Source organism: Mya arenaria, chromosome 1 (genome assembly GCF_026914265.1).
Source record: "Mya arenaria isolate MELC-2E11 chromosome 1, ASM2691426v1".
Taxonomy (NCBI): Eukaryota; Metazoa; Mollusca; class Bivalvia; order Myida; family Myidae; genus Mya; species Mya arenaria.
In genome coordinates, this window is record NC_069122.1 from 59318115 (window position 1) to 59390203 (window position 72089).

The window sequence follows — 72089 nt, forward strand, 5'->3', positions numbered from 1 at the left end:
ACTTAGGACAATGACTTATAGGCCTAGTTAAGGAATGTTAGGCATGACAATCCCCTACTGTGCATCTCCTGCTAATTGCGCTGGTGTCACAGTAGGGGCCAATGTTGTATGAATACCGGCCCGGGCTGTATTTCATATAAATATTTGGCAACATAACAGTTTAAATTTAGTAAATTTCCATTATTTAGTTTATTTAAAAGTGACCTCGAGTCTACTTACTTTTAATTCCTATCAATTACCAAGTACACTAATTTGACACATCTTTTCGTCCATTTACTTTTTAATAATTTATTTCTTACTATAATATGTTCACTATTTATTTTCGTACTACTTATATTTTATTTTTCTTTCAAAATATACTTAGTTATTCATGCTTTTCATATAAAAACACATTTGTTTTTATTATTGTATTTGTTTTTCATATGTGATTTTACCAAATGAATATGTTTAAACTAATTGATATAACCTGACACATTTACGAATCTTCAATTATTTTTAAGGAGTTGTTTATTTATGAACCAAAAGATGACTTTTTAAAGTAGTAAAATAAGATAGTCAAACCACTCATAATAAAACAAATATTTCTAATTCATGAAGTCTGATCATATTCACAATTAAGCTTATAAGGATGTTAAGTATGATTGTTTTTTTAAATTAGTTAAAGTCATGAAGCCCAGTATAAAAGCTTGACCAACCAAGTCAAACCAACACAACGTAATGTTTATAGCTGAAAACACAATGGCTGTCACAGTTGGAATGACAAATTTATGTCCATACATGCATTGAAAGGAATACTTAATATACTGAATGTTTCATATAACCCGCATACTTTTCACCTTTTCCTAAATAATGTTATGCACACGCTAGTTTAGCATTGATTATATAAATAATATTGTCAGTGAACGAGTGGCAATATTATACCCTGCAGTTTGAGCTTTTTAAAGGATAACAGAGAACTGATTTTGCATTAATGAGTCTTATAAGTAACTGGAGGTGTTTACACTCATTTTACTTTATGCAACTACAGCATACCCTGCTCATATTGGTTTGCTGACTTACATTACTTTTCTAAGGTGTGACACGGTCATTGCCCTCTATGACTTTTAAGCATGTTCAAATCCTTATTTCGGATAATATTAAGCTGTTGAATGGTCACATCGTACTGTTTTTATCTATTTTAATAATAAAATTTGCGACGAGAATTTCAATCGTTGACATATTGATATTGATTCAATAAGAATAACAACAACAACAACAAAGTAATCATAGCAACTGTGACTTCTCTGACTATCATAAATTGTATTTTGTAGATACTTTCGTCATGCCAACTCAATTGAAATCTATTTGAGTTTATTCACGTTATGTAAGGATAATTACCATAATAAATACTGACATGCATTAAATAAAATAGTTACTTCATAGTTAATTACAACCTATCGAATAACGTCTATTTATAAATCATGTACAAACGTTTTATATAACACTTAACTGTTATAGTGGCAAACAAAATGAACGTAATTGATTACTTTATTGTTATTCAGCTCAAACTAAATACATGTACGACGAATACTGATGTTCATTCATTAACAAATCAAACTGCTTGATGAAATAACACCTTTTAATTCATGCTGTTCGATGAAATATTGAATTCTATCAGAAAAACTAATACAAGTGAAAATATCGATTTCCCTTAATCAAACCTTCACCTTTAAACCAACACATGTTCCAACAAGTATAATTTAAAAAGATTGCATACGTTTAACTAAATATATTTCTAGAAATAAACAATTAACTGTTTATAACAAAATGGGTTGTTTTTTCTTGAGTTTTGAAGCTGATTGTAGAACCAATTGCCTTCACACAAACCACAGACGAAACAACTGCTCGAACATAAATATGATGCTATATCATCGTTCAAATATATTGTGAACTGTTGATGGTTGCAATACGTAATACGAACTTACCGATAAAATTACGCAACAATTAGCAAAATAACTGCCAGAGTAGTATCATGTTTAAGTATATCTTTTACCCTGCCCATGCCTAAATATTTGTCAGCAACCTAGCGTTGTCTTCACTCTTTATGTGAAAAACGACCTTGAAGCATGTTTTTATCATTCGTTGTTTTTCTAAGACCTTTCAATTTCTAATCAAAATTTAGTCAAATAAATGGAGGCATAATAATTTGCTCATGTATTAAGCCCTGTTAAATATAAAAGTGCTTCCGTGCACTTACTGTTATTATTTGGAACATAAAAAGTTTATAAAAGTTTATAATTTTTGCACTTAAAATAAGTGAATTATGCATTATACAAATATATCGGACAACCTTTACTCCATGAACCTAAAATAGAAAAATGACAGCTATGTCATCGGCTATATCATCGCGTGATGGGGGTCCCACGGGTAACGGCGTGGCAACAGGTCTTTTCAAAATCGGGGCATTTAGAAAAAACATATTAAGATAATAGTACATTTCCGTAAATAGCAAATATGATATAGAAAAATAGTTGATTTTAGTGTAAGATCGTTTTTAATTTCACACCGTCACTCGTGAAAATATGCTTTCTATGACAGTCGTGAAACACTGGAATCAACGAATAACCTCTATATGCTCGAGATGTATGGGTTGTTTGATGTCCTCGTAAAACCATTATCTTATTGTTTCAGAATGCAATTGCACTCTTGGACTGTTATTCAGCTTCTGAAATATTAACCTGGATCTACACTAGATATTTCATAAGCTTATGTTAGCTTTTACAAGGTATATAAATGAACAATGCTCTGAGAAATTCAAGTACCTTCTTGTGAATTCATGCACTCATAAAAGCATAAGGCTCAGCTTTCAGCAAAAAGTGTCGCCCGTCCTTTGTCTTCAGACTTAATACATGGAATAAAGTCGAGGATTTTAAGATGTGGATAAACGTATATACCGTTCATTATTTTAAGATTGCACCAATTATGTAAGAATAATATGAAAGACAAAATAGTAATACAATTAATCATGGCAAAATATTTAATTAGCCTTGACAAAACTGTCTTAGACAATGTATCCATACGCAATACTTACAAAGCTAATTGTAACCAAAAAAAAGACAAATACATCGATTTTGTTAGTTTTCTTAATAAGTCAGATGCATTACATTTTGACTATAACAAATTTGTAACAAGATACAATTAGAACTTTGCAGGGCGCCCATGTCCATTTTTATACTACAGTTTCATATTCATTTTTCTGTGTGTCCCTTTCAAGGCTGGTTTCCGTAATTCTATTACAATGATCGCTAAGAGTTATCATTTCTAATAGTGGTTTAGAGTAATCATTCACACAAATGGTCAAGTGCAATTATTCACAAGGATAGCTCAGAGTAATCATTCAGAAGGGTGGCTCCGAGCAATCAGGCGCTAGGTTATCATTCATGGTGTCTAAGCGCAGTCAATTACAAGGGTGACTTATATAAATATTCCACGTGTGGCTCAGAGCAAATATTTATAATGGCGGCTCAAAGCAATCATTCACAAAGGTGGTTTAAAACATGCGACTGTTTTCTGTTTATTACTTCTTCTGATTTGTTTTGTTTTGCAATTGGTCAGCTCTATTTACTTCTGAAACCACGTGATTTCATCATGAAAATGGATGTACATGTTACCCTTTAATTGTTATGCTGAGATACACCAAAGCCTTTTAAGATATTATAAGACACGATTAAGTACCTCACTATTCTAATATAACTTTTCATACAATACATGTAAAAGCAAAGGGACGTAACCGTCATGTTCAAGCAGTATCTCACATCTTAATTCAGAGAACTGAACCCGTACAGTAGTCAACCAAATATTGACGTCGTACATTCAAATATCGCAAGATGTTATATATCTTACGGAAATTGAGTGTGCGTATTCTTTTCATAAAAGCGTTCTCTTCATATGAAAGTTTATTTCTTAAGGAACGAAAGTTATATTGTTACACACATCAGAGTTAAGAAATGCAGATATTATAATCAATAATATCAATAATTTGTTTTCAAATACTAACGTTCACTTAAGGTGCTTTGTACCGGAGTGTTCTTAAACACATATTTCGTATGCAAACTTTAATTCTAAAGATTCACAAGTTGGTTTACCAATTTAAAATTACAGAAACAAGGAAAAAGAAACATGAAAAAGGGGTTTTGTATTGAGCTATTCAACATCTTTGAAGCATATATTAAGAATTATAAATGTTTTTACGTCAAGAATAACGTTTTATAATTAACGAGTTGTTTTTTTTTGAAATTACGAAAAGGAATGTTTGAATTGATATAAGAATAATGAAAACAATGAAAAACATAATATGCTTATGTGTTCGATTTTAAGATAGACTTTCCAAATTGTGACATTTGTTTATTAAACAAACCAAAAACTGCCAGTTTGTGGAAATTTACAAGTTCGTGTGACCCGTCCATTTGCTAGTCGTTCATATACCTCAAATGTACAATAACTATTTAATGCCAGTCCTTGGCAATGTTTAATTAGTAATTAAACAGTGTGAATAGCATGCATGAAAATGTACCATGTGTAATTACACATGGTACATTTTCATGCATGTTATTCACATCGTAAATGGGATCACATGAGCACGTTGAGTAAACCCACCTGTACAGCGTGATAGCCCATATTTATATGAAACAGTACAGAAACAGGTCCAGTAGTCGAATGTTTGTATCACAATATTATTTCGACAATAAAGGAACAATAAGGCTGGCATAAAAATCTGTAATGATTACATTGCCGATAATAATTAGACATGTTTACTGAAAGAAGTGCTATAGTGTTCATCAGACTGAAAACAAACATATGACTTATATCGACACAAATATGAATAATTCAGAGAGGCTGTTATGTTTCTGAATTGCGAGGCGTAATTTAATTTGAACTGATGGCAACTTCTTTTTTAGAATAAATTTAGTGGAATTAACTTTATAGTTTTGTATTTTTTAATATATTTTAATATATTGGGAGCCTTCATTTTCCGTTTAAGTGATGTAAAGAATTTATTATCTTGAATTCAGATTTGTGATCTTTTGCATCTGTATACTTTTTATTGCAAAGATGATGCAAAGAATTTATTATCAGATTTGTGATCTGTTTGTATTCACACTATTAAAATGCTCAAATTAGTTTTTGTAACATATTCTTTTGCTACTGACATGATGTGCACTTATTATCAAGTGAAATATGTATTTAAGCTGCATTCTCACAGATAGAACGTTTTGGCAACCTTTTTATCTTTTGATTTGGAACGAGCAAATATTTGCGTAAATATCTGCAAACAAGTCACACAAGACTGCTGACAAAAGATCAGACCGCAGCTTTTCATATTTCCATCAAAAAATGATGTTTTATGCATTTATCTTCAACCGTTAGTAACGGTTAAAGTAAAAAAAACAAACATTAGATTTGGAATGGAAATATGAAAATCTGCGATCTGATGTTTTATCAGCAGTCTTTCATCACTGGTTAGCAGATATTTACGCAACAAAAATCTAATTCAAAGACAAAAAATAAAAAAAGTTGTCAAAACAGTAAATCTGTAAGAGTGCAGCTTTAAGATATGAATAGAAATACATTTTCGAACTTTCACATTTTCAATACCAAAACACGATAAAGAAATTAATAAAGCCTTTGTCCTTGTAATTTCATTCGTATCATAAATATATAAAGCACATGCAAATGAGCGAAATGATTTTTAATGTAAACTTCCGTTGTTTACAATGTTTGGCGGTGGCATTGCGAATGTTCCTCAAATTCATATTTCTACAATTGCCAGCACATACACATGCGTCTTTCTGGTATAACATTGACTTCACATATGCACTTAACGGTGTTTTTGGGGCCAAAATTGTCAACACGAAAGACGATTAAGATACTTGTAGTGTAATTGCCATTCTTGTAAACCTAGAAAATATCTAAATTGAACAATAATGCAATTGTTACAGATCGCTCTAGAGTACAATTATGATATGTTCATGCGTTCTTGCATGTATGCGTGCGTGCGAGCGGTGGTACTGTTGGTGTAAGATTAATAACATAATAATTTTCCATTATGTAGATTTGAGTGCAACACAATTGATGTTCATTTTGAAGCTCGTTTAAAACAATGTTGTGATAGAGGCTAGAGGTTGTGATAGAGGCAACAGTGTTGTGATAGAGGCTTGAAGTTTTGAAAGAGGCAACCATGTTGTTCTAGATGCTAGAGGTTGTGAAAGAGGCAACCATACAAAACTGTTGAACCTGATTACCACGGAAAATTGAAGAAATTCTTCCATGTGAATAGAACATTTGGTAAAAGTCTCTTGACAACATTTAGTGTTTAGGCCAACAAATTGAAACGCATTCGACGTTAATGTTGCCATTAAGCAAATACAGGATGATAATATTTTCATAACTCCGTAGAATTTGAGACTTCCCTAACATTACGCTACCCATTTGACCTGATCTATCCACACATAAAGAGTGGCATTAATCACTGAGGATAGTTTTCAATTTCTTTCCAGAGATATTAACGTCGTTATACGGGCACTCAATACCTTTGTTCGATACCTAACAATATAAAAAAATCTATGGAATTCCGAGGATTGCGTAGTTACGATCCTTGTAATGCAAATACTAATCAGTTGTTAGGGAAATGGCAACGATTATGCCTCCTTTATATTCCCGCAGTGACTTTAATATTCTGCACATATAGGATATTTGTTTTCGCTGAAGTTAGGTCCGTTTAATGAAGAAAGTATTCATTTTTGTGGGACTTTTTATTTGTCTTTGTTGTCTTGGAGATTTAATTTTGTTTTTATCAGGGTACAAGAGAGTGATTTGATTTTCTAGAACGGGTGTAACCCCAAAAGTTCCAACAACAACATGTTTAACAGCTAAAATGCTTAACGGATGCCACTTGAAACTGTGAACGTTTCAGTCAATGGAGGGGGGATGCTTATCAGTAAAACAACATTTTCATAATACTGTACCTTTCGAGTCAGATACACAGTTTTTATTATCTTTTTTTAATAATTTTTACATCGGCTACTTGTATTACATCATTTTTCAACATATATAGTTTTTTTCATCAAACGTAATCTACTTACTTATTGTTAAATAACGTACGTTGTTTTGATCCAAATATTATAGAGGATATTTGTTTATTTCAGTGTAAGATCGTATTTTATTTCACCAGTGTCATAGAAAAACATTTTTTCACGAGTGGCGAAGCCAAGAGTGAAAATATAGTTTTTATATGATCATGAGTGGAATAAAATGCGATCTTACACGGAAAAAAACAATTTTTCTGTTTCTTTTATGCTTATTTACCGAGTTTCATAAAATATTAATTTATTTTCTTAATTACCCCCTTTTTTGAAAAGGGTGTTATTAACGCCGTAACCGTGGGGCGCCCCGCATGCACAATTATAGCTGTCAATTTTCTATTTCCGGTTTGTTGAGAAGATTTCTCTGATAGTTTTTATAGTTTATTATTTGCTCGTTTTTTAGTGCAAATATTTTATGAACAGTTATCAATGAAGTTCTATAAGTGCACCCATCTTCCAAAAAATAACGAAAACACTTTTATTTTAAGCGTGGTATGAATACATAACCAATTTACTACGCCGCCATTTATTGAATGAAAATTTGAAAGGTCGAATGTGTTGGAAAAACAATATTTCGGATAATCATTGGATATAAAACAGTTTTCTTAGTTTAAGAGTGTGTTTCATGATACATGGATTTTCAGTCATCTTAAAAAATTACATCTGGTTACAGCTGAATGCCACGTTAATAAAAGTAAATAAACAACATTGAAATATAATAATAACATCAAAGCTAATAACAAGCTCTAGTTATTATATTAAAAACACCTGTTCAAAATGAGCAGTGAGAGAGTGTACCTTTCATTTGGCAACTTCTTGTAAACCTTGTAGGACTGACATGGTTTTAAAGGCATAAGAACTTTGTAGTTTCCTTTTCTTTGGCTTCACCAGCTTTTGAATCTACAATATTCAAAATTAAATATTTAAAAAAAAACATTTTGACAGGTATGTTAAGTTAATGTCCAGTGTGATAAAGCTTTACACTAGATGAGGCCAATTCTAAAATGGAGTTTTATACATTTTAACTGTGAATAATGTTTAGTACACGAAAACACTTTAAGCACAAATATGAATATATAGCATATTAATAAACAACGCAGGACGATATATTTTAACAATAGTACTGGTTTATATGCGAATCCTTACCAATGATACAGACATCAGCCTTGCTGAACCGGTTTCCAAAAAACTAAGACATCCTGGCAGGTCTTTTCCGGTGATATCACCGTCCAGTCTTTTTCATCGGTTGACGTATGCAAACTCTGTTATTTTGCTTCACCTGATGGTGATTCAATTACATCACTTCAAGTTGAGTTGTCAGTTCTTACAAAAAAATGTTTAAATGCAGATCATTTATTTTATGCATGATCTCAGCTTCAATGAGACCGCCATTTTGAAAACAATTTTTAAAACTGCACCCTCATGTTACAAAGGAACAGGCGTCAGGTTTTACATGGACATATGAACATATATCAATTTTCACATCCGCAGAAAAAAATCCGGATTATTTTTTTTGTTGTTGTTTTTGGCAAATTTTTATTTTTTTTATTTTTCGAAATAATGCGGCGGCGGATCTATTAACCAATTTATTAAAAAAAAGAGGCCTAATGAAGGTTCAGCATACAGTATAACTTTATTGCATAAAGTATAATTTTACTTAAGAACGAAACGAAGTCAACTTACATATCATAATCAGTGACAATGAAAATCGGCCAGAAAATCTAGATCCGCACATGAAGTAAAATGAGCAACATTCAACGATAATTATTTCCTTTTCTGTGGTGAATGACAAACTCACATTACCAACAGAAATGAATGATCTCTTTGCCGGTGCAATTCTTAACTACTAACATTTTATTCTCTAAAGTCAAACAAGTAGCATTTTTGGTAAACACTCGTGACTTGAACCATGACCTATGTAGTACATGATTTGCGGAATAATGTTTTTATCATTAGATAATGTTTGGTGGCTGATCCATGTTAATGCAGTTTTTGAATATATTATTTTTTGAATTGATATTGACGTATTTAATTGCTATTAACTGACTATAAGCGTATTGAAAAAAAGAACAGTTTTTAGAACTATTTTTGGGGCACATTCAAATATGTGTACCTAGATTGCCGATGTCAACAGGGAAAAAAACAATTGTCCCCCTTTTTAGAAGGGACTTGTTAATTTAAGGTAGTGTTTCGTGTTTTAATAAACAAAGAAAGAAGATAAAAACAATTCTAGGTTAGTGCCTTTGGCTCATCCGATAAATTGCTCCGCATTGCCCGTTAAACTTCCTCCGTCCACGGCACTAACCCAGTATTCTCTATACACGTTGTAAGTTATTTGAAGGATTTTTTGTCAGTTGATATAAGTACATTATTACATGTTTATGATACTGAAATATTCGAAAGACCATATTCAGTCAATGTTTTAAGTATCGTTATATTAGACAGTTAATTTGGTTCGTCTTGAATTTGATAAATACGTATTATTTTTGTACGCTATCAGTTCGGGAAACATATCGTATCCCATTGTATAAAACCGAGAAAGTGGATTTTCCTTGTTAAACAGCTCTTTAAGGATTAATAAAATTACCCATGCTTGATAAGCAACTACATGGTGATTTCATTCTCGATGGAGCATTGGTATCTTTTGCACATTTTACCTTTTCACCTTTGCAATGGTGCATAAATAGCCTCCGGCGTGTCCTATCAGGGGGCATCACTTACTTTGCGATGGTGCATTAGTATCTTTGCTTCCAATGGCGGAAAATAAAAACTCCTGAATATAGGCTAACGTTGATTCGATGGCATGGGAAAACTGGGTATCATGGCAACTAACAGAATCTAGCTGAAAATTACATTCCATTACCTAAATTCAGCCGTACTCCATCCTACATACTATTTAACATGGAATCAAGATGATAATGCAATAGAAGCCAGGTTTGTTCGCGAGACATACCTCATTTAAAAAAAATCAAATTAGTGTAAAATGTTATAAGTCTTTGGTGTGAAACTGAAGTGTATCATAATGTAAAATGTTGTAAGTCATCAGCGAAAAATGAAGTATGTCAAAGTGTAAAACGGAGTAACTCATTTCTGTAGAATGAGGTAAGTAATTGGTGTAAAAAGCAGTAGGCCATTAGTGAAAAAAGGTAGTAGACAATTTGTGAAAAATAGAGTAGACCATTATGTAAAATCTAGTTTGTCTGTGGTCTAAACTGTAGCAGGCCTTAAGTGATAAATACGGTAGGTCATTTGTGTAAAATGTAGTAGGTCATCGGTGTTAAATATAGTAGGTCATTAGCATAAAATGTAGAAGGTAATAGGTATGAAATGTAGAAGGTCTTATGTGTAAAATGTAGTAGGTTATTGATGTAAAATGTAGTAGGTCATTGATGTAAAATGTAGTAGGTCATTGTTGTAAAATGTAGTAGGTCATTGGTGTAAAATGTAGTAAGTCATTGGTGTAAAATGTAGTAGGTCATTGGTGTAAAATGTAGTAGGTCATTGATGTAAAATGTAGTAAGTCATTGATGTAAAATGTAGTAAGTCATTGATGTAAAATGTAGTAAGTCATTGATGTAAAATGTAGTAGGTCATTGATGTAAAATGTAGTAAGTCATTGGTGTAAAATGTAGTAGGTCATTGATGTAAAATGTAGTAGGTCATTGATGTAAAATGTAGTAAGTCATTGATGTAAAATGTAGTAAGTCATTGATGTAAAATGTAGTAAGTCATTGATGTAAAATGTAGAAGGTAATAGGTATGACATTTAGAATGTCTGAGGTGTAAAATGTAGTAGGTCATTAATGTAGAAGGTAAAAGGTATGAAATGTAGAAGGTCTTACGTGTAAAATGTAGTAGGTCATTGATGTAAAATGAAGTAGGTCATTGATGTAAAATGTAGTAGGTCATTGTTGTTAAATGTAGTAGGTCATTGGTATAAAATGTAGTAAGTCGTTGGTGTAAAATGTAGTAGGTCGTTGGTGTAAAATGTAGTAGTTCATTGGTGTAAAATGTAGAAGGTTATTGATGTAAAATGTAGTAAGTCATTGATGTAAAATGTAGTAAGTCATTGATGTAAAATGTAGTAAGTCATTGATGTAAAATGTAGTAAGTCATTGGTGTAAAATGTAGTAAGTCACTGATGTAAAATGTAGTAGGTTATTGTTAAATGTAGTAGGAGATTGGTGTAAAATGTAGTAGGTTATTGTTAAATGTAGTAAGTCATTGGTGTTAAATGTAGTAGGTCATTGGTGTAAAATGTAGTAGGTCATTGGTGTAAAATGTAGTAGTTTATTGGTGTAAAATGTAGTATGTCATTGGTGTAAAATGTAGTAAGTCATTGATGTAAAAGGTAGTAAGTCATTGATGTAAAATGTAGTAAGTTATTGATGTAAAATGTAGTAAGTCATTGGTGTAAAATGTAGTAGGTCATTGGTGTAAAATGTAGTAGGTCATTGGTGTTAAATGTAGTAGGTCATTGGTGTAAAATGTAGTAAGTCATTGATGTTAAATGTAGTAAGTCATTGGTGTAAAATGTAGTAGGTCATTGGTGTTAAATGTAGTAGGACATAGGTGTAAAATGTAGTAGATTAATGGTGTAAAATGTAGTAGGTCATTGGTGTAAAATGTAGTAAGTCATTGGTTTAAAATGTAGTAGGTCATTGGTGTAAAATGTAGTAGGTCATTGATGTAAAATGTAGTAAGTCATTGGTGTAAAATGTAGTAAGTCATTGATGTAAAATGTAGTAAGTCATTGGTGTAAAATGTAGTAGGTCATTGATGTAAAATGTAGTAAGTCATTGATGTAAAATGTAGTAAGTCATTGGTGTAAAATGTAGTAAGTCATTGATGTAAAATGTAGTAGGTTATTGTTAAATGTAGTAGGAGATTGGTATAAAATGTAGTAGGACATTGATGTAAAATGTAGTAGGTTATTGTTAAATGTAGTAAGTCATTGGTGTTAAATGTAGTAGGTCATTGGTGTAAAATGTAGTAGGTCATTGGTGTAAAATGTAGTAGGTCATTGATGTAAAATGTAGTAAGTCATTGGTGTAAAATGTAGTAAGTCATTGATGTAAAAGGTAGTAAGTCATTGATGTAAAATGTAGTAAGTCATTGGTGTAAAATGTAGTAGGTTATTGTTAAATGTAGTAGGAGATTGGTGTAAAATGTAGTAGGTTATTGTTAAATGTAGTAAGTCATTGGTGTTAAATGTAGTAGGTCATTGGTGTGAAATGTAGTAGGTTATTGTTAAATGTAGTAAGTCATTGGTGTTAAATGTAGTAGGTCATTGGTGTAAAATGTAGTAGGTCATTGGTGTAAAATGTAGTAGGTCATTGGTGTAAAATGTAGTAAGTCATTGGTGTAAAATGTAGTAAGTCATTGATGTAAAAGGTAGTAAGTCATTGATGTAAAATGTAGTAAGTTATTGATGTAAAATGTAGTAAGTCATTGGTGTAAAATGTAGTAGGTCATTGGTGTAAAATTTAGTAGGTCATTGGTGTTAAATGTAGTAGGTCATTGGTGTAAAATGTAGTAAGTCATTGATGTTAAATGTAGTAAGTCATTGGTGTAAAATGTAGTAGGTCATTGGTGTTAAATGTAGTAGGACATAGGTGTAAAATGTAGTAGATTAATGGTGTAAAATGTAGTAGGTCATTGGTCTAAAATGTAGTAAGTCATTGGTTTAAAGTGTAGTAGGTCATTGGTGTAAAATGTAGTAGGTCATTGATGTAAAATGTAGTAAGTCATTGGTGTAAAATGTAGTAAGTCATTGATGTAAAATGTAGTAAGTCATTGGTGTAAAATGTAGTAGGTCATTGATGTAAAATGTAGTAAGTCATTGATGTAAAATGTAGTAAGTCATTGGTGTAAAATGTAGTAAGTCATTGATGTAAAATGTAGTAGGTTATTGTTAAATGTAGTAGGAGATTGCTATAAAATGTAGTAGGACATTGATGTAAAATGTAGTAGGTTATTGTTAAATGTAGTAAGTCATTGGTGTTAAATGTAGTAGGTCATTGGTGTAAAATGTAGTAGGTCATTGGTGTAAAATGTAGTAGGTCATTGATGTAAAATGTAGTAAGTCATTGGTGTAAAATGTAGTAAGTCATTGATGTAAAAGGTAGTAAGTCATTGATGTAAAATGTAGTAAGTCATTGGTGTAAAATGTAGTAGGTCATTGGTGTTAAATGTAGTAGTTCATTGGTGTAAAATGTAGTAAGTCATTGATGTAAAATGTAGTAAGTCATTGGTGTATATGTAGTAGGTCATTGGTGTTAAATGTAGTAGGACATAGGTGTAAAATGTAGTAGATTAATGGTGTAAAATGTAGTAGGTCATTGATGTAAAATGTAGTTAGTCATTGGTGTAAAATGTAGTAGGTCATTGATGTAAAATGTAGTAAGTCATTGGTGTAAAATGTAGTAAGTTATTGATGAATAATGTAGTAAGTCATTGGTGTAAAATGTAGTAGGTCATTGATGTAAAATGTAGTAAGTCATTGATGTAAAATGAAGTAAGTCATTGGTGTAATATGTAGTAGGTCATTGGTGTTAAATGTAGTAGGACATTGGTGTAAAATGTAGTAGATTATTGGTGTAAAATGTAGTAGGACATTGGTGTAAAATGTAGTAGGTCATTGGTGTAAAATGTAGTAGGTCATTGGTGTAAAATGTAGTAGGTCATTGGTGTAAAATGTAGTAGGTCGTTGGTGTAAAATGTAGTAGTTCATTGGTGTAAAATGTAGAAGGTTATTGATGTAAAATGTAGTAAGTCATTGATGTAAAATGTAGTAAGTCATTGATGTAAAATGTAGTAAGTCATTGATGTAAAATGTAGTAAGTCATTGGTGTAAAATGTAGTAAGTCACTGATGTAAAATGTAGTTTGTTATTGTTAAATGTAGTAGGAGATTGGTGTAAAATGTAGTAGGCTATTGTTAAATGTAGTAAGTCATTGGTGTTAAATGTAGTAGGTCATTGGTGTGAAATGTCGTAGGTTATTGTTAAATGTAGTAAGTCATTGGTGTTAGATGTAGTAGGTCATTGGTGTAAAATGCAGTAGGTCATTGGTGTAAAATGTAGTAGGTCATTGGTGTAAAATGTAGTTAGTCATTGGTGTAAAATGTAGTAAGTCATTGATGTAAAAGGTAGTAAGTCATTGATGTAAAATGTAGTAAGTCATTGGTGTAAAATGTAGTAGGTCATTGGTGTTAAATGTAGTAGTTCATTGGTTAAAAATGTAGTAAGTCATTGATGTAAAATGTAGTAAGTCATTGGTGTAAAATGTAGTAGGTCATTGGTGTTAAATGTAGTTGGACATAGGTGTAAAATGTAGTAGATTAATGGTGTAAAATGTAGTAGGTCATTGGTGTAAAATGTAGTAAGTCATTGGTTTAAAATGTAGTAGGTCATTGGTGTAAAATGTAGTAGGTCATTGATGTAAAATGTAGTAAGTCATTGGTGTAAAATGTAGTAAGCTATTGATGTAAAATGTAGTAAGTCATTGGTGTAAAATGTAGTAGGTCATTGGTGTAAAATGTAGTAGGTCATTGGTGTTAAATGTAGTAGGTCATTGGTGTAAAATGTAGTAAGTCATTGATGTAAAATGTAGTAAGTCATTGGTGTAAAATGTAGTAAGTCACTGATGTAAAATGTAGTAGGTTATTGTTAAATGTAGTAGGAGATTGGTGTAAAATGTAGTAGGTTATTGTTAAATGTAGTAAGTCATTGGTGTTAAATGTAGTAGGTCATTGGTGTAAAATGTAGTAGGTCATTGGTGTAAAATGTAGTAGTTCATTGGTGTAAAATGTAGTAAGTCATTGGTGTAAAATGTAGTAAGTCATTGATGTAAAATGTAGTAAGTCATTGATGTAAAATGTAGTAAGTTATTGATGTAAAATGTAGTAGGTCATTGGTGTAAAATGTAGTAGTCATTGGTGTAAAATGTAGTAGGTCATTGGTGTTAAATGTAGTAGGTCATTGGTGTAAAATGTAGTAAGTCATTGATGTAAAATGTAGTAGGTTATTGTGAAATGTAGTCGGAGATTGGTATAAAATGTAGTAGGACATTGATGTAAAATGTAGTAGGTTATTGTTAAATGTAGTAAGTCATTGGTGTTAAATGTAGTAGGTCATTGGTTTAAAATGTAGTATTTCATTGGTGTAAAATGTAGTAGGTCATTGATGTAAAATGTAGTAAGTCATTGGTGTAAAATGTAGTAAGTCATTGATGTAAAATGTAGTAAGTCATTGGTGTAAAATGTAGTAGGTCATTGATGTAAAATGTAGTAAGTCATTGATGTAAAATGTAGTAAGTCATTGGTGTAAAATGTAGTAAGTCATTGATGTAAAATGTAGTAGGTTATTGTGAAATGTAGTCGGAGATTGGTATAAAATGTAGTAGGACATTGATGTAAAATGTAGTAGGTTATTGTTAAATGTAGTAAATCATTGGTGTTAAATGTAGTAGGTCATTGGTGTAAAATGTAGTAGGTCATTGGTGTAAAATGTAGTAGGTCATTGATGTAAAATGTAGTAAGTCATTGGTGTAAAATGTAGTAATTCATTGATGTAAAAGTTAGTAAGTCATTGATGTAAAATGTAGTAAGTCATTGGTGTAAAATGTAGTACGTTATTGTTAAATGTAGTAGGAGATTGGTGTAAAATGTAGTAGGTTATTGTTAAATGTAGTAAGTCATTGGTGTTAAATGTAGTAAGTCATTGGTGTAAAATGTAGTAAGTCATTGATGTAAAATGTAGTAAGTCATTGGTGTAAAATGTAGTAAGTCATTGGTGTAAAATGTAGTAGGTCATTGGTGTTAAATGTAGTAGGTCATTGGTGTAAAATGTAGTAAGTCATTGATGTTAAATGTAGTAAGTCATTGATGTAAAATGTAGTAGGTTATTGTGAAATGTAGTAGGAGATTGGTATAAAATGTAGTAGGACATTGATGTAAAATGTAGTAGGTTATTGTTAAATGTAGTAAGTCATTGGTGTTAAATGTAGTAGGTCATTGGTGTAAAATGTAGTAGGTCATTGGTGTAAAATGTAGTAGGTCATTGATGTAAAATGTAGTAAGTCATTGGTGTAAAATGTAGTAATAGATTGATGTAAAAGGTAGTAAGTCATTGATGTAAAATGTAGTAAGTTATTGATGTAAAATGTAGTAAGTCATTGGTGTAAAATGTAGTAGGTCATTGGTGTAAAATTTAGTAGGTCATTGGTGTTAAATGTAGTAGGTCATTGGTGTAAAATGTAGTAAGTCATTGATGTTAAATGTAGTAAGTCATTGGTGTAAAATGTAGTAAGTCATTGATGTAAAATGTAGTAAGTCATTGGTGTATATGTAGTAGGTCATTGGTGTTAAATGTAGTAGGCATAGGTGTAAAATGTAGTAGATTAATGGTGTAACATGTAGTAGGTCATTGATGTAAAATGTAGTTAGTCATTGGTTTAAAATGTAGTAGGTCATTGGTGTAAAATGTAGTAGGTCATTGATGTAAAATGTAGTAAGTCATTGGTGTAAAATGTAGTAAGTTATTGATGTAAAATGTAGTAAGTCATTGGTGTAAAATGTAGTAGGTCATTGATGTAAAATGTAGTAAGTCATTGGTGTAATATGTAGTAGGTCATTGGTGTTAAATGTAGTAGGACATTGGTGTAAAATGTAGTAGATTATTGGTGTAAAATGTAGTAGGACATTGGTGTAAAATGTAGTAGGTCATTGGTGTAAAATGTAGTAGGTCATTGGTGTAAAATGTAGTAGGTCATTGGTGTAAAATGTAGTAGGTCATTGGTGTAAAATGTAGTAGTTCATTGGTGTAAAATGTAGTAAGTCATTGGTGTTAAATGTAGTAGGTCATTGGTGTAAAATGTAGTAGGTCATTGGTGTAAAATGTAGTAGGTCATTGGTGTAAAATGTAGTTAGTCATTGGTGTAAAATGTAGTAAGTCATTGATGTAAAATGTAGTAAGTCATTGGTGTAAAATGTAGTAGGTCATTGGTGTTAAATGTAGTAGTTCATTGGTTAAAAATGTAGTAAGTCATTGATGTAAAATGTAGTAAGTCATTGGTGTAAAATGTAGTAGGTCATTGGTGTTAAATGTAGTTGGACATAGGTGTAAAATGTAGTAGATTAATGGTGTAAAATGTAGTAGGTCATTGGTGTAAAATGTAGTAAGTCATTGGTTTAAAATGTAGTAGGTCATTGGTGTAAAATGTAGTAGGTCATTGATGTAAAATGTAGTAAGTCATTGGTGTAAAATGTAGTAAGCTATTGATGTAAAATGTAGTAAGTCATTGGTGTAAAATGTAGTAGGTCATTGGTGTAAAATGTAGTAGGTCATTGGTGTTAAATGTAGTAGGTCATTGGTGTAAAATGTAGTAAGTCATTGATGTAAAATGTAGTAAGTCATTGGTGTAAAATGTAGTAGGTCATTGGTGTTAAATGTAGTAGGTCATTGATGTAAAATGTAGTAAGTCATTGGTGTAAAATGTAGTAAGTCATTGATGTAAAAGGTAGTAAGTCATTGATGTAAAATGTAGTAGGTCATTGGTGTAAAGTGTAGTAGGTCATTGGTGTTAAATGTAGTAGTTCATTGGTGTAAAATGTAGTAAGTCATTGATGTAAAATGTAGTAAGTCATTGGTGTAAAATGTAGTAGGCCATTGGTGTAAAATGTAGTAGGTCATTGATGTAAAATGTAGTAAGTCATTGTTGTAAAATGTAGTAAGTTATTGATGTAAAATGTAGTAAGTCATTGGTGTAAAATGTAGTAGGTAATTGATGTAAAATGTAGTAAGTCATTGATGTAAAATGAAGTAAGTCATTAGTGTAATATGTAGTAGGTCATTGGTGTTAAATGTAGTTGGACATAGGTGTAAAATGTAGTAGATTAATGGTGTAAAATGTAGTAGGTCATTGATGTAAAATGTAGTTAGTCATTGGTTTAAAATGTAGTAGGTCATTGGTGTAAAATGTAGTAGGTCATTGATGTAAAATGTAGTAAGTCATTGGTGTAAAATGTAGTAAGTTATTGATGTATAATGTAGTAAGTCATTGGTGTAAAATGTAGTAGGTCATTGATGTAAAATGTAGTAAGTCATTGATGTAAAATGAAGTAAGTCATTGGTGTAATATGTAGTAGTTCATTGGTGTTAAATGTAGTAGGACATTGGTGTAAAATGTAGTAGATTATTGGTGTAAAATGTAGTAGGACATTGGTGTAAAATGTAGTAGGTCATTGGTGTAAAATGTAGTAGGTCATTGGTGTAAAATGTAGTAGGTCATTGGTGTAAAATGTAGTAGGTCATTGGTGTAAAATGTAGTAGTTCATTGGTGTAAAATGTAGAAGGTTATTGATGTAAAATGTAGTAAGTCATTGATGTAAAATGTAGTAAGTCATTGATGTAAAATGTAGTAAGTCATTGATGTAAAATGTAGTAAGTCATTGGTGTAAAATGTAGTAAGTCACTGATGTAAAATGTAGTTGGTTATTGTTAAATGTATTAGGAGATTGGTGTAAAATGTAGTAGGCTATTGTTAAATGTAGTAAGTCATTGGTGTTAAATGTAGTAGGTCATTGGTGTGAAATGTAGTAGGTTATTGTTAAATGTAGTAAGTCATTGGTGTTAAATGTAGTAGGTCATTGGTGTAAAATGCAGTAGGTCATTGGTGTAAAATGTAGTAGGTCATTGGTGTAAAATGTAGTTAGTCATTGGTGTAAAATGTAGTAAGTCATTGATGTAAAAGGTAGTAAGTCATTGATGTAAAATGTAGTAAGTCATTGGTGTAAAATGTAGTAGGTCATTGGTGTTAAATGTAGTAGTTCATTGGTTAAAAATGTAGTAAGCTATTGATGTAAAATGTAGTAAGTCATTGGTGTAAAATGTAGTAGGTCATTGGTGTAAAATGTAGTAGGTCATTGGTGTTAAATGTAGTAGGTCATTGGTGTAAAATGTAGTAAGTCATTGATGTAAAATGTAGTAAGTCATTGGTGTAAAATGTAGTAGGTCATTGGTGTAAAATGTAGTAGGTCATTGATGTAAAATGTAGTAAGTCATTGGTGTAAAATGTAGTAAGTCATTGATGTAAAAGGTAGTAAGTCATTGATGTAAAATGTAGTAAGTCATTGGTGTAAAATGTAGTAGGTCATTGGTGTAAAATGTAGTAGGTCATTGGTGTTAAATGTAGTAGTTCATTGGTGTAAAATGTAGTAAGTCATTGATGTAAAATGTAGTAAGTCATTGGTGTAAAATGTAGTAGGCCATTGGTGTAAAATGTAGTAGGTCATTGGTGTAATATGTAGTAGGTCATTGGTGTTAAATGTAGTAGGACATTGGTGTAAAATGTAGTAGGTCATTGGTGTAAAATGTAGTAGGTCATTGGTGTAAAATGTAGTAGGTCATTGGTGTAAAATGTAGTAGGTCATTGGTGTTAAATGTAGTAGGTCATTGGTGTAAAATTTAGTAGGTCATTGGTGTTAAATGTAGTAGGTCATTGGTGTAAAATGTAGTAGATTATTGGTGTAAAATGTAGTAGGTCATTGGTGTAAAATGTAGTTGGTCATTGGTGTAAATTGTAGTAGGTTATTGGTGAGAAATGTAGTAGGTCATTGGTGTAATATATACAAAGGCATAAGTGTGAAATTACTAAGTCATAAGTGTATAATGAAGTAGGTCATAATTGTGAAATGCAGTAGTTCATTGGTATTAATAGCACTAAGTCAAATGTAGTAGGTCACTGGTGTAAAATGTAGCAAATATTCTCTGTAAAATGATGTAAGTTATCAATGCAAAATGTAGCAAGTCATTTCTGTGAAATGTTGTCAGTCATCAGTGTGAAATGTTGTTAGTCATTAATGTGTAATGCTCGAAGTAAGCAGTGTTAAATATAGCAAGTAATGACTTTAGAATGTTGAAGGTCACTGGTGATAAATGAAGTGTAAAATGTAGTAGGCTATTAGTGTAAAATGCAGTAAAGCAGTAGTGTGATAAGGCATAAGTGTCAAATCTAGTAAGTCATAGTGTAAAATACAGCAAGTCATTGGTGTAAAATGATGTTAGTCATTGGTGTATAAAGTTCATGTTACTATATTTACACAGGTTTTTTTTCTTTCAAAATATATTAAAATAGCGTAAGTCGTCAAATATTTTTCTGTGCATGTTATTCAACTGATGTGTTTCAACCGTCATGGGACATTAAATTAAACACAAGGCGAGTATGAACCTGAGTTTCTTCTTAATTTGAATATCATTCTAAGTTTCTCCAAGGCGTTATAAGGACACGATTCAAAATCATTAATTTGATTTCATTGTTTACGTTACCAAATAAGTCTACTTAAGGTGAGTTAATCACCAGCGGCCTCATCGAATTTTCTTGAAGCCTAATAACAAGGTCTATTCCGAAGCTTGCCGGAGATGACAAAGTTGCTTGTTAAAAAAGGTTTAAACATGAACATGAAAGAACCTTTATTTTCAATCACAATAAACAGCTTTTAAAATAAATTAAAACAGATGGAAGTATACAAGCAATAGCAATGAACTGCCTAATTTATGTACTACAAACTTTATTAAAGACACGTACAACTATAAGACATATCACTTTAATGCACATGACATATTAAAACAAATGGAGCTGTATTCACTTTAACCATTATATATTTTACAACGATTGTAAATGAAGCTATGATAGCTTATACTAAGTCACTCTCGTTGGCACGATGTTGCGCGAGAGTGTGGTCTTTTGTAGTGGGGGAAACCGGAGAACCCGGAGAAAACTCACTTTTCCGGCTTGGTGACCACTAACCAAACTCACATGCACCCAGGCCGGGAATCGAACCCGTGGTGAGAAGCGAGTGCGCTAACCACTGTGCTAACCGGACAACCATAAGTCATTAGAGTTTTATTTACAGTAATTTAATGTACTCTGCTATCACTAAGACGGACGATACATATTAGTACAAATAAAACAATTTTTAAAGTTATATTGTAAAAGTACAAATACTAGCTCACTAGGCTGAAATTTGATTATTTTACTTAATTGATGACTAAGCATCAAGAAGATTATCATTTAAGTAGAATTTCGTTAATCCAAGCCGTTAATAAGCATATTTTCAAAAGTGTTACGTAACAGTTAAAGGATAATTGTCTGTTATTACAAAAGACAAAAATAAATGTTTTTTGCCATGCTGGCGCATAACCATTTATTTTATGTAAGTAATGGCTTACAACCTTTAACATTTTAGTGGTTTGTATATACTTGTGTAAACTGCCTACGAAATAGGTAAGCCACTGTTTTGTATCGCTTTACATGTTTAAATCAATATTGGCTGACTGCTCATTTGTTGAAATAAAATTATTGGAAGAATTGAGAAAAACTGATTTCTCATTTGACAAAAGAAAATGTTGACCACTAATAACGTTTTTTCAGCAAAATGAAGCATTTTATGTCACGACTCTAATTACATGTTAACAAATTAAAAGAACTATTATATGAACTTTTCATGATGGTGTACACTGTAATTTTGTTCCCATATTTATGCAAAAAGCTACAGAAACAAGCTCAGTAGCAAAACGTTTAAACATAAACCCGGTCTAATGGCACTTGGTAAACGCAAAAGACATAGAATATAAAATTACAAACAAGCAATATGGAAGAACAGCACAAAACTCCACGAGCAGCGCAGTGCATACATACTATATATAAAAACTAGAAAATCTGTTTTTTCTATGTCTGATGTCCCTTTTAAATCATTTAAACATGCAATTTATGCAAATGTTTGCAATGAAATGCAACTCTTTTTACAGTAATTTAAAATAAAAATATCGTACAAGGCATAAATAAACAGATACACCTATAAACAGCAGCAGTACACTTAGGAATCTTTTTAAGATTAATACGTAGGCCATTTCGTCCATTATTTAAGTTAGACAAAACACATACTTAAATGTGATTTTGGGAAATAAAATATGGTTTATTGTGATAACCATAACAGTAATTCCTATTTAAAGTCTAATAACTCTTATTGAAGTTGATATTACTCCAATTAAAGACAAAGAAAAATAGTGCGATTAACTTAATCCTGTAATAAGAGACATAAGAAGTTTCGAGAAACTGGGGCCAGTATGAGTCACAAGACATACAGGGATTAAGTGTTTGTTTCGGTACACAGTGGCTCAATGTTTGGAAATAATATGTTTTTATTGACAATAAATGAGTTGTGAGCATGCTCAAAGTCAATGTTGGTAATACCACCTACGAAATAATCATGTTGTAAGCAAAATATAAAAATGTGTGATTGATACGTGTAGTATAATTGACCTAGGAAAAAAACCATTTCAAAACACGCAGATATCATTATATACATAGTCACGATGGCACAACAACTTTTTATAACTATATATAACTTCTTTCCATTTTATTCATCACTTTCCGAATAAATGTGTTCACAATGCTCGTGAAAAATTATCACTGGAATGATTTCCAAATCTCTTTTCGACTGTTTACAATGCGTCAGCTGAAGGACCCACACATTCGCTATTGTATTCCGCACACGGTGGGTACCAGTTGATATATTTTAAGTATTTCGCGTGTAAGAAAAGTACAAACCCACTGTAATCAAGCGCGCGTGGATAAATAAATTGTCAACAATTCCATCAACCTTTTTTGACATAGCCACAAATTGACTCGTCTTTTAAGGCCGTCTATTCGATATCAGGTTTCTTTTTTGGACAATAAACATATACATATCTATTCATATGTGTCAGTCCTATATCAATCCAGATCACTTATCTTACATTTGAATGTAACTCTAGTTCTTATAAAAATACCATTGTTTAAATCTTTTTTCACTGAAATTCATTGCCTGCGAATTTTCTGTCGAGCCGTCACCTTAGCTGTCTTCAAAGCGTAGAAACCTGAAACAAAAACATTTACATTCAAACAAAGAGTTGATGATGATGATGATGATGATGATGATGATGATGATGATGATGATGATGATGATGATGATGATGATGATGATGATGATACGACTTATAACAATGAATGTGCTCATTAGGAGTAGTTCTCGAATATTTTGTAGTTGTGATACATAAAAGTAAAATATTATGCAAATTTCAAATAATATTTCGAGCATGTATCATTTCTTTGGTTCTGCAGCCGTTAGGCGTAAACCAAAACATTGTTAGTGTGCAAGTTCATTGCCAAAAATATAGGGCAGATAGGTCGGGATTTATGTTATTTAATAAGTAAATTGTGCCTTAACACCATTTTCGCAATCAAATCCATTGCAACTTTGAGTACATTTACGCGTATTTTCCGTACAAATAACTACAAAATATGTTCAACAAACCAAGAAATGGAGAGAAATATAACTGTCAGACTATTTTGTCTGTTGCCAATAAACGATCAAGAGTCAGGTATTTTGTATACATATTCTTTATCCATTATATATGCATTATGTCTTGTACCTGGAATAAGGAAAACAAGTCTTGCAAGTAGGAGCCCGACAGAGAAATAGTATTTCCGTTTGTTTTCAGTGGGGCATTTGTCGAGTTGTTGATTGAATAGACTTAAAAATATATGAATACTCAGTTTATACACAGAATGGAAACGTTTTATTGAAGGGTTTATGTAGAAATCCATTGTTGATGTTTAAAAATACATTATAGTATATAAGTAACAAATATTACGTTACTAAATATAAATTACCATAAAAATGATTTTAAAATAAATTAAAACTAGTATGCTATTTGAATTGTGTTCTATCGTAACAACTGCTGATTTAAATGATTCACATACCATCATAAAATGTCTTCGCAAAAAATGAAGGAGAACATGTTTTGCTACTTTGTCCCATTTTAGTTTTATTATTTTCATTAATTATATATTTCAAGTAATTGTGAGTATGTCACTTACCTTTATTCGTTTATTTTGAACTCAATATGCCATTTTTTGAAATCGGAAACTTTATCATCGATGAGCTCCGTAACTTTGAGAGCGGGCTGGTTCTCCATCTCCTCCAGCAGCTGCTTCACATCCGCCTCAGGCTCAATTTTACAGTTCTGTAACTGACAGTCCACAGAATGTCCCGAGTGTATCACAATACTAAGTAGACATCTGAAGGTTTCTGCTGACATGGTCACCCCATCTGTTTTAATGGATGTTGTATATTCAGGCAATGCGGACTGTGGAACTACAACCTGGAGAGCTGACTTGTTCTTCATTTCCCCCTCCAACTGCCTCACGTCCTCCTCAGTCGTTATTTTACATACACGAAACGTACAGTTTATTGAATGTCGCGACTGTACTAACATACTAATGAGACGTCTGAACACTCCTGTCGAAATGGTCATCCATGATAATGAAATGTGTGTTGTAAAGCCAGGTGATGCGGGCTGTAGAGCCCCCATCTGCAGGGCGTGCTGGTTTTCCATGTCCACCTGCAGCTGCCTTTCGTCCTCTTCTGGTTCAATTGTACAAAACCATAATTCACAGTTCACAGAATGTCCCGAACGTACCACCATACTTACGAGGCGTCTGAACACTCCTGCTGACATGGTCATGCTTCTTAATGTAATGTGTGTTGAATAGTCGAGTGATGCAAGGTCTGGAGCCACCATCTGAAGAGTGGGTTGGTTCTTCATAGTCATATGCCTCGCGTCCTCCTTGTGCTCTATTGAACAAAACCATAATTCCCAGTTCACTGGGTGTCCAGACTGTATCACCATATTAACGACACGCCTGAATACTCCTGCTGACATGGTCACATTTCTTAATGTAACGTCTGTGGTATATTCGGGTGATGCCGACTGAGTCATCATTTGGAAGACAGGCTGGTTTTCCATATCCACCTCCTCCTGCCTCGCGTCCTCCTCAGGCTCTATACTACAGCGGTCTAACTTACAGTTCACAGAGTGTCCCATTCGTATCATCATACTAACAAGGCGTCCGAAAACTTCTGCTGACATGATCATGTTATCCAATTCAACATCAGTTAAGGTAGAAAGTGGCCCATTCTGAAATGCAATGTAAGCATGTTCTATTAAAGTTACAACCAAAAAAAAACATGACATACGTTCGTTAGTCATTCGTGGCAATGACAAGATAAAATTGCAATATAAAACTAGGGATGAAGCTCCTCCCTTCGGAACGCATGTGCATCATTCAAAATTTCTGCGTCTAGTACACTGTATTTTTATATGTACTTTATTGTTATTATGTATTATAATATTGCTTACATATGTGCTTGTTGAAAGCTATTTCGAACAAAGGGAATTTTAACTTGGCGGAGTTTAACCTTGGGATCCATAACCAGGGCTATCTGATACTTGTGAACACATTTATTATATTTTATTAAAGTAGCCATTAAGCTTCTTTTTCTAGTATTATTTTTTACTTTCCACCCAGTTTGTATAGACAAACGTCACCTCAGTCGCTTCAGTAATTTGATAATTAAACCGGTTTCATTTCTGCCATTTTTTTTAAATTGCCCGAGTGGGCGTCATCTACACTAGATTAACCATACAGATCAATCTACTACGCAGTGATCTTCCATGACAAGCAGAAAATATATATATGTTTTAAAATTCCTTTCGATGGGCTAATATCTGAGTCGTAAAATATTACCACTTTACACGATGTAACGTTCTAGTAAGAATGTAATTTAATCAAAATGTAGCTTTTCAGCGACAAAGTAATTGTACTTAATACAATATATAGTAAACAATTTGGTTACAAGACAGCATTTGATGTTCATCACGTATGTCCAATATTCCTTCTTTGTAATCATTTCAAACTCTCCAGAGCACTTACCAGATTTGAATTGAGATAATCGTTGCTTTGTTCTAGTAATGCCGTCATCAGCTGTGGTGCTCTTTTTTCTGTTCTGAACCTGACTTTCAACTTTTGAAGATTGTGCAAATGTAGATTTACAACGTCAGAAGAAGAAAGTCCATTTAAGGAGAGTTGGTTGAGGTATTTCAGATGTCGAAGGTGCTCAAGGCTGAATTGTGTATCATTTGTTGGATTTCTACTCCATATTAAGGCTAGTTTTTCAACATTATTAAGTTTAGAGAAAATGTCATCGGCATTACATTCCCAACCAAAGTTGCACAACGAGAATTTTTTCAAGCGTGTTAAATCTGAGGACAGAAGAGAATATATCAGTTTATTTGCTGGTGTGTACTTACTGAATGATATTGTGCAATCCAATAATCCATTACAATTCAATTGGTTTATATCTTCATGAGGAATAGTTTCTAAAACAACAAACTTGAGGTTTTTGCAAGTCTCCAGATCTAAAAGAGTTGGATCTTTCTTTGATTGAAACACAGAAAAGTGGTCCCGTTCTCCACGTATAAATAATGACACAATGTTCGATTTTCTCCCACCTGTCTCTAAGCACATTTTCAACTTTGACTTTTTTCGTTTCGCTGTTAGACTGATGCAAAATGAATCTGAGATGTGTGTCCTTTGATCAAGGACGACATGTTGCAGGCAGAACTCTGCCACGGTGTTCTCAGCCCTCTCCGCCTCCTCGTAGCCTCGCAGTATCATGTCTTGGAATATCACTGCTTTCTCATTTGAATAACCGCCTCCTTCACATTGTGCAGTAAATAGCTCATTTAATGTCTTCGAAAACACTTCAGCAGCAGTTATATTCAGACCGCATAAAAACAGAAATATCTGAGACAAGCTGAGTACGTCTTCTTTCCTGTTAAGTGCGTACACTGTCTGAATGTGTTGACAAAGTTTGGGCAAATCTGATCCACTTTTCGCTAAGTACAATGCTGACAAGTACTCTTGAAGCGTTTTGTGTAAAAAGTGATAAGACACGGATCTTTCACCTATTTCTCTACTGCAGGACAAGATTCCAGAATCAAGAGACTGTTGTTTGTAATCATTCTCTAACTGACCCTCTGTAATGCCAAAAACAATGGATTCATTTTCGTTTTCTGAAAATAGTTGATTGAAAGCTAATTTACTCAAAGACTCAAGAATTTCTTTTGGAAGTTTGTTGTCCAGTATGTTTTTCTTGTCGTTCATTTCACACCACCTTTCTCCTATTATTTTCTCGTAAACATCAGCCACTGACATGTATGCCTTTAGCTGGTATCTATACCAAAGCCAAGTAATGTGAACAAGCACGATTGGAACCTCGCTGAAATGCCACAGACCTTTCATTTTCAAGTATTCAACGCAGGTATGTGCACGTGTTTCTACTTGATCTTTCTCTAACTCAACGAGTATTCTTCGAATGAGCTCCTCGGGTGAATGAACGCCCTCCAACTGCACATGGTTGCTAATCTTTGAGCGGCTTACTTTCATCTCCGCTAGTTTGTATGGTCGTGTTGTTATCAATGTTGTGCAATTCATCCAACCAGTTTCAACATGAGGAATTCGCTCATCACGCTTACATTTGCTACAATGTTTCCACTCGTCTAAGCCATCAAGCAGAAGAAGGCAACATTCTGATTTCAAAATATCTGCTAACAATTCTTTAGACTCTTTATCGTCTGAATTAATCCGTTCAATCAAACACTGTAATATCATATCTTTGATTTTGCATTGATCTTCAACTTCTCGAAGCCTTATGTAGAACAAGAACTCGAACTGGCTTAACCGGTTGTCTTTCTTTGTCGCATCATATTCGTCCTGCTTCAGTTTGCACCAGTCATCGACAATCTTTTTGCAAAGCGAGGACTTGCCTGAGCCCGATTCGCCCTCCACGAACACTGTTTTAGCCATCGTGCCATCGTCGCTCAGAAATATCTTGTTAATTTCTGATATAATTGTATCTTTTATTGTACCGCCTTTTGTATTCCGGTTTTTCAATATCAATTTAGGCGTCTCATATATGTCTTCTACAGCTGCATCGATATCCACTCGGACTTTCATTCTGATAGAATTCTCTTTGTAATGGTTGATTAACTGTTTCTGTAAATCTGGAATATAATTATGACATTGTGGCCACATGCCTATCTTTCAAACGAATACGTTAATAATCGAATATGTAATATGGACAATAACTTGCGATAACATCGTTTGGATGGGATATTAAACATTACATGGTTTGTGTTATGATCTTATGCCCTTTCGCAATCATAGTAAACAATAACATTAAGGTCAAAATTCTTTGTTTCCAGTTACATCTCCAAAATATAGGTTGGTAGGCAAAAGTTTTTTTCTTTTTTTTTCGATTTGAATCTATACCAAACCGACCTATATAAGGGTATTTCACTATAATTGTAGAAAAAATAATATAAAATGGTCAACTAGTCTCTCAAAAAACACACATTATTTAAGAAATCACGAAAATTAATCCGCACTACGGCAAAACAAAGTGTACGGTCGGGATGAAAAAAGGTCGGTCGGTATTATAAAAATCAATAAGCTTTACCAAATGCCTTAAAATTGAGTTCAAACATGTGTGTAAGGATTTAATATAGTTAAACATTATTCCTGTGTATCAAAATCTGCTCAGAAACTTATATTGTGCATCATTGTGAGCTTGACATTTGTAGTAACAACACAGCTGTATGAGCAACAATCTCCAAATAGATATTTCTATAAATTTAATTTATATTCACAATATTGTTGAATCAATATTTCTTTTTTTAAAAACCTAGACCTTTCATGTAAGAGCACGAAGTTCATGAACAACATATATTCCCTCGCAGCCAACAAAGTTCTTGGAAATTAAATTGAACTTGCTATTTAAAGCTAAATGTACTGGAAGAAACGCAAAGTATTGCTGTCATATCAATAATGTGCAACTTTGACCTTCAAGTGTGCCTTGATATAAAACAAATAAGAGCAGGAATTATTTGTACGTAGTGAAATTATTCAATATCAATATACCTTGTAAACTACTTTAAAAATAATAAAAAAGAGCTCGAACGTTATCAAAGACGCACACTTTCCACTAAAATTCGGTGAAAGTTATGGATTTCCTCATAGAGTTTTAAAAGTTACGGCTTAGAAAAAAAAATATTGTACTTTATTTTAAAAAACATTGACTTCCAAGTGCAACTTTGAGGTTTGGTGTGAGATGTCCTTCGGTGCTCTACAGTTATGTAAAGCTTTAATTAGTGTTCACTTGCAGTCAAATCAATAAATAAAATGTAATGGCTTGAACGCGAAGCAATTATGAGAGTTTGACAACCAAGAATGAGTGACACGTCTTCTTAACGTTTTTGTTATCTTGTGAAGTTTAACTCATTTTAATAGTAATGTCAAGCTAAGACACGAGGTAATGCTATATCCATATTGAGGTACATTCACTTACAAGTGTAACCTTGATCTTTGAGATGGGCTCACGAGTTTGTTGACCAAACCACTTCCCCATACCATTGTACATTTTCGTTATTTTGAATAAAATTGAGTAAGTTATACCTGATCACAAAAAAAGTAATAAAAAGGGATCGACGGATAGTGAAGACTTCAAAAAAATTCCTCCCTTCAGAGAAAGGGTGCATGAAAACAGAATGGTTACTAGTTCATTTAACCATTAAAATTATAAGTTAAATTTTAGAAAATTGTATTATTAGCGAAGCTCAGTGAAACAGTACCTTTCACAAAACATAGGTATATCTTTCATAATGACAATCTCAACTTTGTGTTTGCAATCCCTGATTTTTCAAACTCAAGTACCACTTAATTTCATTGCAGCCGAATACTGGTTTATATTTTCCTTCATAAAAACCATTGTTTTCGACAGTTATTAATCCTTTTTTGGAATATTAAAACAATATTTTTAATTGTGGTAAATCTTATATGGGAGTAAGAGTGCATCTTTAATGTTATTAAAATGATATAAGCTGTGTTGGTGCATCATATTTTAAGCGGTAAACACGAGGCGATTTTATGGTTTTTTAGAGCAGAAACGAACTCGGCTGTTCAGTATTAACTTTGTTGCATACATTGTATGTGTTGGGGATGCTAACTGTGTTATTCAATGAATGCGATAAGCTTAGACTTTGGTTGGAATAAAAATAATCTTATATTGTTGCTCTCTTCCGACTTAAAATAAACTTTAAACCTATCCTTGATCTTCGTAATGTGAGTCCTTTTAAATACAACATACTTTTATCAATAATAACTTCCTGTTAGTACTTATGAAAATTGTAACTCTCCTTGTTTTTTTTGTTTTTTTACATCTAAATTAATATAGCGTCCTTAAGTGTGATTTTTTTAAAAACAGGGACAAACGCATGTTAGTTTGTATACCGTATCTGCTTGATCGAAAAAACTAGAAGAAGAAACACACTAATGTAAATACCTCTGAAAAAACAACCCTTTAATCTTCAGTATATGCACACTGGTTGAAAAAAACATCATACTCACAGATTCAAACGTTTAAACTGCATGACATATGTACCCTTTGCTGAAGCAACATGTAATAGATCCAATACATCGTGAGACAATGATTAGAAAGTGGACGAATCGCAATTCTGACAGTTCTAATCTTGTCCTTAAGGTAGCCATTACATGGAAGATGCACTCTTTCTCCAAAATAAGATTTACCACAATTAATATAATTGTTTTATTATACCAAAAAGGAAGTACAAATGTCGAAATCAATAGTTACATTGAAGGATACCGAGTTTGATTGGAAAGAAAGGTGCAGAAAACACGCTATTTCTACCTAATGAAACGATAGTAGACTGCAGTAAATCTCTAAGCACTCACCAATCATTTAATATTTGTGCGTGTTTAGCTATTAAATATACAGTTTCATTCCTGTTATCAGTAATTAATATTTTCCATGAATGCACTATTTATGAAGAAGTTAAATGTTTATTAATCAAAATTTATGTTTGTTATGCATGTGTATTTATTCATATTGAATAAGAATTGTCACTTTAACTAACCGCATTTACTTCCATTTTGAGTGATTTTTATTGTGAATGCACACGGAAAAGGATGTCGCGCAGTTCGTGACATGGGAAATTGTGCGCTTTCCTCTACTTTTCGTCCCGAGAACAAAAGAATGAACAATTAAAAAACTGCTGAATGACAATAGTACAGACAACCCAAATGTAATTATTTCTCACAGTGGAAGCAGGACAGCAATCAAAACCAGAGAGCAAAACAAAACTTACCAAGTGAAAAGGAAAATGGTTGATCGGTCTCAAACATTATTTAAACCTCACAAACGAAGAGTGGTTATATAAACAACACAGCGGTGAGACATTTGCTCAAAACGAATGCAAACGAATTTGTGACACGGTTAAATAAGTGTTAATATTGAACTTCCATTTTCAATTTCGTTATAACTGTATTGCTTGTTTAGTATTTTATTGTACTGATTTGTTATGAGTTGCATTGTATTATTTCTTTGTCAATACGGTATTACGGTATGATACGACTTGAATACTCTACTTTATTATTTTCAATATTGTAATTCAATATTAAATTCATTTATAACTGTTTTTACCATTTATATTACTTTATACATTTCTTTATTTTGAATTGCATTGTATTGTATTGCATTGCATTGCCTTTCATTTCATTACATTTTATTGCGATACGTTACGTTGTTTTGTAGACCTTGATGAGAGCGTCTCCACGTGGTAAGGTCTGGATGACCATTTTAATTAAACAAGTCTCATTTTCCTGTAACAAAACGCTCTCTGATTCCTTTATTGTTGTCGCGTATATATTGAAAATAGGATTTCATATATATTATACAATATTTTATTTCCTGGTGACCAATTTAAAGTACATGAAAAAAATCATGCTTAACATTTTGGCGTTTCGCTCTTTAGTCAAACCTAATATATCCCGCTGGAAAAAAAAAAACGTAACGGAATGCGTTTTTTATGTTTTACGTTATTTTACTTAGGATGTCGAAGCTTTTTTCTCTCTTGATGAACACTAATTATTATGCTAGTATAATATCTTAGTAAGGCTTTCGAAAATATACGCAAACATGTTTGCCTGCATCGTAATTACGAAGTACTTGTGTTTTCGGTAACACAAAGTGGAGGTCGTTTAGTATACAATAAAACTGCCATCATCTGTCACAGTAAACTACAATCAGTCTCCGAACAAAAAACAAACCAAACATATATACGTTGATATCGTTGAAATGAAGTTTATAGCAGCCAATTAATCATTCACAGTCAAAGATTAAAGTCATAAACGGCTTTTATTGCATTGGAATTTCAAGTCAGATTTTCATTTTCACGAACATCTTTGTGATTAAAAAGATTAATATTTATCATAACGACTACTTATGATTATCTGACCTATGCAGTTTTACACTGACAAACTTTCCAAACTACAGTAGAATTATGTGAAAAATCAAAATCGGAATACAGTTGAGTAAATTACAGTTGAGGTACTATTGGACACACGTACAGACGGACAATGATTTGCTATGTTATGAACGTTGATATTAAATGATTGTGTGTTAGATATTTACTATAGATCAAATTTCACATTCAAATACTACAATCAATATAGTCGCGCTGTCATTGACAGTCTGAATGTCGTTTAAATTCAAATCATATCTCAGTTACATTCTATGTTTATTTGACCAGCTAGAGTTCTCGATTGATCGATTTTTGTTACTTTTAATAATGTCAATTTTTAAACCAATAAATATATGGTATGTAAATGGACTTTGGTTTAATCTTAAACCTGTTCATAACAACATATAATTAATCAAATTGGGCATATCAGCTGGAAAATACTATGACATGAGGCTTTTCTGGCGACCGAGTCACGTTTCATTGGAGCTCAAAATACACTGAATGAGAAACCAAAAAACTACATATAAACATAACTGTTCAAACACAACAAACAGTCTACTTATGTTATATATTGATGTAACTTTTTAACTAAGGATGATGCCAAATGATGGACTTGTTGCCTTCAAGAATATCCATTTAGTGGCATTGTGGATATTTGGAATAGTTAAGACCACTTGGGTCATAATACTTATTATTGGATACTGAGTTTCTAATCTTTTCTGTGAATATGGTACTGAGAGCAGTTTTTTTATATTTGTTAATCATTTTCCTTGTTGCCATGTGCTCCTAATTGAGTTTTCTTATATATTAAAATAAATATATTACATGACCATTTTGCGGTCGACAAACGTGTTCACTGGACATATATCAGTAGTTATTCAATGGCTTTGCACACTCTTAAATGGAATCGCTCATGTTGGACCAATATTTAGTTTTTCACGATTATGCATAATGCATTTGAAAACACAAATATTATATTTTTCACTCTTTGATACTGAAATTGCAGAAAAAAACCCACACAATTAAAGTATATAAAAAAACTAGTTTGAGTGGGAAGCTTACATAAAATGAGGGATATTTTAAGTTTTAAGCCTTTTGTTGAAAACCGTTACTAACTCGTGGATTTCAAATATATAATATATCAGCATATTTAACCATTCGTTAAAGGGTTCAAGCGGTCAGTATATTATTTTTGACAATCTTTACCATTTACCGTACTTATTTCGTCATTAAAATCACATTTAACAAAACATGAGCGAAGTCCATTAACAGAACGCTAGTTTGAAGAGTCTTACCTGACTTTGCTTTTGTTAATTTAGACTCTCTTTCAGCTTCCCGTTCATTCATGCGGTCTTGTTTTGTATTGCCAATCATATTCATCAGTTCGTGTTTTCCGCTCTCAACGGTGTCTTTAAGCTCCCCTATCCCCACTATTGCTGTTTCTAGTATTTCGTTTCTTCCATCCGCAGTTGTATCTTCCAGATGTCTTGTTATGTTTTCAGAGGTCTTCATCAGTTCACATTTTCCGACCATTGTCATTTCAAGTAGTTCGTCTCTTCCCTCCGTAACTGAATCTTCAAGTGTTTGTTTTCCTCTATCTGTCGTTCTATCAACTTCCTGTCTTCCTTCAAAAGTTGTTTCTTCTAGTTCACGGTAACCACGTAGAGTTGCTTCTTCGAGTTCCAGTCTCTCGGACTGACCAATGGCGGTCAGTTTAAGTATGCCCTCTTCGGTGGTCTCAATAATTATTTTCTTAGCATTGTCTATGCTAGAATCCAACTGCGCAAGAGCATTTTCAAACGTTGTCTTTATATCGCAAATGGCGCTCCCTCCTTGTTCCCCTAAACTGGACATCAAAATACCACCGAGTTTCTCAATGGCACCCTTTATCTCACTTGCTTTTTGACTCCATTCATCTTCTTTTGCAGAAGCAAGTTCGGTAATTTCTTGAACGCCTCTGATTGCAATATCCTCGATAATAAATTTCAACAAGTCCGCGTTGGGATCTGCAATTTCGGTCCTTAACTGAAAGTAAAATTAATAAACATGCTCGCCACGCGTGAAACTATGTTCTGCTGATAACACTCGTGTAATCAAATTGATTTTACACTGAAATCAAAACTTTTTTTGTTATTGCATGCGTACTTTCGTACACCTTTTTGTATTTTTTCCTTTACCTCTTCCAGTTGTTTCCTCGCTTCCAGCACTTCTGGATCTCCTTCGAAACTTGGATCGTTAAGCACTGCAACCATGCTGTCTATACACCCAACGGTGGCCTGGTCTGTCAGAGCACCGGATCTTGTTAACGTACTTCCGAGCCTTAACATTAAATTAAGTTTGAAAATCTCCATATTACACAACTTATTACACTTATCCCAGTATGAAATTTAACATATAAATGCAAATGTGTCATGTGCGTACTATTAGCTTTCAAGATAAAACAATGGTGATAGCCTGTGTAATTGGTACATATTGCATATGGTTTAAACAACATCTATTTCAATGAATCATAAAAAGATACTCAAAACTTACGCATATTAATCAAAGGTTTTACTGGGGTAATATTACCCGAAAAAAAGACAAGTGATCTATCCATAAAACAAAATTATCACGTCAGAATCGAGAGGGAAGATCTGCAGCTTTTACTATGACTCGCATCTGCGTTTGTGTGATACATTTCCCGATGAGACATTCACAGGCTACATATCATCAATAGCGAAATATTAGATTCATGTTTATAGGGAAGATATTTTTCAAAATCAAATCAATCAAGCTGTTCATGTTGTTAAATCTTGGGAAACTGATGATTAACAAATTACTTACCTCGTCAGATAGAGTTCTAACCATGAGTGTGAATCGCCCGCAGTTATATATGAATGCCGCCAGTCCGTTAAAGTCAATTTCATCAAATGAAGATTTATCATCATACCCTGCTGGCTGCATGAATAACTTGGCAACAGCAAACGGAGAGTCTCGCCATGTGTCGGTCGAAGCGTTTCTCCAGGAAGGTTTCTTTCTTTTGTGAATGGCATTGATTTCATACCGAAGTTTTTCATGATATCGACACGGTATTGGAAGCCGATACGATATAGGACTGTGGTCTGATGAACAAGTCTGCTCATTCGATGCTTTCTGAAGAAAGTATTTGTGCAGATGTTTAGCCTCTAACGTGACAGAAGGCAGGAGAGCTCTCCTCGTAATGAAGACGGCCTTCCATTGCTTCAACCAGTTATGGAACTCCGAGCTGTCGTAAACTCTCTTTTCCGCCATCTTTTATCAGCCTGATGTTGATATAAAACAGAAATTAATATTAACAATTCATTAAGTACACCTACATATTAACATCTGCCGTAGCACTTGGGAAGATTTTGTCTATTTAATCGTTAAAAACATATCGTTCTTTATCTGTTCTATTATTTTTTTTAAATGATGTTATATGCTAATGTAAGGAAATGAGGAAATTTTGCATGCAAATATTATTTATATTTGTAGAGTTAGTAGTCTTCAACAACAATGAAAATGCACCTAGGAGCTGTACAAACATGTAAACAAATCGTGCACAAAATGTCAAAGTGTTTGTCTTTCCAATGGTCCAACAGGAATGAAAGTGTACATATTCAAACAATAAGGTGCCTAATTGTGCATATCGTTTGGTCGTTTAGATTCTACAAATGTCACTATTCTAGGCTTTTTTGTCTTCAATGCTACAGTATAACTTGCTCTTTGATTTGAAATCATATACCAACATAATATTCTTGAGTTATCATGAATTTCATGTTTTAATATCCATCGAACAATCACGCTTGAAAAATTTGCTGATTTTCTTTACTTACGAAATTGTGGTCTTAAAAGACAAACTTTGACCAAATATAAACATTGTTGAAGGGTTCCAGCTGTCGATATTTTAGTTTCGACACACCTTAAAATTTGTAATACTTTATTTTGTTATAAAATGAAATGGAAATCGTGAAAAGTGCATTTTACAAACCATTGCCCGTTTGAGCGGGACGGCTGGAAGCCATTAGCGCCTCAAAGATTTTTCTGATGTATACATACAATATGTGTCACTCGCAATAATGCATGAGTTGAATGCACAAGGAATACGGTTTAACATGCAAACAAAAATGTCAATTACGTATGCAAAATTCGTACATATATAATATACTATAAACGTGTGCTAATTATATAGATAAAATTAACTGATTGTAATTCTGCCCGTACTGGGATATGTATTTATTACACTAGTTATTAAACGACCATAGGTCATAGGCCATAGGTCGCTCTGTGTTATCGCATACCAATTGTTATTTTAGTTTTATGGAATCTTTGACACTTTGTCTCTTTTCATTGTTATGCATTGTTCGATTGTCTATTACAACTGACTTGCTTTGCTGCAGTGTGATCAGTTTGTTTGTGTCAAACTATCTCGGATGTTGGTACTTTTCATTACATTGAAGGCTCGGAAACCACCGCTCACGAGTTAATTGTTCAAATTTACAAATATAAAATATAAACTAATTAAGATTTTAAAACCGAACTTTACCATGAATTATAAAAATAAAGTATGATACACATGTAGATGTTTACACTGTGTGTATTGTATCTACATTTACTTACAATCAGGGACATTCTTTTATAAAGGCGTTTTTGGTAACTCATACACGGTCACAATGCAGGGCTTTCTCAGCCCATTTGGGGAAAAAGACCCTAGACATTTTGGGACAATTTGCGTCGCGAAAATACCTTAATTGAAAAAATTTACAGTAGAAAGAACAAGCTGTATAGTCTCCTGATAATGAGGAAGTTATTTATTATTAGATTTTTTCCCTTTAAAGGCCCAAAATGGCTGAAATATCAATCCTTATTGGGGTGTAAATATATTTTGTAATTAATCGTGACAAATAATATTTCATATTCTCTGAATGTGATGAAAATCAATGATTTCTGAACTCAACTATTCCCAAAACTTACCGTTACATAATTAATAAGGATGTTGAAAATGAACCAGTTCAGGTAAAAATACTTTCATTAAAAATTTAAAAAAAATAAAAACAAGAAAAAATCACTTTTGATTGGGATTTTTTCTAAAGATCGGGAATAATATCTTATATCTTGCTTTGAGAATGGGTCCGATAGGCGGACCCGTGGGTACTATAGAAAAAGCCCTGCAATGTGCCAATTAATTTCAGTGGTATGAAAATAATGCACCGTTTGAGTTCCTTCACTAAAACTCCGCCCTGGGGTTAATTATGGCACTCCTCTGCGGGTCATGATCAATTGTTTTACGTTGACAAATGCAAGATATTTCGGTTGACGCATTCAAATTTGGGCCACGTTTACAAGTGCAGCAAATTTCAGTTTTCCCTTAGATGGCCTTCATCGCAATCTTTTAACCTATTTCTTTTTCTAAATATAGAGCATTGCATGGAATTAAGACCAGGCCCTTTTTTATTAACACATTCCAGTTTTTCCTGGGATGACCTCGACACTTTCTTTTTTAGTTTTAATCAATAATCGCACACTGCATGTTTCCTACATGTATATATTTCATATATCCGAAATATTGTAAAATAAATTTTTCATTAATATACGGTTTTAAGTTTTTGTGAATTGAAACACAAATCTACATTCCATTGAAAAACTAACATTATTTAAGTGCCGAAACGTGGAAACAAATAATTTACATTTAACTATTACATGTATATAATTAATTAATCATGGCCTGTGGATTTACTCGAAATACAACATGTAATAATTTGGATAATCTATTGAATTCGATTAACATGGACTCAGTTAGTAGGTTTCTGAGTAGTTTTATACGTGCATAGAACTTTTTTCCTAAAAAACATGGCCTACCTCTTGCATCCACAAACAATTGTTACAATCCATGTGTTTTGAAGTAATAAAACCTCAAAAACAATCAAAGCATTGGATCAATTGTAGAAACCGTCATCTATTGAAAACATGTTTTAAAGGGTAAGTTCATTTTCAAAAATAATGATAGGTTAATATATATGATAAGGTCCGACATCCTTCCCCGTGTCCTACGAGGACCTTTATCCAGCCACTTCGACCTACACATTTACCTTTAAACCAACAGCAATTCAATCGACACCAAATGTACAGTTTTCAAACCAATGTTAATAGTGTCTTGTATTAACTTGGACATTTCTCATTTGATAATTAGCATTTAGGGTTGCATTCAACGAAAACGGTCTGCACTCGTAATGCTTACTAGAACGATCAATATTCATTGATCTGAGACTTATTGTTCTGATATAAACTAAATGATAACAGACACAAGAAGGCAATGAAAATAAATTAAACACTTTATAACCTTTTCCATAATTAAGAACTTGTGTTAAACTACAAACACGGCATTCCTCTAACATATATAAACACAATACTTACATTTTAAAAAGGTATCCGAAATAATATGCATCGATCGTTCACTGGCCGGCATAAAACACAAATAAGATACTTCCGTATAAACTTAATCGTAATTACTCAGCCATTTCCGGCAAGATCTGGATTATATGTTACGTTATAAAGCGAGCGTATTAAGGATGCAAGTCATTAAAGGCGCACACTATGGGTTTATTTTAATGCACTAGTATGCTTAACTTATTTTACTCGAATGATCAAAGCAAAGAACGGATAGAATTTGTGTACAGTTCAGTAAACATAAGCCTCCATAAATGTGTGTGTTTTTAAAATCAATACCTACGTGGCCACCAATTTCTCAATTACTAAACGGCTTAAGATCGCTTAAATATTTTGTATTTGTACACATTCATTTCCCATTCATTTTGATCATCAAAATTAAAAACAATTTGCATCAAACTGTCTTGTGCGCCTTTAAATATTTTCATCTATTTCGACCTTGTACAAATTTGGCTCTACCATGACACATCGGACACTTCGCTTCCTGACCATTTAGACTCTTCTCCTTGATAGTTCAATCCCTGATCATGAAGTCATATCGATCTTTTACATTTACACTTTTTCACTCATTAAACACATCTCAAATCAAACTTCTTTTCCTTTATAGGATGGACATTTTTTTGTCTTCGTAAATTCTATTAAACAAAGCACTACTTGCAACACTTTGATGAATGTCGTAACCATCTTCTTGCGCGCATGACAGTTGTTGCTTTACAAGAGGCCGCCACTTTTGATCAGATATTGTTACCTTGACGCTAACGTGTCTCACCTGAAGGACGCCTTATTTAAAGAGTCTTTTTATTCAATTGTCCCGTCCTATTCGCTTGTGAATATTTAGAGTGTCCTAAGGCTTTGTCCTATTCCCTTTTGAATATCTAAAGCATCGAAAGGATATGTCCGTCTCTATTGTGAATATGAAGCGGGTATCATAAGGGACTGTCCTATTCTCTTGTGGTTATGTAGGGAGCGCAAAGGTGCTGTCCTATTCTCGTGTGGATATGTAAAGCACCCTAGCAATAACATCTCTTTAAAAATAATTTAACCATACTACCATACATTGAAAACAGTAACAGGATAACAAGCACACAAACAACAATAACAATTCAGTACTTAATATAATTGATTAACAAAGATTGAAAATGAAAACACTTGAAATTTGTTTACATTTCGAACCTATCATCATGATGCATAACGGATGGCGTAATTAATAGTATAAACGGGCAATGTATAGCCCTTCACGCAATTAATGATTATTTAATAACTCATGTCTTGAATGTCATTATCTTTAATCAATTATACGGTATTAGGAATCAAAATGTTCATACTGTTTTGTCCTGCTACTCGTTTGCAGGTTTTTGTTCGTTTGAAAGAAGCATGTGCCAATGACACTTTTGCTTGTGTCAGCAAATCTTAATTAGGCAGCCTTGGCGGCGTTAATGGAATTTAGTTTGATAGATAAACAATAACACTATTTTATTTTTTTTCAAAAATGGATTACAGACACAAAAACAGTTAATCTTGTGTTTATTTGTTTGTCATACCATTCCCAATTATTTGGGAATACGCTCTGGAGTACGAGAAAGTTGTATACAGAGTATGTTTAAACTTTACATGCATCTTTTTATTTTGATGTCTTAAAATATATAAACTGTTTAAAGGTACTAGAACATTATGAAACAACACTCTTATAACAGATACCAGTGGCAGATCCAGGAATGCACTTTAGAAGGGGTACGTGGAACATATGGGCTCAATCTTTCCACGTCCACCCCTCCCACAGAACAGAAATTAAATGGCTTAAAATGTTGGCCTGGGTGGTGTGGGGGAGGAGGAGGGGATACTCCCCTAATTTAAAGTCCGAAATAGTGCATATTTATCTAATTTTATTGTATTTGTTTTCGATATTCACTGAGAACAGTGTGTGTATACCACGTGATAAATTGCGTCATATATGCTACATCGGAAGGCAACATTTTTCTTAAAATGAAGACTTAAATCGAAGATAACTTTTCTTTTACTACATCGTTTTAGATAAAAACAAAAGGCAGTCTATGCTGCTTAAGGAGGTCCGCCTTCGTTTTATTACCAAAGTTTGATAAAGTGATTAGTTTCATAAAACACTTCGAAAAACCTGTATCCAAAATAATGTTTTGACAGTGCTCCGTCAGACGGCCGTATTGTGAAAAGGTTTGTCGAAGTGTTTTAAGAAACTAAACTCTCAATCAAACTCCGGTAAAAGACAGAAGGCTGGGCTCCGTACGCGGCGTGTATACTACGAGAAGTTTCATTTAAAATAGTTAAGAAATAGTGAAGTTATCTTTGTTATAGTCTTCATTAGAAGCAAAATATGGCCTTCCGGCATAGCATTTATGACGCAATTTATCACATGTTATTACCACACTGGAGAACGTATTAAAGGACGATTCAAAGGGATGGGGGACGGCGCGCGCGCTGGGTACTACCCTGCCCCCTGAATCTGCTCTTGAGTACGTGCATTAATACCGTCTCCGTAGTCTATTGGTTAAGGCGTTCGCCTACGGAATTCGTAGTCGTGGGTTCAATCCATGGCCGCGCCATACCGATATACCGAAACCAGTGGTACATGTAGCTCATTGCCGCTCCATAATGACACAGTATCGGTTCTGGCCGGGAAACGGACTCGAGAGTGTTCTTATCAGCTAATCACTTTTGTCAAAATCGAGCTTTTTTTTTAGTTAAAACCAAAATATACAGTGCTTGGAAACGTGATGTACTCAGTATTTATTTAACCATGGAAAGTTGTACCCGTGCATCGGTGCTTTGCAAAACAAAAGACCCTGTTTGAGATAAGTGCTTGCACTTTCACGGGTTATCCTTGACCAAGTGGTCTAAATAAATTAATTCAGTGTTCTCTAACCTCAGTCTATTAAAATGCAGTATTAGAACCAAGCACACCAGGAAGTGTTGATAAAAAATACAAAGTAAGCAAACAATTTGATTGTTTACATTTATAAGTGAAATATGCATTTGATTAAAACAGTTTTCTAAAATTGAATAATAAAACCACACATCTGACGCAGTTGTTTATAATAAAACTGCTTTGGATTGCACACAAGTTGAAAATGCCGATGGTATACGCGAAATCAGGTAACGTATTGCATTGTTATAAATTTAATTGAATAGTCTACATTATACAATTAATTAGCAATAATAAATCCAATTGGAGAGCTGTTTTTACAAAATCATTTTTTTAAAGATATTTATAATGTCTATTAATCTATTACCAAAACATAAATAGAAATGTAATTTTCTGTTCCAAATTGTAATATTTGATTGTTTTCCAATTGCTAAATTGTTTTCCCGTTTCGGCTCATATGGAAAACTCTACAATTGGAGTTTGCCAAACTTTATATGTGTCGCTTTTGAAGTTGATATCTAAGATAATAAAAAACTAAAAGTGCAAATAAACCAGATTTGCAAACTTATACCGGATGTTGTTTATAATACTCTGTGTTACAACGTATTGCAGAGTATTTTTTGTTCCTTACGGACATTGTGTAACAAACCGGTTTGTATGGATGAGTGAACTGAGATATAATTGGAATAGGGATTAGTTTGAAATCAGTTCTAGCGAGTCTCTCTTCGTAGTGACATCGACTTACCTATTTAACTTCAATGTTTTAAAATGATTGTTTAATTTCACGTGTCAATGATAACACATGCATCCCAATAAAACAAATCGAATATTGTTTTACATAAAAAATGTATTCATTATAAGATACTTAATCAATACATTATTGTTAGAGAGGTTACGACAGATGAGGTCCAACATCAAGTGGTAATTGTCAATCCTGTGTAACTGGTGACAAACGGGTTTCCTCCAAAAGAAGGGGTTTTATCTCAGTTTTGCAGCAAACAAATAAAAGATTTGCTCTTATTTGGTTAGTACATTTTGAAAAATAGTAGGTTTGTATCCATCTTCGTTTCATAATTTAATAGAGTACAGCCTACCCAAGAGGTAAAAGGGTTCTTAGATTTGATAACGTTACCTCCTAAGGAAATTCGAGGCAAACTGTTATATACACCCTATCATGCTGCAGAATAGTTTATTTGATTTGTCTTCTTACATGACTCGACATTCAGTGCTTAACTTTCAAAATACATTCACTAAAACATCACGCACTCCTATTTCAGCTGATCTTTGAAGTTATCAATTTCAAACACCGACATATTGCTTATTAAGATTAATTAAAATATGTTTTGAAAGATTATCGGATCTCTGCCTCAGAGGCAAATGTTTGACTATGGTGGTTTACCTATTTTGAACTTAATCACTAACAAATCGTCAATATAATCCTGAACACGTTATTATTGAATACATTACTAAGTAAACTAAAAATACATAAGGATTAATTTCTTACTAACTCTATGCATTTTGTTGTCTGCTTAATGTAAGAAAGTGTATTTTAATGTCATTATTGGGAAAACGAAACAAAATAACACTTAACCGTCTAACTTAAGGAACGTTTTAAGCTGTTAAAAATTGTAATTCAACACAATGGAGAAGAAATCTTGTTATTACGTTCTTGTATGGTAACATCTACAGCTGCGAGTTATTGAAAATAAATTGAAACATGCCATAACAATGTACTGTATTGCGTTTGTTTGCTTCAGTTTGCGCTGTTTGAGGAAACGAACTGAATCATAGACAGCTTGAACATTGCCCGTTATTGAACGTATCATTTTGTTGAACGAATCGTTGTACGCTTTTTCGGAATTGAGGTGATGTGACAAACGGCAACGACTTCTGGTGCTTAAATATGATCTTGATCTCGGCATGATACAAACATAGTAAGCTAATTTATTTTAACAAAGTACTGTACATAGCAATCGGGGTTTAATCAAAGAAGTATGTTTTTGTGTTGCTGTAAATATAATCGTAAAAAAGGACTTACACAGCGAGGCCTGACTTCTTCTCACCTGTCAACCACTGTTCTTTCTAGGACTGAAGTTTTATTAGTTTTTTAATGTATTTCTTCATTACCCCCTTTTTTGAAAAGGGTGCTTTTAACGCCGTTACCCGTGGGGCGCCCCTCACGTAAAATTATAGCTGTCAGCTTTTCTATTTCCGGTTTGTTGAAAAATAGTTCTCTGCTATTCGTTCTTATAGTTAATTATTCGTTTGTTTTTTTAGTGCAATGCTTCTATGAACAGTAATCAATAAAGTTTTATAAGTGCACATATGTTAAAAAAAATAACGAAAACACTCTAATTTTAAGTGGGACATGAATACATAACCAAATTATTAAGCCGCCATTTAATGAATGCAAATTTGGAAGGTCAAATGTGTAGCAAAACAAATGCGGATACTAATTGGATTTTAAACATGTTTCATAGTTTAAGACTGCATGTGTTTCATAATAAATGACTATTCAGCCATCTTTCTGTCAAAAACCAGTTTGTTTCGCTTGAAAACAGGTTTGTTTTCCACGTAGAGTGAATGCCACGCTAGTTTGTTGACAAATTTTGAGGCTTGGGTGGGGTAAAAAAAATATCGGATTATCTGTAGATTGTGATGTGAATTGTCCGGGAAGCTCGTTTTAAGTCTTACAACGGCAAACAGTTCAAAATACATTTGAACGATGATATAAAATTCTATTTATGTTCGAACAGTTGTTTTCGTCTCTAATTTGTTTGGTATGAAAGCAAATGTTCGGACAATCAGCTTCAAAAAAAAAAAAAGTTTGAAAACGGGATAACCGGTAATAAACGGTAAGTTGTTAATTTCCAAATATATATTTATTTAAATTTATAAAACATTTCTTTAAGTTTAAAATATTTTTTTGGCCAACATTTACTAGTTCAAAGTGAAGTGTTATATTTTGATCAAGGGAAGAAACTACAAAGGAAGTAGTTCTGAAAGTTGATATTTTCAATCCTTATATTGCAGTGAAAATAACAAATTGATATTTTCACTGTTGTTATTTCACTGTTAAAAATCCATATTTCATCGAAAGCATAAAAGAATACTTATACATCTGATAACATATTTCCTAATTAATGGAGGTGTTTATATGATAATGACCTAAAGTATTGATGGCATCACTCACTAACGAAACACGAAACTAACACTTCTTAGTATCCATATTCAAAAGGTCCATTGAAAGGGTCCGTCCGTTCCATTATAACATACACGTTAAACGGGTCTTCAAATATTTTTAACACAACTAAAAGTATGGACATTTTCAGAGTTGTTGATTTTATATCAATTTGCCATCAGGTGCCTTTTAGTCTGGCTATTGACTTGTTAAATGGTCAACATTTTTTTTATAATAATGCGATACATTATTAGTGCTCATTTTGTCTACAGTAACGGTCAATGGCAGAAATATACAGAAAATTAACGACCCTTTCCGGAGTTCATGATGTTAATTAAGGCAATTTGGGGTACGTATTTTGACCAGTAGTATTACTTTTTTAAACAATATCTCCTCATGTATCATTTTAACAACTACAATTATAACAACAACAATCACAGCAACAACAGCAGTATGTAGGTAGTATGTATATGGTTATATAATTATACTCAAGCTCAAAAATGGATTTTATTTGCTTACCCTCGATTGTTCATAACGCGAAACTTATAATAATTGAATTACATTAATGTAGAAGTTCAGTATTCATTGATGTTAGATAGGTTTTTAAAAATCATTCTCTTCAATGCCATATGTACCAGTTTCCCAAACTACAGTAATTGGAATTAAACACAACGAGCGAAAAATAAAATACACTTATAGATATATAGACAAATGTTTACATCAGTAAGAACTTACTTGCCATCCAAATAGTCATGTAGCGATGGTTAAACTATTTAAACTATTCAATGTTTAACTATTAAGTGAAAAATGTTATTTGCAAAAAAACATTAGCCAGTGATGGTTAAACGTTTTGTGCAACGTTATTTGTCGATGGTTTTGTTAAATCCGGATTGGAAGGAAATTACGTCTAAGAATTCATGGTTATAGCTTCATTTTGGTCATTTAAAAGTTTTTGAAATTTGTTAGCAAGCGAGCCTCTAGCGAAAGTCAATACGTATGTAAACACAAGATATGTGTCGTATAGCTCTGATTATTTAACTCCGTATCGATAAGAAATAAATTATGCATTTTTAATACAGGATATAAAACATTATATTCCGATTAATATTTACAGTTCCAGTCAAGCTGTCCATTTAACTTCGAATCCCTTCCGGTATGATTTGGGAATACGACAATTAAATATATGATACATTTAAAACAAAATATCATATCGCTGTGAATGATCCAAGATAGGATTGTGAACAACACAAGCAAACTAGCATTAATAATGGAAAAAACAACTCCCGATGATGACGTCACTTGTAAAACTTTACAAATTAGTATACTGAGAGTCTTAACGTACTTGTATGCATTTTTGGGAAGGTGATAACTAAGGGTATGTTGATCTAATGTTTGAAAACGATGTTTAATATGTCAGTCATCAATTAATAAGCGGTATTGCGATTCAATTAATACGAACCGTTTAAAAAAAACTTGAAATAAAATGCATATCAATCAATCTTAATCATTTTTATTGTTGACGTTTACGAAGTATTGCAACAATGACTAATATGATTCATAATTCATATCGGAAACTTGACATTTGCTTTATATCTCGTGTTTTCGTTACTTGAATCGTTATGTTAATCAAGCTATGTAAATGTCTTTTATTTCACTACATTAATTATTTCTCAAAAACTAACATAAATAGATATGAATTGCACATTTCGCAAAACAAGCGCGTGCGACGTTGTTTAATGTCGTCATGAGGAGAACCAATTTATTTCAATGTTGATGACAAATAGAATTAATTTAGCATGATACATTCCGTCGAATCCTATTAAAATGTCATAATTTATTGATTGTAGAATGTTCCAGCACTTGAAATACAATCGGAAATGTTCGTCTGGTGGGCAATATAATGTGTGACAGCATTGGTATGGGATTATGCTAAATTTAAGATGAGTTTATGTTAATATAAAATTCTACATTGTACGTTTGCTGCATAGTTACTGAGCTTAAATTCTACACCACATGAATTCTTCTTCAGAAGTGCACAGGCACAATTTGCAAACTTAAATTATTTGCGTTATTGATTTTTTTTTCATTTCGTAAATATCAACAAAACAGGTTCTGTAAGGTTTTCCGACTTTATGTACATTCCAGCGGTCTAAAACAAATTGTGGTATTTGAAAGAATTCGAGTGGAGTTTGCTGAAAATTGCAGGTCTGGCTCCCCTGTGAAAAGATTCAGACTTACAACATGTCTTTCATTTACGGCGGAATACAAAACACTCATTAAGAAAATATCCTGATATGTAGTTTTAAAATACTGCATGAAAGTTTTCAAGACTTTCAGATGACCTTCGTCAGTGCTGGCTGTGCACATAGTATCTTTAATTGCGGTAACACGCACGTTTGAACTACAGAAAATATACCATCCTGTAAAATATAAAAACAAACGATTTTATTAAGGAAGTGTGATATTGACAAAATGTTTTCGATTTGCAAGAAGCCTAGATGATACATTGAAAAGAGATACCGATCACACATTTTTTTGAAGTTAATCATATGACGTTCCATTTAGATGGCTTTTTTCTAACTAAATGACAAGCATTATGATAATGGCAATGGTTCAAATTATATTATTACAGATCGAAGGATAAAATAAAATATTCATTATGTCAGATGTTTTTCAGATACAAAATTATAATATTATATGAAACAAACAATAAATCCGTTTTCATATAATGTCAAGGTACGAGAGTTTAAATTTTATTTTTAGTCGTTTAAGATCTTATCTCACTAACATAATTACAATGTGTTCATCGACAATGTATAAAAGAACTTCCGACTGTTCAAATACTTTTAGGAATTAAACGTGGACAATGCGATTGTCAGAGACATAGGCTAACATTGTATATTTCTCTGAACAGGGCTTTTGTCAAGGAAAGACTGTACTACCCGCTGTGAAATGACTTGTACTTATGACGTAGATAATTATGCCGATTGTCTAATCGTAAAGCACTTAAGTCATAATGGGATGTTTTTACCCAAAACTTTCAATCTATTTTTCAGTTCTACGTAAAACAAATCTTTTTTTTTCGACGATTTATGGGGAATCATTTTTGGGAATCTAGCGCATTAATGATTCCGCATAAATTAGAGAATTGAGATGAGGGTATTCAAATGCATTCACTAGTGAAAAGATACCTCAAATGTTCTTGGGGGATGAACCCCCCTAGCCGCATTTAAACAATATTTATTTCTGGTTCGAGGGATGACATGTATGGCAAAAGTTGTGCTCCCCAAGTCACGCCTCCTATCGCCACACTGCTTGCAATACATTATAACGTTGCTATAAAAAAAATCGTGTATTCTCCGAAACTAGTCATAAGTGGCTTAACTGACCGTCGCAAGGATATATTTTTATACAGTTTACAGCGTTCGTTTTTTTCTTCTACAATACATTTCTCTTTCGTTGATTGTAAGTACATATTTCGTATTAAAATCAGAAGTATCTTTCAAAACACTTTAGCTAGCTGTTGTCCCTGCTTATGGACGAAACCATTAATATAACCCACTGTGGAGTTTATATGCAAAGCAATTTTCCATTATTCAAAGCACAATGTTTACATAAGTACATTAAGCATACCATAATTGGTATAACAAACCTAGTGGAAAAAAGAAAATAGAAATTTAACGCAAAAATCCTTCAGTTATTTTATAAGGTTAGTTTGTAAATGCAATTTATTATTCAACCTCTGGAAAGGCTAAATATCAATTGGGATTTCATGAATCTTGTTAGACCCTGGTTTTGATAAATCTCGTAAGCCACCTGAGAAAAGGAACTTGAATAGTTATAAACAGCTGAAAGCTTCTGCATGTCTCATTTAACATTTGTGCCTGTGTCAGGATGATTATACGCTTTTATATAAATGAAACACTTAAAATACTTTTTACAAGGTCTTTCGCTGCATTTAAAATGTCTTGCTTTTTGAACCAATCAATTCAGCGCAATTTAAAAAAACACAGTCATTGTCGAAGTCATATTTGGATTTTCCGACGAGAAAATAAAAACAATCTTAGATATATATTCACTTCCCATGTTTTGTTTTAATTGTAACGGTTGCATGCATCATATTTACAACTAAACACGAAACTTTCAAACTGATTTATTCAGAATATAAGCATAATAAAAAACGCTAGAAAGACGAACAAACATCAATTACCTGAAATAGTAGTATTTCGTTACATTTGTCATTATTCTTTGCTGAAAAGTTTTAAATAAGTAATAACTAATCGAAAAGGAAAAAAAAAAAGCAAAACATGAACAACATAATATTGACGCGTTATGTAAACGAGAGCGTTGCTACCATTTCCGGTCGTTTGCAAATGGATATGATGAGTAATGTTGAAAGAATGCAAAATCAAATCAGAAATGACGTCTTCAAACACTAGCTTTGTCGGAGTCTCATAAAATACGTTTATTGTCTAATCATCAACGTTAACAGAACGGAAACTTGCTTTATGGTTTTCTAAGTAAGATCTATGATGTAAATATATTTTTCTAATGTAATATATTATTTCATTGTTCATGCAATGGCAATACTTATTCAAAGATTATTCGTTTGGTTTCCTTTTAAGGAGTTAATATTTGTAATATACAACTCAAGCTTCCTTTCAACGTCTTAAACATATTATTGGTTACTAATATATATATGTAACAAACTCAAACTTAAAGTGACACTCTCATTCAAACTAAATACATACACATGTATAGCAAACATAAATTTTGAATGATAAACCTTAAACTACTTACTTAATAATGCAATTATGGAAAATATTAATTTCTGAAAACAAGATTGTAACCGTGTATTTAACAGCAGAAAGCGTAAAAATATTAAATGATTGGTGAATGCTAAAAGATTTACTATGATCTACTATACATTTTTAAGGTAGAAATACCGTGTTTTATTCACATTTATTTCAAATTAAATTCGGTATCCTACACAAGAACTATTGTTTTCGACATTTATATAAGGATTAAAATTCGACATGTTGCATTTTATCGGGGTATGGTATGCAATGGCGCAGTTCAAAATGTTTCTTCGGACTCCACCCATTTTGGACAGCCCCATTGCATACCATACCCCGATAAAATGCAACATGTCGAATTTTAATACTTATATTTTCATTCATTTAAATCTACATTTCTGCTAAAATAAATTGATTATTCAAGAGCATTTTCTCTTTTCTTTCTATCGTTGTTCTCAACGGTGGGTAAATTAGAACAGCTATCGTAACCTAATTGTATACGACAATGAATGCACAGATAAAATAGTTCCTTATTTATATGTTTATTTTCAAGGTCAAGGATATTATGAATACGTATTTTTGCATACAATGTGTGTTTTTGGTCCGTTATCGTGGTGTATTAAAACGCAAAAACCCGGGCGTTATCGGTAGAAAACGGTCATTATTCAGTAAATTCACGTGCCGTTAATGCCCGTTTTTTGTTTGTTTTGCATATGCGCTTTCAGGGCCCGCATCAAAACAATGAAGGCTGAGCGACCTGGTTTCTGACCGAAAGTTGGTCAACGATGCAAACTTTTGCACAAAAACATGTTTTAGAATATATAATGTAGCTGCATACAAATACCAAAACAGGAAATAAACCACAAATGTCATATAACTTACATATTTTCTGCTGAGTTGTCTTTTCCTGGCAAGCTGATGTGTTTACCAAATAGTTTTTTCTGCAGTTGTTTTGACTATTAAAAGCATTAAATTATGTCTAAAACGACTAACTCCTCCGAAATTTTAGTTATTTCTGTCGATTTTATTCAGAACATACGACTTATATGGACATGATTCCACTCAGAAATTTCAAATATTTTTTCTCTGATGCTGAAGATGCTGACTGCTGTACATTTTATCAAGAACATGTTTACAAAATTTTCTGGCTTAAATTAGTTATCAAAACAAATAATGGTTAAAGTAGGACTGAATAGGTAATTTATTGATTACCCAATAGGTATTGTGTGTAAATAATCCCAGTAATCCAATCACTTTTCGAAAAACAACACTTTCAAAACGAATGAACACTGCAAAAAATGGCGTCGAAACAAAATGCAGCTGCCGAGTTATGTTGCGGCCCGAATCGAGCTTAATGTAAAACTTTTTCAATGACATCACTCATGACGTCATACAAGCAACCGTTATAGAGGTTATTTTGAACTAACTGTTTTTGCATTTTCGTGACATTTAACAGCATTTTGAAACACAAACGTTTCTTCAACTGTTCCATACATCATGAAATTATCTAAATTAAAATCAATCAAATAATCGTTGCTTATTTTGTTTTAACTGCTTTACTGCAGATTACAGTTTTGCATGTTGCAAATAATTGTACTACGATTTCATTAAAAAAAATAGTTCCGTAGTAAATATGCCCCGCCCCTTGGTATTATTGCGCCCAATGACAGGACAGAAGTAACGAACAAACGCACGCGTTATCGATGGGAAATGCCATTGCACTTTATACAGAAATAAAGTGCAATTGATAAACAACTACCATCGTTAAGGAATAAAGTGTGAATGTAAATATTCACCCTTAAGGACTGTTAAAATAATATTATTTATGGTGGTAAATCTTATTTGGGAGTAAGAGTGTATCTTTAAATTTCACTTTTCTTTTATATCTCATATATTCAGAATTTCCATGTCACCTGCATGGACTGGCTTGCATAGCATGGCAGATATTGACTCCCAGCGGAGTTTCAATGATGCATGAATAATATGGCAGAAATTGACTCCAAATAGATTGTCCATGTCGCATGTATAGCCTGGCAGATATTGACACACAACGGAGTTTCCACGTCGCCTGCATAGCATGGCAGATACTGACACACAACGGAATTTCCACGTCGCCTGCATTGGCTGGCAGATTTTGACTCCCGATAGTTTCCCATGAGAGTTTTTTCCATGTCTGTTAAAAGGAAACATTAATAAGATGTGTCTTAATGATATTGTTTATTATTTCTTTAATATGTTGTAATACGTACGCTCATTTTACTCACGTTACTTCACTGTTCTACAATGTATCATATAATACTATTATACTTGATATTTATTGTGTATATGTAATGAGATAATTGGATCTATACACTATATATTATTGGTTTTTTTGTGTGTATGTGTGTGCGTTTGTGCGTGTGTGCTGGCTTTTGGTTAGCTACATTTATAACAGTAGATAGGTTATCTAAATATTTTTGTCCTATTTGGAAAGAAGTTATTCTGATGAAAATTCGTCCATAACAAACTAACTGCTCATCCCTTACTTTCTTCTTCATATGTGTACGTACAATTACAGCATTATTATAAATAGGAGGGATTTCAAACAACTTCACTGATCTCGGCTATATAAACCACGCGATACACATTATCAAGAGAGAAACAATGGTTATTTCTAGGAATCTTAACAATGAAACTATGGTAACCATTATTTTTAAGACGGTTAATGTTAATCCTCAACTGAAAGTGATACATCTCATGATTTACATTCTAAATTTCATTCATCAAGAACATTTCCAAAAATTATGATTTGTTGTTTTACAACTGAATGAAATTATTGTTTAAAATTGCTTATAGTGGTTATCTCTGAATTAGGCGTCGTCGGCAACCACGGTGCTTAATTTCGTTCAACCTTATTAATATCGTGGGACAATTGACTGACAAAATCTCGTTATGATAAATATGCATGAGGCAGGATAGGCAAATCTTGTACCGATGAATTTGCATGTTACTGTTTGGTTTTCGTTAGTTTAAAATAACTGATAACTAATAACTAAAGCAGGCGGGCCTTAACACACCATCGATAAGGGTTATTTTTTAATGATTAAGCCTTGAATTAAATGATTGTCTATCTGCAATTGCATTGGCTGTAAATGAAGGCTTATATTCTAAGGTCTGCCTACTGCCACTCATCCGATACACACTCCCTGCATAAAAGTTTGCGTTGACAATGTGTCAGCCAATATGGTTGTATTCTAATCAGTTAGTTCGCTACGCTAATCCGCCCATTCTTAAACAATATGATTTCACTTCATGTCACCTAACTATCACAAAGTACACAGAGGGATGGCTTAGTAGGAAGTAGATATTGATTAACTGGTTCAAGTTTCTGACGATTTGATGGACTGATTCTCAATGAGCAGTTTCCCTAGGCTGAATGGAGAGGCACACAATGACCTTGGATAACACACGATTTTTACTTATCAACCGCTAGAAACTTCAAAAGATAAACATCTGTATTTATTAATAGTAATTATTTGATTAATCTTAGATAAATGTGTTGATTTTGGTGTGATTAGTTAATGCGTTTGCATGTTCTTATTCAGTTTGGCGGGCTCCCGGTCAAGTCTACATCAATCTGAAGACTTACACAGTTCAGATATAAAGGCACGCCCCATGACCCGGTATCAGTAAAACTGATTAACATTTACCAATGCAAATTAAAACGGATAGTATTTCGTGTTGGGCTTAATATTTCACGAATTATATTAAAGGCATGATATGTTGATGATTAATTTCTACTTCATATATGTAAAACTTTTTAGGGTCATGTTTTTTTGTAAAATGCACTGTTTTTGTAGAACGAAATAGAGTCACAATTTTCATATATACGTTAACATCGCGTATGGTCACTTAATTACGGCTTTGTTGATGCGTGATTTAAGTTAATTGACATAATCACGTAATGTTATTATTCTTTTTTTTTCGTTATATCAGCCTCTGGTGGCATACGAATAACAGCTTGCATTGGAAGAACAAGACTACTTTTGATGCAAAGCATCAAAGACGCCGCGAATGTTTTTGAAACATGACTGAAAGGAAACAGATGCAGTTCACCAGCATACCATGTTCGAGGACCTGGATACAAGCATTCCTCAGTTATTGGACGAATTCGGACTTTCAGATCAAGGTTACTACAACCTTGACTCTTGACCAACTGACGTAAGTTGGGATGATGGTTATGTTTGAGGGACCTCTACCAACTTCGATGTCTCTAGGCCTGAGCGTTTTCAAATATTGATAGGTAACTGTGTATGTTCAGCTTACAGTCATATCGGCCCTGACATTTGACAAACTGTCCTCTAAACAATAGGGTTCATCTGCTGGTTATGACCAACCTTCATACGAAGTTTTAGGTCCTTGGGCCATAGTGTTCTTCAAATATCGATCGGAAACCAATTTTAGCTGAAGATAATCTTACTCACCAAGACATTGACCTTTGACCAACTGACCTCGATATAAAAAGGCTTTATCTGCTGCCCAACCTGCCTACAAAGCCTAAGATTCCTGGGACATTGATCGGAAACAGTGGGGACGGACGGATGGACGGATGGACGATCTGATAACTATAGCCACCCTTTTGGGCATAACAATCCCAGGTGGTGTAATACTATTACGAACTTATGGTTTTGAGTTATGAGTTACGTGTGACACAAGCTATGGGTGAATAAAGGAAATTCTATACTCTTTCAATTTATAAAAGGGGTATAATAATACAAACTGAACTGGTATTCATAAAACATCTTAAGGCATCTCTTAATATTTATATGAAAATCTACAGAAACGAGCTTAGTAGCCAAAAGTATAAACATAAACCCCGTTTAATGACACAGGGCAAATGCCAAAGACATAGAACACAAGAACATAACATCACAAACTAGAAACACGGAACACCATCACAAAACTCCACAAAAGACACAGTGCATATATATTATATAAAAACAAGGCGTGTTTATCAATGCTTTCTAGGTAAAATGCAAACTTTTCAAAATACGATGCAGTTATTGTTTGAAACTATGAGCATCACACGCAGACTGCCTTAGCAAAAAAAAAGGTTTAAAACTGTGTGATCATAGAGTTTCATAATATAAAAAGCTTTATTGTACTAAATATGGGAACAAACAAAGAAAGCATCATTAAAAATAAAAACGACATTATTTGCTAAACTTTTCTCTTAAATGATTACCTAAGTAAAATTTTAGAAGAAAATGACATCACACACAGGAGCATCCCTAGCCAGCAGAAAAGAAGCGGTTAAAAAGATAAAATGAATCTGCAAAATGTTCATAAAATCATAGCACTGAAAGTTTAGTTATGTTAGGACGCCTTATTCAACCTTATATATTGTATGAGGAATTCATCACCAAAAATAAGAAAGCAAATACTCTTCAAAGTATTGCAGTTATAGATACGGTATAAATAAAATCCAAGATATCATTGAGTCCATCTGCCCAACTAGCTGCTGAAAACATTTTAAGTTTACGATTTTTTTAAAAACATCGCAATAAAAATAGGAGTGATCAATACTATCAGCAATTAGCGATTGAAGACTGCTATTGTACTTTGATATAATATTACAATGTCCAAGTTAGAGAAAGTTTTCCTTAATTTATGATAGTTATGATTATTTCGAGTCGATTTCCTAAACATTTCATGGTCAAAGTTAGATAAAACTACAAGTTTTTAACAGAAAGTATGTGTATTACATAAAGTTAACGAAAAATAAAGTATTTCAGAAATTATTAAGCTATTATATTATATGACCAGTGAAATTCTTAATCTAAGGATATGGCTTAAGATTTTTTCATGAATACCAGCCCAGGAGCATATATGAGAAATAAGTTGATAGTAAAATAGCGAGTTAAATGGACAAAAATGAGCAAAAATAATATTTGAAATAAAGTTCACATTATTGCATACTCAACAATTAGGAGGAGGACAGTGTTCTAAATAAACAAACTGTACTGTGTTTAGAGGAATGTTTAACGACAACAGGGACCGTATTACGGAAGTATAACTTAGTAAATTTTAAATATTTTCAATTAATTAGAAACAAAATGATATATTTCAAAAATCATATAAGAAAATGGTTTAAGTGCTTTAGCATAGAATTAATGGTATTATTCATCTATTTATATAATTTTAACCACACATATCCTTTATTTTTAAAGTATCAGTCCCTGTATCCTTTAGTAATGTTAATTTATCGAAATGTCTTTATATCAAAATGACTTCTCTAACCCTTTTAAACATATTTGATAAAAAAGCATCTATCGTTATAACAATCACGCAATAAAACCGAAAGTATAGTCTAAATTTAGCGCACACAAGGTCACTATGAAATTTGCATATCACGTGACTTTCTTAATGCTAAGAATTACTTATTGCTTTATATACTAATAATTTTCATATTTTAAATACGAAGTAATTATTTTAATTATTATTAAAACAAAATGATCATACTTACACTGTTATTTTCATAAAATATTTTAATTGAAAGTTTTTCTATATTAATTGAACAAAAGGAAGGTTCTTAGACAATGATACGACCAAACATTTAGCACAGTTGAATTGCGCACGGATCCTAATTTATATCATTTATACTGTAATATGTAATGAATTTTCATAGAACATTAAAGTTTGCGCATTTATTAATATTTCAAATATGCAAAACATCCTCCGAAACTTTTTTCCACTGCTTTGATGAATCGGGTCCTACGGTTCGTAAACCAAGTTATCAAATACCCATTATATATGTCCAAAGGTTTGTAATAACGGTATAAGAAATAAGTAGATTAATGTTTCGTTTTTCTGTAATCAGTTTATACAATGTTTGTTCATAGTGGTTGTTTCTTTCATCAAACATATATTTTAGTTTTATTTTACAATAATAATATTGAAGGGTTCATTGTGCTCACGTGACCCGCCATGTAAAAACATTGAAACCTAAACTGACGTCGTGTTTTCACTAAAATAAATTCTCATCCAAAGACCATCCTGTTTATTGGTGTTTGTCCAATACGTGTATGCACTGATGTCCGATACCCCACATGGCTTGTGGTAAATGCTGGTCCCAAGCTCAATAGTTAGCAGAGTAATACATGTTTAGCATTGTTGCGTACGTCCTATTAAGCCACTCAACTGTACCATTTGACTGGGATGCAGCGCTGTAAAATGTGTATGTTTTACTTGCAAGAGCTCACACATGGCATTAAATACTTTGGAGGTGAAGTTTCGTCCTGGTTGAGAGTGAATCGACAAATGCACTCGAAAACAAAGCCGTAATCAATTTATTTGATATGGTTTCTGCCTCTTGGTTTGGCAATGGTAAATCCCCATTTAACGAGTTAAACAATCACACACAAAAGGACATAATCATTACCAGTAGCTGATTTTGGCAGTGGACCAGAGATTTCGACAGCGACCCGTTCCATAGGAGCGACAATAAAAACATTCCCAACAGGGGATTTTAACGGCCGTGAGGTTTTTCGTGATGCGCATTGTAAAGAATGTACACAGTACTTTACTGCATCTTCCTGCATCCCTGGCGAATAGAACGTTTGGCTAATCTTAGAAAGTGTCTACTCTGTACTGAGATGCGCAGCTGATGGGATGTCCTTGAACTAATGCAATACTTATTGGCGTCATGTTGGTACGATAACTTGTAAATAACTGGTGTTTACATCGTCAAAGTTTGCAACGCTGAAAGTACTTTCCGCAATTAAACATCGATTTGCGAAATTCCGGATCAAGGTGGTAATAGACAAATGGATTAATGACACGGTTAATGAACACAAGTCGCAGAAAGAATGTAAATACTGCGAGTTCAGTAGTTGTCATATTCTTCTGAGATAGCTTATCAATCACTTTGAATATGATATAAAGCGCAGTGGTAGTGAAGTATATCGCACTCACGACGAACATAACCAAGGTCTTTTTACGCAGTATTTTGTTTTGATATACAAATGATGACAAACTGTTCTTGCAATAGTTTGCTTCATTTGCCCAAGTAGCGCCTCCGACCTCACCTGAATGATTAACGGTCCAGCATAATTCCATTTTTTTCTTATCGGTTGATCCAGTGTTCCCTGCTTGATCTTCAGTGCTGTTTAATGTGAATCCTTTACTCGTCTCAGCCTTTAGTCCTGCATATTGCTTTCTGCATTTCAATATTTTGTTCTTTCCCAAAATGAGTTTCTTCATGATAATGGAGTATAAAACAAACATCCCGAGAAGAGACACGGATAACATCACTGCAATCGCTGTGTTCAATGCCAAAAAACATCAGCACCCAGGTACTCTTTGTCGTTATCGCAGATTGTAGTAAGAATGGTGACGTTGTTGGACTGAACTTCGTTTGTGTAAACACCAATGAGAAATGTAACAGGCACTGAGTATGCGAAGGCAATAATGAATATGATCACACACAATAGACTTGCATGTCTGGGCTTCAGTTGCCAACCGAGTGGCCTACACACCTTCCTGTATCGATCGACAGATATCGCTAGAAAGGTTAAACCGCTTCCACCGACAGTCAAAACATTGAAAAACGTTTTGACTTTACACACAGCAGTCGAAGGGTACTCTAGCGCATATCTGTGTTGTATGATTTCTCCGGGCATTGTTGTAAGCGTGCTGATAAAGTCGTAGGAGGCCAAGCTAATGACGAAATATCTGTAACTACACTCGTGGTATTTGCACAAAAAAAGGTACAAAATCGTAATGTTTCCAATAAATCCAACAACTTTTTCTATCCCAGTGAAGACGGTGACTGGTAATAATGCATTACGCATTTCAGAAGATATTCCTTCATTCGATGTATAATTTTCCATTCTCAGTGTTACTTAATATGGTGCCTGACAGCTGAATACCTTGCCTTTTTTCTTTTACCTTACAATGCACTCTTTCTTTTGTATTGGACTTATGCAATATACGTGTGTCTTTTCAAGTATACAAGTGCAAATACATTTAACATTTGTACATCCTCGATCGGCATGGTTTCGGCTTTCTGATACGACCAATCAGAACGTTACTTTATAACTCAAAAGGATCAATGAAAAGTATACTGCCACACTTGGTTCGTGTCCTTGAAGTCCTGGCGATTGTGCATATTCAAGTGCGTTTTCAAGTGGCTCTTGTGTAAGTTATTACAATCAGCAGTGAAAACATCTTTACATACCATCTGATTCGGTATTTATAAACATACGTTATTTCAAAGGAGTGTTGAAATTGTATAATACCAATTTTTAGAAGCGGTGGAGAGTTCTGTTTTAACCTACAATTGTTTAAATGAGAAGTCATTTGAGCAAAATCTGCGTTCCAGTATAACGCTCTCAGGGAAGACCAATGAATGTGTTCATCGATCTTGGGTTCTATGATATAATTGATTTGTTTGTGCACGTGCAAAGATTCTTTAGGCTATGTTTAGACAGGGGGTAGCCTAATCCTAAGGTATGACCACAAATGTCCGAAGTGAGTGTATGTGAAGGAAGTCGATACAGAAGACAGATTATAGAAAAGAGAAAAAATCTAACGTGCACCTCTGTGTTTTGGATGTTAGGCTCAGCATACTTTGGTATTTATTCTGATTATTTCGACAAGTTGAGAGTTCGACAGACTTTAAATTTCAAGAAATCGTTATGTATTTTCCCTCCATTTTTGGTTTCACAAATGTTTACGCTAAAATGCACTGGCTGGTGTGGAAGTTAAAGAAACAGTTTATGCATTAATAAACACGTCGACCCATTTAACGGCCCCCATGTGTATAAAAAGTAAGAAAAGATAATTGTGTGATTATAGGGTAAGCTGACTGGTCTTGTTGTTTACAAACTACGTTAATCGACCCCAAGAGGAATATTGCTAGGTTTTGAAATGAGAATATGAGTGGAATTGTACGCATGACTTTTGATTCAATTGAGTAAACAAAGCTGCATTCTTTCTTTTTATCATTTTTAGAAACAAAAATGAAGTGTGTAAATAAGCTGATTTTGTCACTTAACAAACCTAGAGATGAATGTTAGCTTTGAATTGAGCCTTTACATCTTTAGATATATTAATAAATGACAATTCGTGGCTTATATACTTCGAGGATCATAACATCTAAATAGAAAATCATAATTTCTCAGCAAGTAAATGGAGAATTTTCATGTTCATTCATTTAGCCTTGTTGGTCTTTAAATTATTTCTATATAATGTTTTGATATATTTATAATTGAATTATACTTATCCAAAACTGTGCAATTCAAAGACGCGTTTAAAAGCTCTGAGTTACCCAATTTAAAGGCACAGGGTAAACGCCAAAGACATAGAACACAAAAACAAGAAATCACAAAAAAGAAACCCGGAACAACAACACAAAACTCCACAAACAACACAGGCATATATTTCCACTTGCACTCGAATATATAAGACTTGATTTTACAAATAAACAATAAAAAGTCATGCTAATCTTTAATTCTTCATTAATATAAGCAGTATATAGCATAACATATAAACCCAATATAGTTATAAAATACACCAGAAAATAGATGTTTGAAGACAAAATACAAGGTACAATACCATAGCCACGGCCGTGTATTAGAACAAAATAGAAATAAATAAAAAAAAAACGGGTTCAATCATTATTAAGATATTGATGAATATAAACGAACGACTGATAGTAAACTATGTTATGATATAAAATAACTCACCAGGATATGAAACGATAACAGTTATCTCTATTTATATGATTAACTGAATGTTTTATATTAATATGATTCAAAAATTATTTTCAAACTTTGCTCTTCGACAATTAGGTAATGCATGCAATTTAGAGAAAAAAAGAACGTTCGTCTCGAAGGGTGAATGTATAAATATGGACCAATGAATTTGTAAATTGAATATTTATAACCAGTTAAAGTCATCACCCCATACAAAACGTTGTACATTCATGCTTATTACATGGACAAAACGAATAACAAATACAACATGGACTGTTGGCTCGGGTTTATTGTTAAGTTTCCTCAAGTTAATGCATACTTTGATAAGATTTACCTTTTGCGTTTTATCTTTATTAAGAATTGTTGGGATAAGAGTGAGGTTTGTGCACATAAACTGGTTTAAACCCCCACTAAATTTACATTTTACTGACCGTTCCAAGGCGGTACCTAACAGTTCTTAATAAACATTATTTATATATATATGTATATTATTTATGCACTGTGCTGTTTGTAGAGTTTTGTGCTGTTCTATGTTTCTTGTTTGTGAATTCGTGTTCTATGTCTTTGGCGTTTGCCCATTGCCACTAAAGCGGGTTTATGTTTAAACGTTTTGCTACTGAGCTTGTTTCTGTAGCTTTTTGCATATATATCGGAATAGACCTGTCTAATGATGACTAAATGCTATCTGTTTCCGTAAAAATATTGTGAACACTCGTAAAAGTAATGAATAAGCGCTGATGTTGTCATGGTTTTATTGATACAGTCCGCTTAAGAACACAAAGCTATGAAATTATTATTCAACTTTCAATTAGTGTTCCTTGGTCATATTTATATTTTAAGAATGTTTGACGCATTGCTACGTATCCAATAACAATGACTGATCAGACAATATGTCTATCTGGTACAACGTATATTAGATATATTAACCTAGCGACATTGTAAAAGAAAACATGTTGTTCTCAGAATTACAGTTTGTACAACCGCAGAGTGATTTAGTCGAATGTATGGCTTGATACATCATTTAAAAAACAAGTCAAAACTTTTCAACGTGTCATGATATTTTTGAAAAAGAGCTACAAAAACATAACTCAATTATCATCACAGCCTGAGTTACGTGCCTTTTGCTCATATATGCATATTGCGCAGACGACATATGTTACAAATGCTTATTGTACCGTTAACGTTATTAATGGCAATCAGCTGAATATTATTTCTGTATTTCATTGAAGAAAATTACTGAATACGACGGCAAAACATTTATTCTTGGTATCTTTATTAAATTCCTTCAGTTCTTTTGTAATTAGAATATGAAATCTTTATATAAATTTTGATCCACTGTATATGCCTAGACAAATGTTTCAAGAATGTATTTATTTAAAGTCTTTATTATTCTTTGTGAACATGATAAACTGGAAAAAAATGAAAGAAGCACATGAAAAGCAACATCAGATCAACGCTTCGAGCAAAAAGGAATTTCTTTCAACTGCAGAAATCGGCAATTCAGATTCTCTGCCAAAAAAATTCATAGGACATTATAATATAAGTAATTTTGAAAGAATATGATAATAGCTCCAGTGTGAAAGGCTAGCAATGGTTTTGTTTGGAAACTGATCAACTCATAAATGTGAAAAGGAAACTCGTTTTATGTATTTTTCTAAGTAAGATCAATCATGGCACAGGCAATAAGATTTGTCGAGTCATGGGTAGTATTGGTAAAAAAAAAAGATTCTGATTATCATTTGGCTCTGTCATAAAAAATGATGGTTTGTGAACGGCAATGTGAGCTACTATTGATATATCTTCGATATTTTACAACCCGGAATTACACTGTACATCAACAGTGTGTTAAGTACAAACTGATTATTTTGCTCTATAAGAGTTAAAATATGCCGAACTCACCCAAAATCAACGTGTAACAACCACTTTGAATGTTAAAAAGATCGAATATAGGAAAAAAGGATTGGTGGCGAATTATTTTATTATCGGTTCACTTTAAAACATAATGACAAGTTTGGCGACCACTATTATTTTGGATAATAGGAAATGCATTCAAAAGGTGTTTTGGGTAATCAACATCTCTCATATTTACTAAACACTGTAGAATGGTCTCCAAATGGGAAAGTGTGCAACCGGGAAAGAATTTTTATTTAAAAGGCATATACAATAGTTATTTTCTGTTGAAAAGCTGAAATATTAATCAACATCAATATTGGCATGATAAATGTTTGAGCATGCGTGAAGTTATGTGCATGTAAACAGTTCAACCCACTGAGAACTTGTCCCTACAGTTTTCACTGCTTTAAACAACTGATAAATAGTACAAAAGTACGAACTCTTTTAGAAATATAGCAATGAAAGAACCATTTTCAAGAATTATGAACGCCAAATTTCAGTGAAAATACAGTGAACTTCCACCACTTAGCCTTCGACTTTTTATCCTGCTTTCAAGATTGAAACCCTTGAAATTTCGGCGAAATCTATGTGTATGGTCGAGCATTCTTGAGTTTGCCGAGTTACACAACATTTTATCTATAGCAAAGACCATGCATATATGGAAAGGGTTTATACTTATTGCATTTGTGTGTAAAATTTGTATATTGAGATACTTGTCATTGTTATCAAAGAAGATTGCTTCCGACGATTTTGTGGACTGTGTTCAAAATATGTCATAGATCATACAAAACCGCAAGAATGTTTGTGCATAAGTGAAAAATGGAAGTGGATTCAAGTGAGGTGAACCGTTTAAAAACACTTGAAATAGCAAGCAAATCAAATCATTTTCATTATTGACGTTTACGAATGTTGATTATGATTTATGATTCATACCTTAAACTTTTCTATATTTAAGACATGGTGTGAGAGCAAAACTAACTTAAATACATATAAAGCGTACATAGCGCAAAAAAGCGCGTGCGACGTTGATTAAAAACATTCGATACCGCCAAACTTAAACTGTAAGCACCCTGTTTTCATGCTGACATATCATATGTTTCTGAACAGGGCTTTCCCCAAGGAAAGGCTCTACTATCCGCTGTGAAATGAGTTGTACCTACGTCGTAGATATGCCAATTGTCTAATATTAAAGCACTTAAGTACTCATTTCACAGCGGATAGTTGTACTTACGTCGTAAATATGACTTAACTAATATTAAGCGCTTTAATATTAATTTAGACAATTGGCATATCTAGGATACAGTCTGTTGTGAAAATAGTTGTACTTTCGTCGTAGATATGTCAATTGTCTAATATTAAAGCACTTAACTCAATACGGGATGCTTTTACCCAAAACAGTCAATCTATTATTCAGTTCCGCATAAAAAATTCCCTTGACAACAACATACAATCCCAACACTCCTAAATATAGAACAAACGCATAGGGTGAATCTTATCTTATCAAAGTATGCATTAACTTGAGGAAACTTTATTAAGGATTGTTGGGATAAGAGTGACGTTTGTGCACATAAACTGGTTTAAACCCCCACTAAATTTACATTTTACTGACCGTTCCAAGGCGGTACCGAACAATTTTTGATAAACATACCTATTTTTTATATATAGTATGTATGCACTGTGCTGTTTGTGGAGTTTTGTACTGTTCTTCTATGTTTCTTGTTTGTGATTTTATGTTATATGTCTTTGGCGTTTACCCAGTGCCACTAAACCGGGTTTATGTTTAAACGTTTTGCTACTGAGCTTGTTTCTGTAGCTTTTTGCATAAATATTAACAATAAAATAAAATGATAATAAACTTTTAGATTTCCCTACAAGAGTATACGAAAACTCTTAGATATTCAATTCCCACGGTTTGTTTTGTTTGTATCGATTGCCTGTATCTTATTTACAACTTAACATGAAACTTGGATTTATTAATAATCTAAGCATAAAGAGAAATATACCAGATATAGTTAATATGCTGTTGTTCCTTTCACTGGTATCTCCCTACATTTGTAATTAATCTTGCCTGACAATGTTTAGATAAACAATTACTTATCGAAAACGCAAAAAAGGTAAGGAAAAAAGGAACAGCATCCTATTGACGCTTCATGCAGACGACTGCGTGGCAACTGCACCCATTGGCATTTACGGTCGTTTGCAAATGAATATGATGAATGGTGTTGACAGAGTATGAACGCAGACCAGAAGTCCTTTAATGGAATTAGACAAGCTGTTGTGTTGAGTGAATGCGACAAATTTTGAGATGAACAATTATATCTGTAATTTAAAACATTATTTCAGCAATCAATCAAACGGTTCTGCAAAGTCAATACTTATTCAAAGATTCCTTTCTATGTCTTTATCATTTTCTTGGATACCTATATATATGAAACAAGTCCAAACTAAAATTTCAGTTTTCATATATATATCTCCAACGCGTACGTCTTTGCTCCGACAAATCATAAATAAAGCGTCTCGTTCTTAACAAAAGATACAGTAGGATATTTTTCGAATCAACTTTCCTAATAAGCGTGATATCTGCTCGGTTTCATGTTTCGTGATTCTTTAAAGAGTATTCGTTTGGTTCATTCATAAGAAGTAAATGTTTGTTACGAGATTTTATTGATGCGTCTTTATTATCTTCTTAAACAATTAGATCACTGATTTGTCTAGCAAGTAAAATACAAGAACTAGGGAAAAACAGAAATAAGGAAATATAAACTAACTAAAATTTGTTTTAAATATATGTTCAATAACAGATTTCAATTTGTTAAAAGATGTATTAAATACGTTTGTGTCGTCGATTTATCTAGATAACTTTAAAAACATGGAAGTCAAAACAAGCAATGTTTCAAATGTATCGAGTACAGTCCTCTGATAAAATCCTACATTTCAGGGCACTTTCCATAGTTATTGAAAATAAGAGATGTCATGCAACGTGATTGGTCTAAAATGGAGACAATTTAACTGTACGATGAACAACAGCGAGCTAGAAACTTAGCAACCGTTAGTTTATTATTGTTTGTGCCATTAAAGAATTGTGTTGCCATAACTTCAGCTCTATGGATGTTTGTTTTTAGATACTGGACAGGTGCCATGAGAATTTACTGGATTTCGGCTGTTCCAATTAACATTAGTGCTACACATACTACTAAAGTTCTCATTTATTCCAAATTCAGTCAAAAGTTGTGTGCCGGCTGTACAAAAAAATGCCCCGTTTGAAGCAGACAGTGATTTAATTTCTGGCTTTTCTGAATCATTAGATATGTCGTAAATAATCTTAAAAATAGAGTGCGTTTAAGCCGCCGCGATGGGAACGGACGATATTTTACTTTCAGTTACTGTCAATAAAAGCAAGAAAGTCGGAACAGTTGTTTCATACTCCGGTTGTAGGCTGTTATTCTGAAATGATCTTTCTCACACAAGGTATTTAAATCTCAAATAATGTAAAAGACCAATTATTTCATAGTAGATAAAACCTCCATTGGCGCTTTGTAGAGCTTATTTGAAAGGAATTGCATGACAAACAATTGACATAGCCTTAACAGAATACTTATTTAAAGTTTAGTTAATTAAAACCAAAACCTATTGTCTACAAAACGAAACCAAAAACCAAAGAAACAGGTTAAGGATGCTGAACGTCACCGAAAACTAAATGTTATTGTGAACTAGTGCTTTACGTTTTAAAAACGCCAGACAAATTTTGTTTTGGTTTATGCAGACTGGGAAAGGTACATTGCGTTTATCTGATTTTCGATTTTGTTGTTGTGATTTCGGAAGTTACTCTTTAAGTTATGGATATACTTAAATCCTTATGTTTTTGTAATTTTATTGGTGTATTTGTTGATTTTTGTATAACTAAAGTAGGTTTTATATTGTAATAATATAGACATATCCAGTGTACTGGCAAATGATATCCAACTAAACATGTTTTGCCGAACATGAACGATTTTAATATAAGTATTATCACAGGTTTGAGTTTCAAACGAACGAAACAACACTTAATGTTTGATTCTGTCAAAAACGATTGACTCGTTACTTTATTGTCAAAATGGCCCATGAAAAACCGTTTGAACCACGGAAACTTTTTTTAACATCCCGATGTTTTTGAACATCGCTATGCGTTTTAATAAAATGAAATTATCGTCACATAAGGCAAAATAAGGTTTCTAAGATCTAATTGTTAATAATTATATCCGTTAAATGGGCCCGCAATTTTAGCTTTTGTCTAACAACGTTTTATTTTACCAATTTAAATTTCAGTCTGAGGTTGTGCAGAAAATATCTCATTGCTATTTAATAGTTTATGTGAAGTTATTAGACAATAAAAGGAATACACCATTCACGAATCCGTTTACGGAAAGTTCGAATAAAGGGAATTATTCAAAATGTCAGACACTTAGTTGATTATTATTTATTAGCAGTAGACAACAAGGATTGCGAGAGAATTTACACACCATCTATGAAAACATCGTCGTTCTCAAAAGCAGAAGGGCAAATTAATAAAACTCTGTCTGAAGAACCATTGAATGATATAAAATGTCTAGTTTTCGTGCTTCGTTGTATTTTGCTTCGAAAAGCCAGATCCTCAAGGACATAATACCCAAGAAATAATTTGTAAAAAAAAACTTAAAAACATATATAACAGTATACAATTGTAAACTTGTTTCCCTAAACAGGACCTTTGCTAAATGTTGCCTATTAGATTGTTTTTTTCTGTGTCCCTCCTTCCATGTCTTCTGTTGCCTTACCTTTGGTCGGCAAACAAGTTATCGTTTAGCTTGTGACTAACTGGTTGTCCAAGTAGTTTTAATAGTGTTGATGGTCATAAATATTTTTGACATCTAATTGTATGTTTGCTGTTTACAAAGAATGCAGGTATTTTTGGTTTCCGTTGTCTTAAAATGTCAATATCACTAAGCAAGAGCAAGAGATGCTGGAAGATAATTATTTTCGACATGAGCACAAAGCGTCAACATAACGTTGTCGTGCGAGATAACTTCGGTTCGATAACTCACGTATGTTACATGATATATATGTAAACTGCCCTTTTTGACTGATCAAAAACTTATTTGAACGTGTTCATGCTCAATTAATACGTTTAGTTACATCACAATTTGTTTTCTTTGCAAATATCGCATGCACTTGCACAACACTAGCTTTGTTGTATTGTTATATATTTTGAAAAAAAAATACAAATACAAATATACCTGTATTCTCTGTATTCTCTTTCCAGTAAAAGGTACGCATCAAACTGTGTGTCATTATCTTTACAACATTGAGTTTCCAAAGGAAAAAATACATAAAAAACCTCTAAATCTCTATACGCTTGTTAATAATAATAACTCTAACAAACCACAGATCTGGTACAGTTGGATTTGTTTTATTCTGTATTTAAGCCATGAAAAATAAGGGTAAGTATTTTTATATAGTTGTTTATTATATGGAGAAGTGGAAAAACCGCAAAGGGAATAGTAAATTGATTTGCATCACATTTAGTTAAAAAGAGTCAAACAAGGACTGCAACTTTTATCCATGTTAATTGGCTTTACAATTACAATCATTGTTCGTCTTTATTTGGTTTTCTTAATTGAGAGAACAAATTAAACGTAATATGTAATATGCTGAATAACAATTAGAATGGTGTATAAATATACATCATTCGATAGGTTTCAATACACAAAATTACGTAATTTGAGAGGGATTAATGCAATTACAAGCCTGTTTATAATACTGATCATCATACTTACATGCTTCTTAAATACATTGTAATAGTTTTCAAGTGAGTGAGTATAATGCTTGTATAGACACAGTCATATGGTTTCTGTGCCACAAGATATTTATAATTCACAACTAATGGCATTATGTCTTTGTCATGTTAACGCATATATAGCATTGTCAAAAACATCAGACCTTTGAAATATGTTGGAAAGATGGAGCTCATTCTTATATTGATGGAAGTTGATACTAACGTCATCAAACATTTCACGTCGAACATTCAATTTTGGTTCTAAAATGTTTGAAAACTAGAAGGTAAAAGGTACAACGAAGTGCCGCTATGACATGAACGCATACGTTTGCGTGCTAATATCATTGCACGCACCGTATACGAGCATATGTCCAGGATATTAGTTCATATACAGAAAACCAGAAATTAGATTCATATCTTAGGTTTTGTTTAAAAATAAGTAAACATTTTTCTATGGATATCCACAAACATGCCAATATTTTTCTCAAATAACGTACTATTGTAAAGAAAATGTGCAAACAAATATTCTTCATCATTCAGTCCACTTGCCCACTTACTGACGTTATAACGCATTGTTACTATTTTTCATTGTAATTGTCAACGCAACGTTTTGGGACATTTTCTGAAAATAGCAGAGCTTTATTATATTCATTATTTCAGAAAAACAACATAACTGTTTGAATTAAGGCCACAATTCCACTTATTAGTGATAAAATCCGACACATTTATTAATCGATGTATACTTTTAAGAAGGATTATATGTAAAAAAAAAAGTAAAGTCACTTGTATTTAATAAATATTACTTATTCCAAATATCTGATACATTTCACAGTTTAGCTGATAAGGACGATGCAAGCTTTTTTCAAATATATGTGACCAGTCACGGGATTTTTGGCCCGAAACCACTTTTTGGGCGAAAATGAGATATGAGTAATTTCTGACTGTACTATTCTTTAGGATAAAAAAACTGAAAAAAAAAATTCAAAAATTCCTATTTTTAACGAAATTATGACAAAAACTAGAAGGGCACTTGGTTAAGAAACAGCTGGAAATTCGGTAAAGTTCAAGAATTTATTGAAACATTTGTATTCACAGATGCAATAAGTATTCATCACCACAATATAAACAATTCCCACATTATAACGACAACAATATATTTTCAAAACCATTCTCAATTATTATTGAGAAAATAAATGAAAATTAATTGGTTACCATGGCAACCTTTATTGAAAAAGGCGTTTTGGGGTTAAATTTGCATTTAAATATACAATAAATGCCATATGCAGCATTCAATAATAATTGATCTGTTAATTGATATCCTCAAACCTTACTGTACATGGTGTATGTATTTGACATAAAAAAAATCCGAATAAATAAAAACTGTTCGCCAAGTACCGTAGTTTATTGGTAATTTTTCACAATAAATTGACACTAGGTTGGAACTTGCACCTAATACAAACCAATGTATATCTAGAAGTTAAAGTATGTTACCCCTGTAATTTACTATAATTTATCTTATTTGAATGGTATTTAAGAGTTTGTTTTTTATCCTGGTTACCATGGCAACAGGCCACAAACATGATTATAATCACACCAACTTTACCAATTTACCTCAAATGTGATTTTTTGTATAGTCATTCATTGCACATAAAACATGAAATGGTAGTATATATACTCTTAATTTAATAAACATAACAATCCTATACAATTTACACTATTGTAAAATTAGATCAGTTAATAAATGGGCACATTTACATTTTACAAAAATGAAAACAATTTATTTAACATACTAACTACTTAGCATGTACACGTCATTATGTAGTTTCAAGAGGTATGCAATTGGTCACATAGTACATGACAAATTATATTTTCGATGCTTATTCATACGTAAAAGTTAAAGCTGAAAATGTTTATAGGGTTCAGGAAGGTTTTAAAAATAAAGATATTGAAGATAAACTGAAAGGTTGCTAAGGTACATTTTATCAGGCTGTGAAGTAACTAATATTGACAAACAATACTATAAATGTCTTCAATTCAAGCATTTATAGGCTTCAACTGCCAGATTGTTTTAAGTGTGTATTAATAATAAACATATAGTGGTCTTCATTATGGCAGAGGGGCTCTACCAACAAAAGACAGGGTGTAGCACCCTTCTATCAATCATTTGCTAAAACCACAGTTTTTCACTCAAAATCACTGGTAGCTTCATTTCACATGAACATGTTTCTATTGAATTAATAATTGTCAATAAAAAATTGATGCACGTTTTCATCAGCTCAGTAACGGGCTCATTCTCAAATCTTACAGTTAGTTTATAAAGATCACATATCAGTATATTAGTGTTTTCACTGTTTTAAAGGATCAGAGCCTTTTTGCATTAAGTCCTTTTAATTGGATGCATTCAGGGTACCCTCCATGGGAAAGCCATTGTTGTGGGCTTGTCAATTTTAACTTCAATCTCACTGTCCTTGGCATGCTCTCTCATGAATTCACTCACTGGGTTATTAGCTGAAGTTCTGCAAAATAATGTTCATATATGTACATCACTTAGTGTTTGGAATAAATTATGCAAATTAACTTGAACATCAAAACTCACATCTGAATAAAATGGACAAAATATCTAAAATTATATTTACACTCTCCTAGTCCTTTGTGTAGATAAAACTTGACATTCATATTGTAAGACACACAAGGAGTTATTACGTCATTGTTTACTTCAATATTGCGCACATTTGATAATGAGAGAAAAATGCAGTTTAAAACAATAAAACCGACACATTTAAATCATGCATGCAAAATAATTGGGCAACGAGTTTTGCGAACATCAGTTACGACCCTCTCCCGTAATAATTAGTCAGCTGACTTAGCGTCCTTTTTTCAAGTTGTGACACGATCATTGTATACTTCGTTCTTCCGGAAATAATTACCTTCAATTAAGGTTACACCATATTGTTTTCTGCTATGTAAAATAATTAGATTTGGCGACAAAAATTGCTATCGTTATATATTGTACATCCTCATACTATCTTAACAAGAATAACAACGACACAAATCTAATATATGCAAAAGTAGCAGCATCCTTAACCATAGCAACAGTGGCGGACACAAGTACTTAAACCATCAAACTACAACACTGACAAACCTTAACCATAGCAACAGTGACGGTAACAAGTACTTAAACCATCAAACTACAACACTGACAAACCTTAACCATAGCAACAGTGACGGTAACAAGTACTTAAACCATCAACTACAACTCTGACCATCCTAAACCATAGCAACAGTGACGGCAACAAGTACTTAAACCATCAAACTACAACACTGACAAACCTTAACCATAGCAACAGTGACGGTAACAAGTACTTAAACCATCAAACTACAACACTGACAAACCTTAACCATAGCAACAGTGACGGTAACAAGTACTTAAACCATCATCTACAACTCTGACCATCCTAAACCATAGCAACAGTGACGGCAACAAGTACTTAAACCATCAACTACAACACTGACCGTCCTTAATCGTGTCCTTGCTTGTACAATCGTCGCACATATCTCCGACCATATTTTCAGCGGCAAATAAAATTAACGCTATTTAGGGTTAACCCCTGTTTATTCAAATAAAACACAATACGGCGATTAATTCGTTAATTAGTTCAGCCATTTTTTAAACAAACTGCATGACTTAATACGCAATTCTCGCGATGTTTTGGTTGTTAGATGTTTTTAATGATTTAAAGTATATTTTCTACTTAACACAGAATCCGTTATTCCGCTCCTGAAATAAAAAATCCTGGACCTGAACTGAATTTTAATTAAGATGACTTAAGCACTTACAAAACATATAAATAATAAATATATTGAGACATTCTAAGAAGTTCCTTCTTGTTTAATTATGCTTTAAAATTTTATTTTTATTTTTAACACCGCACCTCTAATAAAAGCGTCAGTCCTAGAATATAAATGT

General features: G+C 32.9%; 1 protein-coding gene across 1 annotated transcript; it reads right to left on the reverse strand.

The window, feature by feature from the left end:
- Positions 1-21297: 21297 nt before the first annotated feature.
- LOC128238993 (uncharacterized) lies at positions 21298-39075 on the reverse strand. Its single transcript, XM_052955392.1, has 7 exons — positions 38797-39075; positions 35209-35666; positions 34563-34704; positions 33681-34410; positions 25940-28071; positions 24044-25143; positions 21298-23040 (listed from the first exon to the last, which is right to left on the reverse strand). Exons 2-6 carry the CDS (start codon positions 35505-35507, stop codon positions 24046-24048), a joined length of 4401 nt encoding a protein of 1466 aa, XP_052811352.1. The 5' UTR covers positions 35508-35666; positions 38797-39075; the 3' UTR covers positions 21298-23040; positions 24044-24045.
- Positions 39076-72089: the final 33014 nt, after the last annotated feature.

Bases quoted from the DNA above. Each gene is read 5' to 3' on its own strand.
- LOC128238993 (XM_052955392.1), bottom strand. From the start codon at position 35,507: ATGAGCAGACTTGTTCATCAGACCACAGTCCTATATCGTATCGGCTTC. The intron at 34,705-35,208 runs GTAAGTAATTTG...TTTAATGTTAAG, and splicing joins TTAGAACTCTATCTGACGAG to GCTCGGAAGTACGTTAACAA. The intron at 28,072-33,680 runs GTAAGACTCTTC...ATTATATTCCAG, and splicing joins ATTAACAAAAGCAAAGTCAG to ATTTACAGAAACAGTTAATC.